This window comes from Equus asinus, unplaced genomic scaffold (assembly GCF_041296235.1).
Source record: "Equus asinus isolate D_3611 breed Donkey unplaced genomic scaffold, EquAss-T2T_v2 contig_646, whole genome shotgun sequence".
Taxonomy (NCBI): domain Eukaryota; kingdom Metazoa; phylum Chordata; class Mammalia; order Perissodactyla; family Equidae; genus Equus; species Equus asinus.
Window position 1 is genome coordinate 68,335 of NW_027225345.1, and position 72,089 is coordinate 140,423.

Sequence of the window (72,089 nt, forward strand, 5' to 3'; positions counted from 1 at the left end):
GGACTCAGGGTTTTTATGGGAAAAAGGGAGGAAGATGAGGTGAGTTGTATCAAAGACGAGTTTATTGGTGCTAGATGAGGTAAGGCTCGGTTTGTTCTTTATAGACTGCTTTGAGATTTGATCATGAGGCAAAAGGCTAGATCGGAACTTCATTCATTGGTTATCAATGCAGTCATCAGGAAAGCCCAATTTTATCAGTCCTTACAAACAGGATCTTCTTGCTCTTACTGCCTTCTTGGAATGTTGGCAGTTTGATTTAGTTTGGAAGATAAAACAAGACATGCACAACAATTTCTTTAAAATGGCCATGCTGTCTCTATTCTAATGTGGCTCCACTCATGTCATCTTTCATATAGGATATTATTTGGGTTTCTACCTGAATCTGTGCTTCCAAAATTGTAATTATTTGATTCCAAGTAAACACTCTACCTCTTAAACTAGTTTCTGTTTTTGCAGATTGACATTACTTTTTGATTACCTCAATATTTCAAAGTGTTTGAAACTCATTGTCAGTCTTTTTCTGTTTCTTTTCTCCTTTCTCTCTGATCCTATCCTGAGCTAATTACATTCAACTTTCTGTTTGGAGTTTTGCATTTTCTCCACCACACCCTTCCTCATAATGAACTCTATGCTGAAAATATTTTGCTATTGAGTAATTATTTATGTGTGTATGGCTATTCTGGGAGAAAGTGACATGTGACCTCTCGGGCACTTAGGGCTAGCTCAAGAAAGATCTTTTGTCAGATCTCTCTGAAATTTTAGACTTTCAAAGACTGCTTTTTTTTTTTTTGAGGAAGATTAGTCCTGAGCTAACATCTGCTGCCATTCCTCCTCTTTTTTGCTGAGGAAGACTGGCCCTGAGCTAACATCCGTGCCCATCTTCCTCTATTTTATGTGTGGGATGCTTATCATGGCTTGATGAGATCCGAACCTGTGAACCACAGGCAGCTGAAGCGGAAAGTGGGAAATTAACCACTGCGCCACCTGGCTGGCCTCAAAAGACTGCTGTTTTAATTATGTAGGTAAGAACGAGGTATGCCTCCCTTCTGGAGCACCTAATTTACATGGACGTAGACATGCAATCTCACTTTTCAACACAGATTCAGAAATTCAGATAAGAAGACTTTGACACAAAATGTCTCACGTAATCTCACTCTGTAGTTCCAGGGAAAAGCACCCTCGTATCTAATGTACAGCCCAGATATAACGTTGACCATTTACACGGAGTCTTGCTTTTCATTGAGCCTCTACAAACCCACCATTCTTTAAATTTTACCTAAACTCCACCCTTTCCTCAAATATAGAACACTCTTATTTTGTTTAATGAGACACTGTCATTTCTGGCGCTTGTCGCCCTTGTCATTGCAGTAATTTGGTAAAGCTGCCTTTACTGGAATGGATGTGTCCCTAGTGGTCTTGAGCTGAGCTAGGACAGAACTAAAGGAAGAGTTCAAACACATGCAGTTTTTTTTCTCTTGCACAGTGCGTACCGGGTGGCAGCAGCTGGGAGTTTTCTGCCAAAATCCCAATGGTAACTGCTGGAAGATGCTCATGGGCTTTCGCAATAAGCTCCAGGCTGCACAAGTATGGGTGGCAGTCACTTCCAAAATTATATTTGAGTGGGTGCCATAAGGGCCCAAAGGCATTGGGAGAGCCGCCTTCTTTTATAATTCAGACATGGCCTACTTTTGTTCAATTCCTCACACAAATATAGCTTTCTTTCTGGTAGTGTTACAGGTGGGAGCTAGCAATATTCCCAGATGTGGAATATGTGTTCTCCAAAATCTTAGCAGAAGGAAGAAAATGACACATATCATAGCATAAATAAATGAAATAGAGACCAAGAAATAAAGAAAAAAAGTCGATAGCACTAAAGGTGGTTTCTTGAGGAGATAAAATTGACAAACTTTTAGCTACACTAAGAAAAAGTCTCACATTAGTAAAATAAGAAATTTAAGAGTAGTCATCACAACTGAAGATACAAAAATACTTAGGATCATAAAACACTTCTATGAATAACTATTATGCCAAAAAATCAGACCACCTTAAAGAAGTGGATGAATTCCTAGACACACAAAGCCTGCTAAGAATGAATTAGGAAGAAATAGGAAATCTGAACATATCAATAAGTAGCAAGGTGACTGAATCAGTAAACAAAAACCTCCCAGAACAGAAAAGTCCGGGATAGCTGTCTTCATTGGTGAATTCTACCAAACATTTAAAGAGTTAACATCAACCCTTCTCAAGCTCTTCCAAAAACTTGAAGGAGAGTGGAGATTCCCAAACTCATTTAAAAAGTCCAGGTTTACCTTGATACCAAAGCCAGATAACGACACAATAGACCAGTTTCTTTGATGAATATAGATGTAAAAAGTCTCAAGAAAGCAAACTGAACTCAAGAACATATCGAAAGGATCAGTTACTGTGATCAACTTGGGTTTATCCCTGGGATGCCAAGTGTCCAGAAACCTATCTTGAAATCATAGAACTTTACAATCTAAATGACAAAGAAATCCAAAACAGTCAGAAAACAACTAAAAAGATGGTGATAGTGAGCCCTTACCTATCAACATTACTTTAATGATAAATAGATTAAATTCTCCACTAAAAAAAAACATATAATGTGCAGTCAGCCTGGTGGCATTAAGCTCCTGTGCTCCACTTGGGTGGCCAGCAGTTTGCCGGTTCGGATCCCAGGTGCGGACCTACACACCACTTATCAAGCCATGCTGTGGCAGGAGTGCCACATATGAAGTAGAGGAAGACGGGGACAGATATTAGCTCAGGGCTAACCTTCCTCACAAAAACCAAAAACATAAAATGGCTGAATATATAAATAAAACAAAATTTAACGATATGCTGTGTACAAGAGACACAGTTTAGCTTTAAGGATACACAGAGACTGAAAGGGTAGGGACGCAAAAAGATATTTCAAGTAAATGGTAAGCAAAATAGAAGAAGTGTAGATATACTCATATCAGACCAATTAGATATTAAGCTAAACATTGCCAAAGAGATCAATAAGGTTATTATATAATGATAAAGAAGTGAATTCATCAAGAAGATATGAGCATCTAAATATATAAAGCAAACACTAACAAAACTAAATGGAGAAATAATCAGCAATATAATAATAGTAGAGGATTTCAATATCTGACTCTCATCAATGGAGAGACATGCTGATATAAAATCAATAAGCAAAGACTTGAACAACAGTCTAGAAAAATGTTCTAAAAGACTTACACAGAACATTTCATCCAACTACAGAAGAATATACATTTTTCACATATGTACTCAGAACATTCTCCAGAGTAAATCAAATAGACCAAAAAACAGATCTCCTCAAAGTCAAGAAGTTAGAAATTATATTAAGTATCTTTTCCAACCACAATAGTACGAAGCTAGAAATCAAAAAAAGCAGGAAAATAAGAAAATTTTAAAAAGTATGGAAATTAAACAACACATTCTTGAATAACTAAAAAAATCAAAGAAGAAATGAAAATGAAAATCACAAAAAAATATCTTGGGGGCAAATGCAAACACAGCTCACCAAAATTTATGGATTGCAGCAAAAGCAATACCAAGAGGCAAGTTTAAAAATATAAACACAAACATAAGAAAATATATCAAATAAACAAGATAACACTACTACTCAAGGAACTAGAAAAAGAAGCAAAAACTAAGATCAAAGTTCACAGAAGGAAGGACAGACATATTAAAAAGTAGAGCAGAAGTTAGTGAAATAGAAAATAGGAAAACAATTTAAAATATGAACAAAAGTAAGAGCTTTTTTAAATGATTAGCAGAAGTGACAAAACTTTAGCAAAACTAACATCCAAAAAATGGAGGACCCAAATAAATATAATTAGAAGACAAGACATTACAAATGATACCATTAAAATACAAAGATCAGGGCCTGGCCCCGTGGCCGAGTGGTTAAGTTCGCGCGCTCCGCTGCAGGCGGCCCAGTGTTTGGTTGGTCCGAATCCTGGGCGCGGACATGGCGCTGCTCATCAAACCACGCTGAGGCAGCGTCCCATATGCCACAACTAGAAGGACCCACAATGAAGAATATACACCTATGTACTGTGGGGCTTTGGGGAGAAAAAGGAAAAAATAAAATCTTTAAAAAGTACAAAGATCAAAAGAAACTATTATAAACAATTACACGCCAAGAAATTGGACAACACAGAAGAAATGGATAAATTCCTAGAAATGCATACCTACCAAAACAAAATCATAAAGAAACAGAAGATGTGAGCAGACTGATAATGACTAAGGAGCTAGAAGCTGTGATCAAACAGCGCAACAATGAAAAGACCAAGATCAGATTGTGTCACTGGTGAATTCTTCCTCACAAGTAAAGATGAATTAACATCAGTCCCTCTCGAAATTTTCCAAAAATTTGTAAAAGAAAGAAAACTGTCGAATTTATTTTACTCAGCTAGCACCACTATGACACTAAAGCCAGATAAGTACACTAAAAAATAAGTTCAGGCCAATGACTTTGACAAATATAGTTGCAAAAATTCTCAGCAAAATACTACCAAGCTGAACTCGGTAGCACACTTAAAGGATCACACATCACTATGAGGTGGCACTTGTCTCTGGGATACAAAAATGGCTCAACATACGCAAATCAACAAGTGTGATACACCGCATTTGTAAAATAAAGGGTAAAAATCTTATTCTTCTTTCAATGATGCAGAAAAATTACTTGAAAAATTTATCCTTCTTTTATAATAAAAGCTCTCAACTAATTGTGTAAAGAAATAATGTACTTGAACATAATAAAGTTCATATATGTAAGGTCCGTGATTAACATCAGACCCAATAGTGAAAGTTTGAGAGCTTTTCATCTAAATCATGAACAAGTGAAAGATGCACATCTTCATCACTCGATTTCAAGATAGTATTGGAAGTCCTAGCCAGAGCAATTCATTGAGAAAAAGAAATAAAGACACCAAAATCTGAAAGTTAAAGTAAATTTTTTTCTGTTTGGAGGTAACATAATTTTATGGATGAAAATCTTAAAGACTCAACCAAGAAATCCTTAGCATAATTCAATTCAGTAAAGCTGTTGGGTACAAAATCAATCAAATTAAATTAGTCAATTTTATTTCTTTGCACTAACACCAAAATATATGATAAAGGTATTTAAAAAACCAATTTTATTTATAATACCATCAAGAAAATACTTAGGAATAAATTCAAGCAAAGCGGGGAGTCTATACACTATAAAGTATAAGAAAAAATTTGAAGAAGACACAAACAAATGGAAAAACATCCCATAATGATGGATCAGTGAGTTAATATTAAAATGTCAATACTTATCTAAAGCCATCTATATATTCAATGCAATCACTATCAAAATTCCAAGAGCATTTTTCAGAGAAATAGAAAAAATATCTCACAGTTTGTATGGGGATCACAAAAGATGCTGAATATTCAAAGCAATCTTGAGAAAAAATAGCATAGCTGGGAGCAACGGAAATCATTTCTTGATTTTACACAATATTACAAAGCTATGCTAATCAAAACTAGATGGTACTGATATAAAAATAAACATATACAACAATGGAACAGAATTGAGAGCCAAGATACAGACTCATGCATATATGGTCCAGTAATATTTGACAAAGGAGCTAAGCATGCTTAATGAGAAAAGGATTTTCTCTTCAATAAACAGTATTTGAACTACTGGATATTCACACACAATTAAATAAAATTGGACACCTATCTTACACCACTCACAAAAATTAACTGGAAATGGATGAAATAATTTAATGGAACACCTGAAACCATAAAACTCTCAGACGACAAGGTCTTAGAAGACCTCAATGTAGGTTTTGACATTGATATTTTTGGACATGACATGAAAAGTACAAGCAGAAAAAGCAAAAATCAACAAATAGGATGGCATTAAACTAAAAGCCTTCTTTACAATAAAATACTCAACAAAATGAAAAGCCAACATACTAAACATATAAAATATTTTCAAATTATGTGATGAGAGGTTAATATCCAAAATGCATATGGAACTCCTACAACTTAATAGCAAAAATACAAACAACCTGGTTGAAAAAATGGACAAAGGACCTGGATAGACATTATTCCAATAAAGACTTACAGATGACCAAAAAATACATGAGAAGATGCTTAATGTCACTAATCACCAGGGAAAAGCATATCAAAACCACAATGGGTTCACCTCACATCCGTAAGAATGACAATCATGAAAAAGACCAGAGATAACAATGTTGCTGAGGGTGTGAAGAAAAGGGAGTCTTGTGCACTGTTGTTGGTAATGTAAATTGGTATAGCTTCTATGGAAAACTGTATGGAGATTCTTCAAATAATTAAAAATAGAACTACCATATGATCCAACAACCCAACTTATGGGTATATAGCCAAATAAAATGAAATCAGAATCTCAAAGAGATATCTGTACATCCATGTTCATTGTAGCATTATTCACAATAGAAAACACCTGCAAACAACTTGTTTCATATGTATATATGTATTAAGTATATGTGTGTGTATACACACACACACACACACACACACACAATGGAATATTACTAAGCCACAATAAAGAAGGAAACCCAGGCATTTGTGACACACAGATTGACTTTGTAGGTACTATGCTAAATGGAAAATCAGAGTAAGAAAAATACTATATGATCTCACTTACATGTGGAATCTCAAAAAGCAATATGGATGAATCTCCAAAATATAGTATTGAGTGAAAGAAGCATGGCAAAATTAATTATATGTTCAAATAATGATTAGCTTCTTGGAGTTTTTGATTAGGAAAAAGCAAAAGGAAGACTCCAAGAGTACTAGAAATATGAAATATTCTAAATCTTGATCTTTGTTGTAGTTACATAAGCATATATATAGGTAAAATTTGTAACCTGTATGCTTGAGATTTGTATTAACTGCATTAACTAAAAACTGTATCAGCTGTAAGTAAATAATGCCTTGAAGATGATATGTTCAAGGTAACTCCCCACTTCAAGTTTTCTTACTGTTCCTGATTTTGCACATACAGCTTCTGCATGATGTTCCTCTGTTTTTAGACATCGATGGAAAACACATCAGTAGTGCCTTTTGAAAATTTTCTACAGAAACATTTATTTAGAAGCTAAGGGTAAAATCTCTGAAAAACAATCAAAAAAATAAAGAGACAGACATAGAATTTCCAAAACTATTTTGAAATTTTCTTTTTAATTTTGATTTCATATTTAATTTAACTGTCATCAGATAACAGGTCTATATTATTTCCCTGAAATGTATTGTTATTTTTGGTGCCCATATTTTGCATGATAAATAATTCTAGTTATCTGGACATTTGCAGATGTGAGGTGATCCACATAACAGACGGCTGACTTACTCAGGTTTGCTCACTCACTATCATCATGTGTTCTATTAAGACTAAGCATGTTTATGTGTCTGAATTCATATCCATGGACCCCATGAGCATCATGAATCAACATAACATTTAAGCATCATGGACACAATTAATTTCAAGAGAGAATTTAGTCATGGTGTACTTTAAAACAGATTGGCCATTGCAATTACAACTAGAGCCTGGGGAAAGATATACATTACTTAAACAAAAAGTTACATGAATTAAAATGGCTTGCCTTCAAGATCCAGATAAAACAGATTGTGAAAGACTGCTTACAAAAACAGTGAAAATATAACATGCACAGATCAAAGACATAGAACATAGTGTTTAAAATAAATTCCTGGACAGAAATCAATATACCAACTTAAAGGACAAGTTTGGGAGTCACATTTTAACACTTATTTGCTGCGTGATACTGAGAACAATATTAGTTTCCCATGCCTCCATTTTCTCACTTAGAAGATGGGTGTCAAAGTACTTATATCATATAGTTGTTAATAGGATGCAAAGTAATGTATAAAAATTGCTTGGTGTGGAGCATAGCAAATAGTAAGTGCTCAAAAAATAGCCTCTCTTAGTATGGTAGTCTCACGTAATTCTTAACAACTTCCTATTATACTGATCAAAGAATTTAACTTTCTCTTCAAGCCTTATTAAAGGAGAGAGAATTACCATATGTTTAAATGTTAACGACTTCAGGAAATTAGACTCGTTTAGCATTGAATAATTTGAAGAATGAGACTAAGTTTGCTGTCATTTTAAATTTACACATTTCCCCAGCCACCTTTCTCAGGGCCCCCTTGACCTCGCTGTTCCTCAGACTGTAGATGAGGGGGTTCAGCACAGGGGTGAAGACAGTGTAGCATGCTGACACGACCTTATCAAGGTCAGCTGACCTGTAGGATTTGGGTCTCATGTAGGTGGAAATGGCAGCTCCATTAAAGAGTCCCACCACAGCCAAATGTGAGGAGCAGGTGACAAAAGCCTTCTTGCAGGCTTCTCTAGAATGCATCTGGAGAACAGCTGCGACGATAAAACTGTAGGAGGTCAGGATGAGGGAAAAGGGGACCAGAAGCATTAACACACAGCAGATGTACATTACATTTTCGAAGACTGATGTGTCAGCAGAAGCCAAACGCACCAGCATGGGGGCCTCACAGAACAAATGGTCGATCTCACGTGCACCGCAAAATGGGAAGCTCAGGGTAGCAGCAGCCTGCATGAGCCCATCAGCTGCCCCCAGGAACCAAGACCCCAAAGTCATTCTCAGGCATAATTGCTGGCTCATGAGGACAGGATATCTCAGTGGATGGCAAACAGCCACGTAGCGGTCATAGGACATGGCTCTAAAAGGAAACTCTCGCCGCCACCCAGTGTGAGTGAAAAAAGAGCCGCAGCACACAACCAGCAGGGGAGATGGACTTCTTGCCAGTCAAGTAGTCAGCAGCCATTTTGGAAATGATCGTGGCAACCAGCATCACATCCATGAGGGAGAGTTGGCTCAGTAGGAAATGCATGGGTGTGTGGAGCCGGGGGTCCCAGTAAATCAGGAGAAGCATGACGACATTGCCCATAAGAGAAGCAATGGCCGTTGTCAGCACCACCATGAAGAGAAAGAGGTGGGGTCTTGTATGTTTAAAGAGTCCTAGAAGAATGAAGTCTGATGTTGTGTTTCTCTTCTCCACGATTTCTTCTGGTGTGATTCTGCAAATGGAAAAATAGAGAAGGAAGGGACTTTCATCATCTACAAACCTTAGTTTGGCTTCATAACTTCTGCACATGTGCTGGATATGGAATCCAAGGTCCTGACTCAAAGCCCTACATCCCAGTTAAGATGGTTCTGCTTGACCTGTTATTCCACTTCTCTGTAACTCAGCCTTTCACTGTTTTAAATAACGTTAGTCTATGTATTTCACACAATGATATATTGGTTGGTTGGTATAATAGATCAAAATGAATCAAAAGTAGAAAAAAGCTTTCAAAGATTATAGAATTGTAAGTAGTTAATTTGGCTGTTTTTTATATTATTTAATAATTATTATTATTGTGCTTTTCTTATGTGTACTGAAACCAAAATTTAACCAAGTTAGAAAATAAACACTTATTTAAACATTTGCTATTTATATTTCTTTGAGTCTTAGATGAATTCTTTTCAAATTTTGGAAATTTTAACATACTCAAATTAGTTATTTTTTTAAGAAACAAAAAATTACAGCTATTTCACTGTGGGTTACAAGGGCCACAGAAGGGAACAGATGAGTATAACAAAGTTTCCCCACTGAAGGAACATAATATCCCCAATAATTGATGAAAATGTTACTTCCTCTCATTAAATAACTATTTTTATTACCTGATTTTAAAGTGCGGCTATGCTAGTTCATCACTCTCTGCTCTGAAACCTTCAGTCTGTTTCCATCACACTTGGAATAAAATGCACATTTCTTTCCCCAGCTTACTAGGACTTGGAGCCATGCCCTACGCATCGTTTCACGACACAATGTACCGTCATGGAGGCTTGCAACGATCAGGTGAGTATGAAAGGCAAGCATGAGAGGACCTTTGATGAGAGTAAATGCTTGGAGAGCATAGCAATAACTATAACAACGAGTAAGGTGATTAAAAAGAAAAGGAAGCAGTTTTAAAACAACCATATTACATGAAGCATAATTATTAGTCACAGGTGAAGTATAAATATATCTGAGAGGAAAAATATTTTAAAAATGCTTAAATTACATATTTGGCCTATCTTCTGAGGATGGTTGTTTAATATTTAACAAAACAGATCTATTTTCTTTGGAGACACAAACAAAATGACTGAGCCCACAGAAATGAGCATGGCTTTATGAGGAAGGGTTCACAGATTGAGAGCTGCTATACACTGAACATAAGTAAGATTTTTTAGTGTTTGACATCGTTTAAACTCCATACTAAGAACAAAACTTGTAAATTCATGAAGAGCAGAAGAGCATATAGGTGCATGGAGCCAACTCTCCTCTTTTATTAGCAGAAAAATGCACAAATTTGCCAATTTTGTTTATGGACAGGTTTGCAGACCTCTTTATTTCTGACATGGACAGTCCAAAAATATTTCATCCGAAGCCTTAGAGACACAATACCCTCTGAGCCTGTTTTCTGGAATTGTCTGGTAATTGATTGGTAATTGTTTACTACAGAGACAGAGATAGTGATGATGCTTTATAACCCGAAGGGTTTGATTTTGTGAATACTCTAATACTATAAAAATTAGGCGGCAGACAGAGCCCATGTCTTGCAGAGCCATTTAACACATAGGCAGTCTCTTTAAGAGACCTATGGAAAGTCAGTGCTAATGGCTCATTAAAGTGCTACCTCCACCACGTCAGCATTCACGTTTGAACGGATACAACAACACACAGGAACACCAGCACCTTTGCGATGGCTTGTTTAACCACTGATACCAGACACATAAGCAGTCTACCTAATCGAGGCCTTGCCAAGCCTTAGTGATTTGCACTACCTCCTATCTAGTGCATTCAGCTCCTTGTTTTGTACACTATTTAAGATATCTTTCTCCTCTTATAGCCACAGACCGTGATTCCTTGCCTGCAGGCTCTCTCAGCCTCCATTATAACTTTAAACCACCCTCAGACTGATCTTATTGATGTGGGGATGTATGGATAAAGAACTCTGGGCTCAAGATACAGAACTCCTGGTTTGAGAATCATTTTCTATATATGTGATGAGGAGTCAGTTACTTAACCTTGCTGCATTTATATGTTTTAAATTACAAAGCTTCTTAACAGATTACTAAAATAATTAAGATATTTTGTGCATGAATGAATTTTGAAGTAATTTCCAAAGTCATTTTGCACATTGAAACAAAATTATTAATTTCAATTTTATTTGTTGGTCTATATCATTAGTTGCTATTTTTCCCACATAAACAATAGCTAGAAAGCCATGGCACAAAATGTCAATTTGATCATTTAACTGAATGCTCTGGAAATGTGAAGATGAAATAGATAGATGATAGAGAGATACACACATGGACACACACACACACGCACGTGTGTGTCTAAATAAATAATAAATTTGGAACCATGACTCTTTAAAACAAAAGTGTAGTAAATAAATAAGTAACTCTGTAATATCTTCCTCTATTGTGAAAAATTGTGATGTATGGTATTTTAGTAAATTAGGCTTTGCAACATACTATAATAGATAATTTAATAGGAAGGTCAATATAAAGGTATTACTTAATTTCTTGTACATAACTAATGCAGCTTGATCTTTTTCACTAAATATCATACAAAGAATTTTTAATAAAGAATTTATTGGCTTTATGGATATATAAATGCATTCACTTGCTAAGTGAAACATTTAGCCTTTAACTAAAAGTCCATATTAACTCAGCAAATTATGAGAATATTATAAGTATTTCTTCTTTACATGAATTGTGGACCAAATTAATGTTAGGCTATTAAATAAGGTGACTGAAATTGAGTGCAGTCTTTTTTTTAAATGTGCGTATATATTTTCGTGAAGTGAGAGAAATACTTCCCCTCCAGGAATAGGTTATGGATAGTTTTCCAGGTATACATGTACACATCCTTCAGAGAAAGAAAAGGAAACTGTTCTTCATTATTCTTAAAGTAACAAAATAGTTTGCCCCCAGAATTTCTCTTATTTATTCTAGGCCCTTTATTTAGAGAATGTTTGAGGAATTCTGTGTCTATTAATCCCAAAATCACGCCCTTTCTGAAGCTCGTAGGGAAATTGATTACAGTCTCCTTCTCCACATTGCACTGACTTGTAAGCTCTAGTAGAGATCATCGTCATAAACTGTTGGAGTTTCCTTCCACAATCTCCTTTTCTCTTCCTTCTGCCATTCTGCCCTCAACAAAGAAAGTGCCTCTATGTCCAGAAGATATTGATATAACATGGTTAATTTCTTGAAACAGCCACACAGTTCATTGAAACAATCCACTATCATGAGCTCAGTAATTTGAATGAATTGATTGCTTATTCAAGAAGATCTATTAGCCTACTGGTTTTGGGTGGACCAGCCCACAACTTACGTCTTCAGAATATATGTGGACAATGGGGAGACTTTTATTTTGTATCATTTGTGAATAAAGTCTTACAAAGTTTACTCTGCAACTCAAAATTCAGATGTGGCATACTAAACACTTCATAAATATGAATCACCTGAAATTACTTACTAATATAAAGGGAAAATAATTCTCAAATTAGACTCACCTCTATGGTAGACAGTCAGAATCCCTGAGACATGGACGTGGTAGTGGATCTTTCTAATAGGTTGACTACAAATCTTTGCTTACATCAGTGTTGAGGGTACCTCTTCCTCCTCCTGGCCTCAGGCCATACTTATTTGGAAGTCCTACGTGACCGCTTAAAGTTTCGTACACAACACAAGACCTTCCCCGGGGCAACGACACCTTCGAAGGCAAGTCACCTTTTTCAGGGGAACACAGATTTAACGGTTTCTCAAGAGTAAGTGGTGCAATGAACTAATTAAACACCCAGGTTTTACTAAAGGCAAAATAACCCTGAATGGGAAGGTGAAGAGAGGTGGAACTGTGAGGACGACAGCGAGTGCAAGGACTTTTCAAAGGCGAAAACAGGAGCTCCACTCCTTGAACTGAACAAATGTGCCTTAATTGCCTGAAATATAGATTGTTCCTTTTTCTGTTTGATGAGAATAATAATAGATTTCATTTATCAAGCATTTCTACATGCTGGCAAATATGCTCAGCATTTTACATATATTTCATCTTTAAAACAGCCATTTGATCTATGAACGTCTGCATTCGACCAGAATGCAGTGTTAACATTTTTAAACAACATACCTATATTTAACTGTCCTGAGGTAGCAGAGTAGAGGAATTTATGTTTAAATCACCTCATATTTGTGGTTCTAAAACTTTAGGGAACATTTGAATCACTCAAAGGGAGCCTTAGTTACACGTTGAGAACTGTGTCCTTAAATTAGTCATGTAAAGTTGAATTTTGACTCCTCTATCCTTAACTGGTCTCCATTGCTTTGATAGCCTCTAAACCCATTGATTTCCAATTTTGTGTGTTTTTTTAAATCCTTTTTCTATTTCTTATGCATTTCCTGGTCTTGGATTAGCATTATGAGTGAGCTTCATGCTCCTCTTCTGTAAAATATGCATAATAACATTGCTTAGTCTGTAGGATTATTAGAAAGATTAAACAAAATATTTGTAAATTACTTGGAAGAATATCTGGCCCTTTGTAAATCATGTATCAATATTCATTGTTATCCTCATCGATTGTTTCCAATGGGGAAAAAATGCATGTTGAAAGCAGGGCTTATGTTGATTCTGGCCCAAGTGTTATGAAATATTATCTAAAAAAGAAAATAAGCAAAGAGAGAGAAGTCTGCCCTTTTAATGTTATACATGGACGTTGTATAACAGGACGGCTCAAAGATTATTTAGTTCTCGGGGTGAAAACAACTGTGTTTGACTTACTATTTACTAATAATCAGGGCCCAGAATCTGTGACACTGCAGATTAATGTGTATGCAATGTATGCAATGTATCTGTAATGTGTCCAGTACAGACGCAAATAATTTATGTCCAGTAATGAAATAAGAAATCAACCAATTTTACATAGGTAAAAACAAAAACTCAAGCAATGAGAAGATTTTCATCTCCTGACGCCAAATGTGTGGTGCCTTTTCCAATACCACTTTTCCAACATTCTGACATCAACTGGATAGCCTACAATTTAGTAAATTCTGATACTACCTGGAGTCTGTACAGACTCCACAGACTTAAGGGCTCACTCGCACAAGACTGCCTCCGTTAGTTGCTAGTCATAAGTATCAGGTTTTCTGGTAACCCACCCTTCTGTCCAACTTGGCTACAAAGTGTTCCCATGACCCCTTCCTCGGGTTCTATAATTTTCTAGAGTGACTTACAAAAAGCAGAGCAACGCTATTATAATGATTACAGCTTATTATAAAGGATAAAAATGTACAGTCAAATAAAGTGGTCCATGGGTGAGTTTCAGGAGGGTCTTGAGTGCAGGAGCTTCTATCCCTGTGCAATTGAGTTGCACTGTCCTCCTGGTATGTGTTTGTGAGCTCAGAAGCTCTCTGAATCCTGTCTTTGAGGAGTTTTGTGGAGGTTTAGTTACATAGGCATGCTGATAGCTATTGGTGATTAAGTAAATTTCCAGTCTTTCTCTCTTCCCTAGAGATTGGGGAATGGAACTAAAGGTTCCAAACTTCCAATCACGGCTTGGTGTTCTGGCTACCGGCTCCCATCCTCAAGCTATCTAGGGGCCCACCAAGAGTCTCCTCATCAGAACCAAAAGCAGCCCTATCCCACTTCCACTCTGGAAATTCCAAGGTTTTTAGGAGTTCTGTGCCAGGAACCTAAGACAAAGACCAATTATTTCTATGTTGTAAAACAAAAAACAGAAGTAAAAATAAAAAATAGTGTTTATTTCAGTGTGGTCTTCTCACAGGTCTATAAAAAGCCCTGTTAAACTCAAATGCTCTTTGCACCACTTCTGACACCTTCTTTTTCCCCGCTTGGATAAGTTAAACAAACTTTGAATAGACATTCATTTATTTCCTATTTTTGTGAGCATTACGTATTTGACTTTGTGAAAATCAAACTTTTGCACAAGATTCATCTGATTATGTCTCAAATTTGATCACATCAAAGGGAATCTGGTAAGAGAGTAAGGAACTATTACATAGGCCTTGTAAGCATACAACTCACTTTCCCATATTCCTCATATGGAACCCTGGTACCATCTGACCCTCTTTCACCTCAGGTGTCAGAAAAAACATTTGGAACATGAGACACCACTGTGTAGAATACAACCAACATCTGAAAAGCACTGGAAATTGAGTTAGCAACGTCAAAGAATGCGGTTTGCTGGTTAAGGTTGCCGGACCCCAGAGCGGGCAATACATGAAGACATTTTGACCTGTTCATTGTCTGAACCCAACTGGGAAAGCATGGTGAGAACTTGGTCTTAAAAGCTGAAATTGGCCTGAACGAGACGAAAGGAAAGATGAGGCACAGGAAAAATACTCTTCTAAGATCTGTTGACAGCCTGTAGGCAACCTACATGAGCTCTCCAAAACAAGATGACCCACTGACCGAATAAGCAGATGTCAAAACACAGACAGGGAAAAAATTAAGTAATTAAGGGACCAGTGACCCATGAAATAACTTACATTTAGGTGTGAGCACACTCCTTTGAGGGTGCTCAAAGATGGTTGAGTGGCCCTTGGCTGTGTCAATGGATAAAAGTGAGAGGGAAACATTAATGGTCAGTGGTCTTTGCTGCCAAACACAACACACATATAAGATGCTCCAAACTGTCAACAGAAAGCACTGTGAGTACCGGTGCTCACAGATACATCTGGAGGATTGAGAATCTCTAATTTTAGCGTTTATCCATCTAAAAGTAAACAAGTTATGTGAGGTGTATGAAATTATGTATTGTTTTATATCCGTTCCAAAGCTTGAAATTGACAAACTTCCAGTTTTACGAATCTCTTGACCATGGAGGAAATCATATTTTACATATAACTTGCATTTGCTGGATTTCTAATGAGGTTAAATATCATTTCATTCACTCAATTGAAAATCATGGTTTCTTTTATTTTAAACTATTCTTGCCATTTACCCATTTTTTCTTCTGAGATTTGAGACTATTTATTCGTAAGTATTCCTTATATGCTGATCATTTATTAATTACAAATGCTACCTATTTTTTCCTAGGTTATGATGGTTATTTATTGTTTTAAGTTTGTTTTTAATTGTTTAATAAAAATTATATACTTTTCAGATGTAAAAGATGCTTTTATATACATATACATAGTGAAATGACTATGATTATCTAATTAAGATATCATCTCCTCACATAGTTAAAATTTTTTTATAGTTACCACTTTTTGTGAGCTGAGAGCATCTGAAATCTACTCTTTTAGCAAGTTTCCAGTATTGAATACAGTATTATTGACTATAATCATCATACCTTGCATTAGCTATCTAGAGTTATTTATCCTACATAACAGCAATTTTATACCCTTTGACCAACATTTCCCCGTTTCCCCCAACTTCCCACCACTAGTAACCACCATTCTATGTATTTAACTTTTTAAAATTCCACATCTGCATGAATTATTTAAGCTTTGTTTTTCTGCGTCTGGTTAATTTCACTTAGCATAATGTCCTCCAAGTTTATCCCTGTTGTTGCAAATGGAAGGATCTCCTTCTATTTAAATGATGGAGATATATATCTCAAAATTTCTTTATCCCTTCATTTGTCAACAGGCTTTAGTTTGTTGCCAACCTTGGCTATTGGGAATAACGCTGCAATAAACATGGGAATATGGATATCTCTTTGAGGTGTTGATTTTTTACTTTGGTTATGTACCCAGAAATAAAGAGTGCAGGACCATCTGGTAATCCTATTTTTCAATTTTTGAGAAAGTTTCATACTGTTTTCTGTAGTGGCTATACCAATTCTCAACTTCATATGGAAACACAAAAGATCCTGAATAGCTAAAATAAGCTTGAGAAATAAGAAGCGAGTTGGAGGCATCACATTTTCTGATTTAAATTGTATTACAATGTTATATTAATAAAAACAGGATGGTACTGGAATAAAAACAGATACATAGACTATTAAAACAAAGTAGAGACGCCAAGAATAAACCAAAGCATAAATGGTCAACTTAAATTTCCACAGGGCACCAAGAACACACAATGGGGAAAGGATAGTTTCTTCAATATATGGTGTTGGGAAAACTGGATATCCAGATGCAAAAGAATTAAATTTAAATCTTATCTTACACCATACAAAAAATCAACTAAAAGTGGAGTAAATATTTAAATATTAGACCTTAACTATAAATTTGTAGAAGAAAACATGAGGAGAATGACTCCTTGATATTGGTCTGAGCTTGACTTTTTGGATATCACACCAAAAGATTAGGCTACAAAAGCAAAAATAGACAAGTATGACTTCATCAAACTAAAGAATTTCTGCACAGCAAAGTAAGAAATCAAGAAAATGGATAAGCAACCTATAGGTTGGGTGAAACTGTTTGCATATATCTGATAGGAATTGATATACAAATATATAAGGAACTCAGACAATTCAATGGCAGAAAAACATACAAACCAATTAAAACATTGATCGAGGACTTGGATAGACAATTTTCCAAAGAAGACATAAAAGTAGCCAATGGGTATATGAAAAGGTGCTCAACGTTTACTAATCATCAGGGAAATAAACATCAAAATCACAGTGAGATATCACCTCACAGCGGTTAGAATGGCTAGCATCAAAAAATAAAAGATAACAAATGCTGGCAAAGATGTGGAGAAAAGGGAACCAAGTCTTGTGCATCGGTGGTGGGAATGTAACTACGGCTTTCATGTCATAATCTTTGCACTGCTTTTTGACAAGGTAAAATTATTAATAAAAATGCATTTCTCAATTGTTTCTTTTGTGGTTTGAGCTTCTATCTTCTAAAAATTCAATCTTTTCTCTGTGACTATGAGATTATCTCCTCTAATGTCTCCTAAAATTTACTATGAATTCAATTAGAGTATAGTGCTTTGTTCTTATTTTTTATCATTTTCAAGTAAATTTTCTGAAACTTTTGTTCAGTTAGGGAATTTGAAAATTTATCTAAAAGATTTATGTCTTCTTATTTTACATAAATTTATTTTTATTCCCTTTAGGATTTCAATTTATACTATTATGTTCTTCAATAATAATGCATACTGACTTCTAGTCTTTGTACAATTTTTCTCCTCTTTTTGCTTTTGGGTTAGATTTAAACTGAAATGCAAATGTGAATAGAAGTGAAGATAGCAGATATTATTTTCTTGTTTCTCTTATTAAGGAGAGTTTATGGAAACTTTCAATATTTAATGACTCATTTTATCTAAAAGTTTTTGAAGTTTATTCTCTTTTTTTAATGTAAATTATGTCTGTCTTTAGTCTCTGGTCATTTGAAGAGTGTTTCCTTTGTGCTCATGTAGCACAGCTTCAATCAAATATACCTTGGCTTCGATTATTTTTACCTTACATTCTTGGGATAAAATATATTGTAATTTCTTAATGTGAGGACTCATATCGTTTATTATTTGTAGCCATTGGCTTTTTGAACATTTTCTTTTATATGTTAAAGAAAGGGCAGAATTATTTTGCATTTTTGAAATATGTGAACATATGTATGCCATTTTAATACATATTTAAACCACTCTAGTTTCCATTATTTTATTATTTTCATTATCAACAATGTCAGCATGCATTATGCACTTCCCATCTATAAAGGTACATTCTGATTTGAATGATACTGATGTCATGCTGTGGTTCTGTGGGCATCTGTGTGAAACTGGGTAAAGAGTGGGGAATTGTTTCAGGTTGTTGTCATTGAAATTGCAGAAAAAACCTGTAAGATTAGTCTGCAAAACATTTGAATATGTAGAATCCAGGATGTTCATACTTATATTTGGAGTGAACAATTAGTTCTTCGTCAAGATAAGAAAATCTGAACTGAGATGTTGAAGGTTAAATGACTTAATCAAACTCACAAAATAACTGATGGCAAGCCTTTGTCCATGAGGACTGTAGGTTTCTGTAGACTTTTGATCACAAGCTTTATTATAGGAATATTTGTATAGCCTTCCTGAAGTGTCTTATTGTAACGTAGTAAAGAAAGGAAGCTTTAGTATGTAAGAAGATGCTTCCAAAACTAAATGGAAAGAATAAATAAATACACCTCTAAGCACCTCTCCAAGTTGAATTTACACAAAGGCCAAGGGAAATCAAGTAAAAAACTGAGTAAAATTCCACAAATAATGAGGATCCCTTGGAATTATGCTAACATTTCACATTTACTATATAACTTCTAAGGGCTTTAGAAGCTTTAAGACATTTAAAACATTATACCAACCATATGAGTAAGTACTGTTATGGGTATGGTTCTCATTCTGCAGCTGTAGGAACTGAGGCACAACGAGGTTTGTAAGTACTTATTCTGAAATCTTCCCCTTGCTAACAGATGGACCCTTGATTCATACCTGTGCTGTCTGAGGCCAAGTGTCTGCTCTGCTGGGGCTCACTGTCCTGCAGGTGTTTAGTGGAAGTTTCTATCCAAACATTGTTTTTAAGGAGTAAGAACATAAATAGTGCTTTTCAACAGATTTCCGCTAATTGATGGTTGAGAGAATTCACTTCTGGTATCTTTGGGTGGTATGCCTGTATTTTGCATTGGAAGTTGTAACTTCTAATTGAAGATGGTAAATTTTATGGCTTCTTTTTTTAAAACTATTAAAATAATTCATTTGGAAAAGATAAAGTGGAAATAGACTGTAATTTTACTAGGCATTTCATTTGAAATTAAAATTTAATCAGAAATATTTGTTAAAAATTGATTTATATGAAACAGAAAATAAAGATAAATTAGATTAGATACCTTATGGCATGTGTTTATCTAAGGTATAGAAATTGCACAGTGATGTCTTTCTTTGATGATGTTCAAAAAAAAAAAAAAACCGCTATAAAACAGGAGTCAGATTCCTGGCTGTGTAACATGATAGATACAGTAATTCTTACTACAAGCCCAGAAATGAGCACAGTGATATTGCCACCGTCTCATGGCAAACTTGAAGTTGTGAAACATTTATATGTATTTTATAAATTATATAACACTTTTAATATAAATTAAGACAAACATTGAAATTTTATGTCCGTACCTGAAAATTGGGAGTCAAAAATAGAGAAATAAAACACTATATGCATACTATTTTTGATTCAAGATTTCAGTACTCGTTAAAATACAAGGAAACGAGATGTCCCTGGCTGAGCAAAAGAAAACATATCGGCCTGAGTTAGTCAGAGTTTCCATCCATAGGCTGTGGGTATATGTGTGCATATATCTACTTAGTGGAGTATATATATACATATACACGATTTATTATTTATTTCAAGGAATTGGCTCACACAGTGATGGAGGCTGAAAAGGCCCAGGATCTGCAGGAGGCAAGCTGAGACCCAGGAGAGACGCTGCTGTGGTTCCAGTCAGAAAGCTGGCAGGTGGAAGACCCAGGCAGAGCTGATTTTTCAGTTTGAGTCTGGAAGGCAGGAAAAAATGATGTCCCAGCTTCAAAGCAGTCAGGCAGAAGAAATTCTCTCTTATGCAGCCTTTTGTTTTCATTCGGGCCTTCAGCTGATTGGATGAGACTTACCCAGATTAGGGAAGGCACTAGGTTTTACTCAGACTACAGACTGAAATATTAATTTCTTCCAGAAACACACTCAGAATAATATTGACCAAATATCTTGGCCCTGATGAATAAATGACAAGATAAATTAATATTGAGGTATATGAGGAAGCCATTTGGTTTAAAACTAAGTCAGCCTGACCGTGTTTTCCCAGAAAGGCCTCACGTGGGCTGCCAAACATGCATTGTACATACGCTTTAAACTTTTACAATATTGCAAAGCAAAGAATGGTGCCTTTAAAAATACGGGTGTATGCTCTCTCCCATATCAGCATTTCTTTAAATATAAGCATTTCTTCCTAGAAACTAAGGGTCAAACTGACCTACTGTGTTTATCTTGTGGCCACTGACCTGCTGTGCTAGTAAAGCATCTTGCAACTGTAGTAAAAGGAGATATCCCTGCCCTGTGTTCCTTGTTCGAATATGCTATATAACCATGCTGTCCTCCTTGCTTCTTTGGAGTGCTTCCTTCCTTGGTGAATGCCATTCTTTTGGGCTATACAGTCCTCAGATTGGCTCATATAATAAACTCACCCCAATTTTGATTTATAGATTGAATTTTTATCATTTATGTGGACAGCCCAATCAAGTTGACACATAACATTAACCATTACAGGTCCAAGAACAAATCTGATTTATACCTTTGTATAAGACTCGCTGTTAGGATTTTAGTAATCTCTTGGGAGAATTCTGACATCTGTTCCATGATTAAGGCATTTAATTAAAAATAAGGAAAGCTAACCTTTGACACAATGTTTTCTTCATTATTGTTCATTGAAGATTTTAGATTAAACATGACTAAATTGAGATCCAAAGCTTAAGAAACAATATGGCTTTAAAAAATCATGCAGAAGCACCTGTTAAAGTCTGTCAAGGAATCACTCATTTTCGTTTAATTAAGCATTAGCTCAGGGCCAGCCTCGTGGCCTAGTGGTGAAGTTCGGGCGTTCCGCTTTGGTGGCCCAGGGTTTCACCGGTTCATATCCTGGGGGCAGACATGGCACCGCTCATCAGGCCATGCTGAGGTGGCATCCCACATGCCACAACTAGAAGGGCCCACAACTAAAATATGCAACTATGTAAGGGGAGGATTTGGGGAGAAAAGGAAGAAAGAAAAAAAGATTAGCACCAGTTGTTAGCTCTGGTGCCAATCTTTAATAAAGAAAAACAGAGAAAGAATTAGCTCAGAGCATCAAGTCTTTAGAATGCACTTTAAGGCTATCAATCCACTTTCAATGTGGCCAGAAAAGGTCGCTAATAGAAGTCTCAGCTCAACTTATGACATATAACGTAAATGTGCTCCCGTTACTACCCTCTGATTGAATACGCCTCCTTCCGATTTAGTAGAGCTCAGATCATCTTCAAACTACTGCTTTTATGAAGGGGCTGCTACTGCATACACTCACACACACTAGCAAGAGAATTTAGAGAGGAGCAGACAGTGGTGATGAGGACAGAGTGGTGCATCTATTCATTCATTTAGTCATTCAGGTGGTGTCTTTTTTCAGACCCTACTACATTCCAGTCTCTAGGTATAAATTCAGAGTAGGAAAACATACTGACTATAAGGATGTGTTGACAAGGAACATTCCAGACAAGAGGATGCAGGTCGGATCCCTGAATCCTAAGTGTCTTGTCATTGTGAGAAAGTGAGATGAGACTCATAGGTCATAGTGGAATCAACCAAGCCACAACACAATGTAAAGCCAGGCAAACCTTTTAAAAAGTGAGATTGGAACCTTTTAAGGAGACAACTGTGAGCAGAGCAATGAAAATATATGATTCTAAAGGACAAAAAAGCATTTGCCAGGCCATGATTCCCTCTACATTCTTAAAGCATCCATCAGTGCAAACCACACCTGCTCTGCTTTGCATGCCATAGGTTCACTGTTTGTAAATATTTTCCTCTAAAATGGCCATATATCTAGGTACTTGGGCATAGGCAGTAGTAAGCAATCTGGTACACCCCTGATGTCAGGCAAAATTCCAATAGATTCAAGTCAAGAAACTTCAATTCAATATTCTTAATCTATTTTTTCAGAAATTTGAACCAATTTTCCCCTATTTAAAACTAAGAGAAATACAATAAATATTAGTTTACCCTGTAAACATGCCTGCATTATGGGAAAGGCCATATGTATAAAATTATACATTGCACAATTGTTTATAATAAAAAGGAATCCAAGTTTTTATCAGTAAGTTTCTGGCTATAATATTTATGAATTAGTATACTCCACATTCATATAATAGAACGCTATGTAGATTTCTTTAAAAATTAGAAATACTGTATGTAATTATATGTAAAAACCTTGATATATTACTTGTTGAATAAAAGCAAGTTGTACAACAGTAAAGCTATTGAGGTTTTCTTTTCTTTCCTGACTTTATTTTCACTTTCAAAAGATTTGTAGGATTCCTGAATTCTCTTTAGCATCAGCTCCTTTGACTATTTAAGTCCTCTTTTGTTAATTGCATAGCCACAGCTTACATGGAGGAATTAAACTGGAATCAATCAAATAATTTACATAAATTTTCCCAGAAGTATGTTATAAATTTTGAAGGAAGCTCAAATCATTGAAATGTTTTTTTTTAGGTACTGCATTTGGCAGCAAGTAACAAAAATGCAGGCAGTGGCTGAAACACTTAGAGAATCCGTTATACTTAAGTAGCAAGAAATCCTGAGACTACAATTTCTCCTTCTTCCAGCAGCTTAAGGATGTGTGGTTGCAAGTCTATGAAATATTCATGATCTTATTCTGTTGTCCTGATAAAGAAGCTGCTTCCATGGGCATCAGATCTGCATTTCCTCAAGGTAAGTATTAAAAGAATTAGGCCCTTTTAAAGAGAAATCATCTCAATGAGAACTTACATTTTTGAGGAGACTGGGAAAGTAGTGTTTTTCCTGGTTCCATTGTCATCCACAAAGCATAGTGTTACTGTTAATATCAAAAGGATAGCACAGAAACAGGGTAGGAAACTAACGGTCTCTGACATACTCTGCTTCATAAACACAAGAAAACCTTCAAAACAGTTTTTCATGATAAAATGAGTGTTTAAATAGAATCTTTGAAAAAAGTGGTGAGATCAAACTCTCTTAGGATGAAGCACACCTTTGCCTGTCCAACACCTATATCTATCCTTTTTCCCATTCATAGAAAACACCTACCCCCTCCCCAAAATAACAAGAAACACCAAGTCCAATCAGTTATTGTATTCTTCTCAATATCTAGATGTCTGGATGATGTGTAGTCCTCTTGAAGACCTCTACTTTTAGCTCCTTAGGTTGTAAAATTCCTAAATTAAGTAAGAAGTGCTTTAAAATCCTAATATTCAAATACAAAATAATGCATATATAACAAGAGAACTTCAGTATAAATTCACACTCAGAAGTGGGTAGAACGAGAGATAGAAAGTGGCCACTTGTTCATATTATCAATTCATACTAGGTGGGATAGTTTAAATCTTTATTTTTACCCTGGTGGTAGTGTGTTGGCTTTCTTCCTTAGCCCATGAAATATCCCCTGAATCTCTTCTCTTGTGGGTCTTCCTGTCCATTATCCATTGTGGACCTGAACTCCACCCTCTGTGATTTTTGCACAGTTTGTTATTCTCCAATGTTCAATTTGAGATGAATATTTCTGAGGGAGTCCTTCCTGGCATCATGTGGGCATAGGTTCAAGGTCCTAACAATTACTTTGAGATGGAATTGTGAGAGAATGTGGACTACAAAACTTGGAGTTTCTGAGGTTTCTTTAGTTATAAAGTCTATCTACTGAGGTGGAAAAAATTTAAAAAAATAAATGAAAAAGTCTAGTCAATTCTATATATCATATGTGTAATACAAATATGACTGAGCTTTCACCATGCACTTCCACTCTTGTGTCAGGACAGGTATTCCTAGGTCACGGTGCATGTGATAAAAACCAGGAGGTTCCATGGGAATGAGTCAGTTGACAACTTTCTTTTCCATAAAAACCTGCCTACTGGCCAGAAATCATATACTATAAGATTCCACGGGTAAGGTACTATATATGTCCATGAGTGATGGAATTGTATAGGTTCTTGGAGGGATCTATTATCCAGAAAGGCAAATACATTGGCTACCAAATACAGAGGCTAAAATATGTGCGTATATTATGAAGAAAAAATTGCTGCCCCTCATAGTATGGAAGAGTTCAATATAATCAGCTTGACTCCAGGTAGCTGGCACATCCCCTCAGTGAATGTTGCAATAACAGTAGCTTAGCTTTGGCTTACTTTGTTGGGAGATTGGGCCTTAACCAAATCAGCCTTGGTGAGGCCAAGTTCATTTCACTGAGACCATGTATTGACTCCACTCAAGCCACCACAATAGTCACTGTGTAAAGGTGCCCATGAAGTAAGCACCAAGTTGCCTGGAGAAAGGGGCTGGCATATCCTGGGTGGAGGAAACATTTCCACCACATTATTGGGCCCTTCTATAAAGTGATGCTCTCCTGAGTGGAGCACTTACAGCACATGGATATATGCACCATCTGTGCCTATCCCAAACAGTCACCATTTTTAATATTTTTTCCTCAAATCCCTGAGTAGGCATCCATAAATTATTTATAAGAACGATCTCATACTAATCTGTACCCTGCTTCATGTAGTCTCTTTACCCTGTTCTCCCAGACTTCCACAACCATCCACTATATTCCCCCAAATAAAGTCTGTTGTTACTAAGTTTCCCTGTACTCACAAAATCTTCTCAGAAAGTCTTCTTCACTCCAGGCAAGCAAAAAACTGGTTATTCCTTAAATAACTATGAGGAATCTCTCAGCTCATTTGAAATCCCTGGGCTCCATAGAGATATCATCTCAGAGTAATTCATCTCACTCTGGATTCTCTCATTGATCACAACTCTGCAACCCCTTATCCATAATACTGCCACCCCTCCACCTTAAAAAGGAGCAAGTTACATTTCCACAAACAGAAAGAGATGCTCAGTCTCAGGTCAGAGTGTCCAATTTTTATTTTAAATGTACATTTAGCTGAATTACAAATCTGTAGATTGAATAGGATGATAAAAGATGCTGAAATCTATGGAGCCCTTCCTCTGTGGTAGGCACTATGTAAGCATTTGACACATATCATCCCATTTGATTCTTAGAATATCCCTTAGAACAACTTCAAAGACTTGTCAACAAGCTAGACTCTTAAGTAATTTTCCCCAATTGACTTCTTAATCAGTGGGGAGCTAGACTCTTCTGTCTGAGACTAAATGCTCATTTTATTTCATTATCACTAAGAGTCAACTTGCTACTTCAGTAGAGCAGCTGACTGCATTAAATTTTACAAGGATCAATTGTTTCACCCCTATACAAATAGAAGGAAATATTTGACAGCGAAAAATTTAATTTAGTACAGTCACCATTAATTCCCTCTGAAAACGCACTGGACATAGGCAGAAAACTGTCCCTGATACTAGTTCTGCTATTATTTAGTACTTCTTTAATCTCTATTAAAGAGGATTAACATTAGTTCTCAAACTGAAAAAATTCCAGTAATGATGACCTGACATCTCTTATAGCTCTAAAATCATATTCTGGAATAATCAAGTTCATCCCTTTTGTTTTAATTCTCGGGATCAACAGAATTCAATGGTACTAATTGGATTGATTGCTTTGCTATATGTAAGTGCAGAACTGAGTGGATCTGCAAATAAGCAAAGTCCAATGAGTTGCCCAAGATTTTGACCCCCATAGACATTGAGGGTCAATTAAGGGTAAAGAGGAATATCTAAGACTTGATGATGCAATGTTCTGCATACGGAATATAGCAAGTCAGCTTACTGTCTTCCAACACTAGAACCTGAGGGAATTAGGTATGAAATGTCTTAGTTGGCCTTTATTGAAACAAAGTTATAGGAAAGGAAATATATTAAATAAGCAATGCACATGCAAATGGAGAAATATTTCACTAGGGTGTGAAGTTGTTTTCTGATTCCAAGAAGTCCTGGACAACAGGACCCTAAATGTGGCCATAGGTTTTATGTTAAAAGAGAATGATGAGCAGTAGGAACAGAAAGGAAAGGATATTACAAAGTGTCCTCAGGCATTTTCTTTTCGTGAATTTTAGCAAGTAAAGAAAATGTTCTCATGTCAGAAAGAGAGTTGTGGTTTGATGCAGAGCCTATCGATGAGTGACATGATCTTGTAGCATAGCCTAAGAGACTATGTCAGCAAAGTTTGGTGCTTAAACATTTTAAATAATTCAAGGGACTGTTAGCAGAAAATGATGTCATTAAAAATCTACTTCCTCACCCACAATACAAAATTAGGAAGAACTTCAGACAAGTTGAGTGATAGTAATATTGTTAACTTAAGTTGATTTGAGCTAGCTTTAACCTAGAGAGATATTTGGGAGATATGGTTTTCCTATCTTAGAGAAATATTTTCTGTTGCACAGAGAATAGACAGTTCCATAACAAATTGGAAAAGCCAAGGGTAAAGTTAAAATGTAAAAAGAGGTAACACGAGTGAGTTAGAATTTAGTGATGCGCAGCCATGGAGTGATATGTGTGATCTTAATTAATACACTTTATTTCTCTGGACAAGCGGCCACTCAATGGTTCAGTTACAGAATAGACAAAGAATATTGACACTTCTTGAGGACCTACTGCGTGCTTATCATACAGAACTCAATTCCATTTTCACAGCTGTTCTACAAAGTTGTTGGGATTGAGTTAGCTGAGGCTCAAACAACTTGCTTATTGATCTTACACTTATTGTCTATAAAACTTTTTGAAAGTATACTTAAACTGTAACTTTTGCAAAATAAATTTAAGACCCTGAGATTGGCATATTTACACATAGTAGATTCTGTCAGTGTAGTAATTTTCCTTTTAACTCTATAATTGTCAGCCATAAGCTTCTTAAGATGATCAAGGGAGACATTAATGATAGACTCAACTTGTAGCCACAGGAACAATATTCTCCAAGTCATAAAGTAACCAGAGGGTGGTGCTTCATGTAATTTTAATGCAGTAAATAAGTCTCATACACAAAAAAGAAATCTTTGGGCATCAATGAAATAGATCAATAGAAAATAGAGATCTAGCTCCTATGTTTCACGTACTAGAAGCTTTAAACCCCAGATTTACAGGATCTGAAAGTAACTATCGGTTTCCATTGCCTGAGAAGATGACAGTTTTCAATATAGGAAACAAAATAGTTATAACTATCATCAAAGAATTTTATGATACTCTTTGTTCCAATTTGTGCAGCTGAGCATCAAAATGCAAATTTGCATCTCTTATAAACATGGAATACATAAACTTAGATCCAGCTATATTTGTTCAGCACTTGCTATTGTAAACATACTTCCTGGGAGGACTGGTTGTAAGCTTTCTCCCCTGAATTTAAACCTAGATTAAATAAAAGGATGTGGAAAGTACCCCAAGTGTCACTTCTCTCCTATTTCCAGGACACACATGCTAAAGACTGATTTTTAAATTAAACTAGTCATCTTTTATCAGTATGAAATCATATTAATTTAGTTCTAATGCAAAACTTGGGTCCATTTCAGCAGGCAGATAAAATCCTGAGAACCACTATGCAATAGTCACCGTGCAATGCCATAGATAAAGATCAGTTCATCAGGTGCTACCCTAGCTCTGAATAGTGACCAACTATCCTGATTCACTCAGGTCTTAGAACTTTCCTTTTTAAAATCAGAACAATACTCATATAAAAGGGACAAGATCAAACGTCAGGAGAGGGAACCAGACATATACAAATGATAAGATAGGCAACCATTTCATGATGGTCTGTATCAACACTGTGGTAAGGACATAATAGGTTAGGATGAGGATCACTAGGCATCTTGCAGTCACAGCCATGGTCTATGCCAAGGGATGTGCATTTATTAAGGAACTTAATTCTCAGGAAGAAACAAGAACATTAAATAAGTACAGAGTCAACCCCTACCACCATGAATAACTCTGGTGCTATCATCTAGAAAATCTTCCATAGTTTATTTCCAGGGCTGTTTTGATTCCTCCCTGCCTAGACTCCTACAGACACTCCTCCTTGCAGCTCTCTACTCACCCAGAACATGTCATGTGAGTTCTAGAAATATACCTAAGATCATAGCACTCTCACAGGCTTCTCATCTCAACCAAAACAAATCCAAGTCCTTACCATGGTCTGGTATTTCCTACACCAATGCCCTAATGCCCTGTCCTTCAAAATCCCTGGGCTCACAGCTATTGTCCTGAGAAAACAGATTTTAATTTTGCTTGCTGTTTACTCAAGTTGAAAGTTCTTTGACCAGATCTGCTTGAATATTGCCTCCACGTAGTGGCTGTTTTGAGTTCTCTTATCTGTCTGTCTATCCCTTTACTCTACTTTATTTTTATCTACAGTACTAATCACTATATGACAACAGATTGGGAGTTAGAGTTTGCTGGCCTATTCTTGGTACACTTGAACTATGTACTTGTAGATTCTTGCGTGTTTTAATCACCAAAGCATTTCAATACCTGGCTGCACTGACATAAAATAGAAACTTAGTGAATATCATTTGAGGGAATGATTGTATTATAAGGATGGTGACTGTATGTTTTGTCTTTATCTGTTATGTCATCAGTTTTTTAATGGAAAGTTATAAAAAGTAGAGACTGTCTACAATCCCATCTAGCATCCATGCCTAACAAAATTGTGCATGTGTTATGTTCCTGACTTTGTACTTTTCATTGTTAGCATTTGTCAAATAAACAGCTATAAAAGTGAAATTTCTTTTTCATAATTTTACTTGTGTTTAAATGTTATATGAAGTAATATATGATTTTAACTTACTAAATATGAATAACTTAAGCAAACATTACTTGTTATTCTTTACAGTTGAAAGATCAGTAACACAAGATTGAAACCCAAACCAGTGTCTTCGACATAATGTGTCATTGAATGTCTCCTTGAGACAGATGAGCACACATAAAACAGGAAATCCCACATGGAGACACAGAGAAGGAAGACAGCAAACATATATTGAAATTATAAGAAGTGCAACAATCACAGTTTATGCATGTTTGGGAGACTGAGTGAAGGAAAGAACAAATTGCCAGAATTGAGTTAACATAAGTAGAAAAGGGCTATAAAAAGTTGAGTTACATGTAAAAATTCCCAAAGGAAAGGTATAGGCATAAAAAGGTAGGAAGATTCTCCAGAAAGGAAAAATTATTCATCTTTAACTCTTCTTTATTCTTTACTTCTAAATAGTGGCTCTGTTTAATCAATTAAATCTGAAGAGAGTAAGTACAAACATACATGATGTATAAATCAAGAGGCTCCTCCTGTTCATACCTGCTTTTCTAGTGGAATAACTTTGCAATTGCTTGATTCTGCTTCCACTAACAGCAAAGAAACTAAAATGCAGAGAAAATATACATATCCCATCTAATTGCAGTATGCTTTGACCTACTCTGAAATATGGAATTAAGCCTGATCTTTTGAAAAAGAGTAATAACTACACTACTTGATTTCAATAAGGCATGGTACACAGAACAAAGCGTTTACCAAAAATTAGGAAACTTGGAATATTGAAATAACTAGAAATTTGAAACAGTCACACAGGCTCAAAATCTGATTGCATCACTAACTATATTTGAGATTACTCGTCACATCTATGAATATTACTTTTCTTATTTGAAAAATAGAGTTATTAATACCGAAGTTAACAGAATTTTGGTTGGCAAAGAATTGCAATAAATGAGATAAGGTGAAAAGCATTTCATATAATTTATGGCAACTCAAAGATATATGAGAAAAAGATAAATATAGATATGAAGAGAGAGTATATATGGAGAGTGAGACCAATGGCCATACTGTTGTACATTTTCATTGTCATACTAGTTATTGCTTGAAGCAGTGGAAAATGGAGTGCAAAAATATATATCATGTAATCTGTGAATTTTGTCATGTGTAACTTGCCTGATGAAGAAAACTATGTATAAAAATATGCGCATTTGACTTTGAATTCTGTAGGGCTTCAGAAAATGGAAACATCATTACAGAAGAAAGAATATTCAAGTAATATTTTATAATTAAGGTAGATGTAGGGCAGACAATACATACTTTCATAGTTCAAAGACATTGATTTTGGGTGGTGGGCACATTTTCAGTAAAGACATAGAAGTTATAAAGTACATGAGAGGTAAAGAATCATGGTTTGCCTGGCTGGAGTAGTGGCAGTGGGGAGGAAAGAGCAGAAACTGACGACGTAGAAGAAACCTCAGTAATAAAGGACTTAGAATTCAAGCATGCAAAGTGTTTCTGAGTCACTTGTTCCAGTTACTGTTGTCAATATGATGTGTCAGATTGACAGACGTTCAGGGATGCAGGGATTTCTGTGATTTGCGGATAAATTGTGAGCCATGTGCTTTGCCAGGAGTTATCTACAGAGGAATGCTTTAGTTGTCTTGTTTATCTTTGCTGGTTATGACATGACTTTATACTTTAAGATCTTTTGCTGAAATGCTTACTAGGAAACTTGGAGAGGGAGCATTCATTTCTGAATTTGATTGAAGAAAAGCTGCAAGATTGAAGGAAAAACAATTCATTCTAACAAACATTAGTAAAGTCAGAGTTCTTTTTACGCTCCTGTTTTGTTTCATGTCCTGTGCTTTGTTTTTGTTTTTTCTTTCAAGGAAGTTAAAGAAGTGAGTTCTCATGTAGAAATGGAATCCAACTTCAAATCACTTCATTTTGCTGGGATTATTTCCCCCAAATCAAGCTGGAGCGCTCCTCTTGTTCTTTATCATCCTCATTTTCTTTCAAACCTTGTTGGATAACTCAGCAATGGTTCACCTCATGCGCCTGGATCCCCAGTTCCACACACTGATGTGCTTTCTCCTCCGCCAGCTCTCCCTTATGGACCTGATGGACATCTGTACCACCATCCTCAAGATGGTGTTCAACTTCCTCCCTGGCCAGAGAGGCATGTCCTACCTGGGGTTTGGGGTGCAAAACTCCTTCTTCCTGACCATGGCACGTTCTGAAGTCTTACTACTGGCCTTCATGGTCTGTGATTGTTATGTGGCTATTTGCACCCCCTCCATTAGCCCATATGAATGAGTAAAATAATGCATGTAAAGATGATCATAAGATCTTGGTTTGGGGATTTATAAACTCCTTGCCACACCCAGTCTACACCCTCCACATTCCTTACTGCCTTAGTCAATTCTTTTGCAATGTCTCAACTATGTTGCCTCTGGCCTGTAGGGACACCTGTGTCTATGAGTACATGTTTTTTGTGAGCACAAGCCTCTCTTTCCTTTTTTCTTTCCTTTGAATCACTGCTTTCTATGGCTATGTCCCTTTTGCTGTTTACTGTATGCACTCAAAAGAGAGAAGAAAAATGGTCTTCACCACCTGTGCAACACATCTAACCATAATGACATTTTACTATGCACCTTTTGTCTACATCTGTCTTTAGAACAGGAATCTCTGCTCACCAGAAGAATATAAGCTGTTAGCAGTGTTCCACACCAGTTTAACCCACACGCTGAATCCCATTATCGGCAGCCTGAAAATGAGGAAGACCTGGGGCCATAACAGAATGTTTGGGGTAATCTCTTCTATAAAAGAATAGTCATGGCTGCCCTTGCTCTTGTTTATTTCCCTTTACATGTTGACCAGAATACCCTGGAGCTGCACTGTCTGGTAGAAATATAAGGTGACTCACAATTAAATAGTGAAATTTAATAGCCACATTTAAAAAGTGAAGTTGATTTAAAGAGTTTATTGATTTAATGCCAAACACTATAATCAAAATTAATATTAACATTTATATTAATAACATATTACAATATATTGTATTACATATGTTTGTACATATATTGCTATTTATATAGTGATATACTCTTATCGACATATTATAATTTATATATGTAATCAATATAAAATTATTAATGTGATCATTTATGTTTTTTAATTTTTATTTTCTAAAGGTTGGCACTGGAGCTAACATCTGTTTCCATATTTTTCTTCTTCTTCTTCTTTTTTCCAAAGCCCCCCAAGTACATAGTTGTATATTCTAGTTGTAGGTCCCTCTGGTTCTGCTACGTGCGGCACCACCTCAGCATGGCCTGATGGGCAGTGCTAGGTCCACAGTGAGGATCAGAACCAGTGAAACCCTGGGCCACTGAAGCAGAGTGCACAAACTTAGCCACTAAGCCATGGGGCCTGCCCCTTTTATGTTGTTTTTAATGTAGGTCTTCATAATTTTATGTGTATTTTAAATTTAGAGGACATTGAACTTTTGACTATACATGTTTCAAGTGCCCAGTTGCCACATGGTGCCAATGGCTACTGCATTGGACAGCACAGCCTTAGAGCATCACATAAAATAATTTTTAAATTACATATATGCAGTATATAAAATTTATTTGTGATACATAAAATATAGCTAATGGAATATGAAGTAAGAAAAGAAGCATTCAAATGTGATGTTTCTAATTTTGCTTACCTGTTTTGCTTTATCTTAACTGTAATTGATATCTGGAGTCTGTCTTCTCCTAACATACTTTTATAAAACAATTTTGAATGGGATTATTTAATTTGGTGTATTTATCATTTCAATTAAAGTATTGAGATTAAATGACCTGCATGTGGGAATAATCACAATTTATTCTAAATTAAATTAAGAAAATTATATATTCAAATGATGTGAAAGAAGTTATTTGTATTTAAAGGAAATATTTACCTAAACGCACAGAGGCAAATGACTAGGTAGCTACAGCATGCAATATGTGAAGTAATAAGAGAAACTTAGGTTTCAGCTATAATATGTAAAATATAAATACAACTTTCCACAAGTTGAAATTTGAACGTAGAGCAGGCAGAAATATTCATCTACACTTCTAGGTTCCTCTGGCTGGTCGAAGAATTAAATTGACACGAGACAAAATAACAGGAGAAAGTCAAACAAGTTCTATAACATGTAAACATGGAAGAAAGCCAGGAAAACTGAGTAACTCACCAGAATAGCCAAAGCCCCCACTTAAATACAATCTTCAGCTAAAGACAGAAGGTGATGTTTGTGGTATTGGTTTGGGACTTCAAAGAAAAGGAAGGCAATACACATGTAGCTGGAAAGGCAAAAGTTAAATAGACAAATGTTTGCCATACCTTGCAAAGACGATGGAAAATGGGAAGACTGATGAAATGGGCCTTGTTAGTTTCCTCCCTGTCCACCACATCTAGTTCATATAATACTATTGTTATCTGTGTTGGTCGCTCCTCTTTGGAACAGGCAGTTAGGGGGAAGGTCAAAGTTTCTTCCTTAGTCTTTTATTCTCAAAAATACTCAAGCCAAAGAGGAACACATTTTGGGATAGCAAACAGGTAAAAGTAGACATAATGTACCTTTAGAAGCAGTGGAATATGAATCTAAGTTTGGAAAGTCTTGTGCATTCAATAGAAAATTATAGCTTGTGGAATGAAACTATCACATTTGTATTTTAGAAAAAAAAAACTTGGATGACACTGTATAGGATATAATATAAGTTTGAAACAGACTCTAGTCACAAAAACACTTTAAAAGGTATTAAAGAAGCCAGGGAAAGATACTGGCAGTGTGAACTTGGGCAGTGAATGGAGAGTTTGAAGGATGGACTCTTTCAAGCCTTCATTCTTTTCTATGACCATTAAAACTCCTACATAACCCCCTTCATAGTTTGAAGTACCTTTAAGTGTATCAGTAAAATAGCAGTAGTAAAACCTTTTTTATACACAACAGGACTGGGGTTAGAGATCTTCTAGGTTGATGAAGTGGAATGTTTCCAGACGCAGAGCCCCAAGCTCTTCTGTTCAGGACCCTTCAAGACTTCACCCTATCTATCTTTTCATCTGGCTGTTCATCCATATCCTTTAATATTCTTTGTAATCAACCTATAACCTAGTAAGTAAAGCAGTTTCCTGAGTTTTTTGAGCTACTCTAGCAGATTAATCACAAATGAGGAGGGGCTCATGGGCACCTCCATTTTATAGGTCACAGGTCAGAAGCACTGGCACTTGGACTTGTGATTGGCATCTAAGGTGGGGACAGCCTTTTTGGACTGAACCCTAAACCTGTGGAATCTGATGGTATCCTTAGGTTAATAGTGTCAGAATTTAGTTAAATTTGTAGGACACCTAATCAGTGTCTGGAGAAAATTGAGTTAATTGCTTGATGGTGTAGAAAAAGACACATTATGTAGTGCCTCCCAGAGAAGAATGGGGTGATATGGCATGCAAATGCTAGGGACATATCTGTATTGTGTTATTTGTGGACTCAACTGAGCATATTGAAATGTGATACAATTTAAGAAAATTGTGAACATGCTGCATGAAACATCTGAAGGAAGAAATAGCGAGATAATTTCTCTACACAAAAGTCGGGATTCATCCCCTTCTGTCTCCCTTTCCCTTTCAGATGAGCAATGAAATGTGAGTCAGACTCCTCAGTCTTTGATACAATTCATTTATTTGCTTTCCTGGAGCCTGTTTTTCTTCTTGGATTAAAAAAAAAATGTATGTACGTTTTCCTGCTCTTCATATGACCTCTGGGATTAATTTTTGGGTTTTGGCTTTGGTGTTCAGGTCTTTCTACCATTGATTTACCCTCTAAAAATCACCAATGATACAATTTCTCATTTAGTAAAAAATACACTATTTCCAACTATATCCTGGAGACATTCAACAATCAACTCACTTTTATACAACAGTAACAACAATAGGTGCTGATGAGATAATGACAAACTGAAAAAAATAGCCTCCAAGGTTCGCACCAGGCACAAGCAATTGGGAGGATTTCATGGAAATTCATTCGCCTCCATTTACTCTTTATTAATTCAAAGTACGTACTGAGCACTTTTGTGTGATGCTCATCATTCTTGTTACTGTGGGTAAAACAATGGACAAGGAGATACAGCCTCTGACCATGTGGAGCCCAAATGTCAGTGTGAGCGATAAACACCTAAAGCCCACATTATATAGTCACACTGGGCATTGATGAAGTCAGGGAGATTTATCACATAGAATCATCAGGGAGGCCACCCTGACATGAAGAAGAGACTGGTCATGTCAACCTCAGGGAAAGAACTCTCAAAGACCTCAAATGACTGAGGAAAGAGAGCAGCAGGAAGCTGTGAGTGGGAGAAAGTTAGGACATGCAGATCAAAGAAGCTTCACAGACGGGTCAAGGTAAGGGATATGGACTTTTTCCAAATATAGTTGAAGCTTTGCATAGAAATATCTTCTAAAGTACAAATGTCCAAATCCACTTGGACATTCAATTGTAGTGATGCTGGGTAAATATTTGAAAGTGCAGGAAAATGGAAACCACTAACACAGCCACTGCTTCCAGAGAATTGTACTCTGCACCCTTGAAAGCATCGTTTATTTTCTCTTAAATTTTAGATTCTGCTCTTACAGAAATATTAAACTATAAGTGCCTCCAAGGAACCACCATTATTTACATCCCCAATCATTATCCTGAAAAATAGGACCTAAAGATGCTATTTCTGTCACAAGGGCAGACACTACGCTCTTCCATCTCAAACTCCCTTCCAATTCCAAGAGCAGGTCATCAACATAATCACAGAGTGAAACAGGAATGGGGTCTTGGGAGCGTGTCATTTCTTTGGCGGTTAGCTGCTGCAAATATGCATTTAAAACCTTTGAGATAAGACAGAACACCAAGGAGACCACTATAATCATTACAAGCAGGATAATTCCTAATGTTTGGAGTGCACTTTGGAGCAAGTGATTACAGTGATAGGTGAGGAAAAAATATATTTAAAAATATTTAGGAGAGAAAATGAAGAGGATTTCATGATTGTTTGACTTCATGGAAATAAGACAAAAGGATGGAGGTTAAGACCGAAATGTGAAATTGGCTCCCAGTTTGTATGACACATACATCTTCGTGTCCCGTAAAATGCAGCAATTAGTCAGTAATTATTTAGTGAGTGATAAGACATTTGGTCCAAATAACAACTGTCTTTTTTATTCCAGATTTTGAATGCAACTAAATGAGTAGTTGGGGTTGAACTAAACATTACAAGAAGGCAATTATTACTTTAATCCATATTATCACACAATTCACCCACACTTCATTGTCTGAGAAAGATACTCATCACTAAAAATAGGAAGAGAAATAGAATTTCCCTTTCTGTAAATCAAACCTTGATAACTTAATATATAAGAAAACTCAATGCACACAATGTGCATTATAAAAGCATCCAAATAGAGACCATGTGCTTTAAAATTTGCATTTTCCTGTCATGAAACAATTGAAGAATGAATAAGAAATGAAAGATACGGGGCCAGCCCCATAGCTTAGTGGTTACATTCAGTGTGATCTATTTCAGCAGCCCAGGGTCAGTTCCCAGGCATGGACCTTCACCACTTGTCAGTGGCCATGCCGTGGTGCTGACCCACATACAAAATAGAGGAAGATTAGCACAGATGTTAGCTCAGGGTCTATCTTCCTCAGTAAAAGACAAGGAGAAGAAGTACAAGGTAATAATTATTGGTTAACAACTGGATGATAATAAAAATGGCTAAAAGGAGACATAATGAACAGTGAGCCAGGAACCCTGTGAGTTGAAGACAACTTGGGTATTTCTATCCTGAGAGACTTTATTGTCCAGTTTTTAAAATGATCTGGGGTAGATTCTCACAAACAATGGAGATACTGGTAGAATATTTGAATAATTTGTCTTCTTTCTATATTGCTCTTCCTAATGGTAAGAGTTTATGGGAGAAGGAATGGCCTTCTTCATTTGTGCAGACACAATATCTGTGGGAATTAGTTTACTACTTTCCTGAGCCATGGGACTACTGGAATAAAGAATTTCAAGGTCATTTCTAATAGCCTGGAGTGCTCAGTATTTGCTTTGACCTATTAATCCTCATTTCCAGATTTGTTGCCACGAAAATTTGAATTATCCTTGCTTTTGTAGTAAAGTTAGTAAGAGAGACTTTAATGATGCCATTAAAGGAAAGCAAAATTTGCCACCCCCAAATGTGCCTCTTTGGCATAAAGATCATTATAGGCTGGTTACTTTTAAGAATCAGCAGACATAGAACAACTTGTGAAAACTGGAGTAGAAGTCACCCTTTTGCAAGAGATATTTACATTTATGAGGGAAATTTCCATTTGCAAGGGTTTCTCCCTCTCTTAACCAGGTGGTGGAGGATGACCAGATCTCTAGAAACTCTTATCAATGGAGTAAAGTGGCAGCTCAAATCTGCAGAAAGAACATGCTCTTGTTTACTGTGCCTTTCCTGGTAACCTCCCCTAACTGCTCCTCCCCTTTCCCCCAACATCTTCGTCTTTAGCTAAAGATGATATTTAAGGTGAAGACTTGGCCATTTCAGGGAGCTGATTTTCCTGGGTCTTTCCTATCTATATAGCATGCATATGTTACGAAACTTGCGCTTGTTTCCTGTTAATCTTTCTTTTATTACAGGGGATTTTTTAGCCAGGAACATAGAAACATAGAGGAAACTTATTTTTCCTCTCCTACACCATTTACTGATACCAAAGGGCAAAATGATTCCATCTTGCTCTTGAACAAACTACATCCAGAGATATGGCATGGTTTCGCCTAGGCCATGGTGTTCCAGGGCAAAAAATTGATCCATATCTCCTGATTACCTCCCTTAGTCACTACTTGAAATAGGTAAGGAGTCTGAATTGGGAATCTCTGCTCAACATGACACTCCATCAGATTATTTCCACTGATGATAAATGACAAAAACAGCAGACATTCTCATCATTTTCCTGATTTGCATGATATTATTCCTCTCCTGCTCATTCATTCTACTCTTCTCAGGCCTGCCCTCCCGGGCATGTGCCCTGTTTGCTTGCATAGTGTCTCATGCTCAGAAAGGTTTCTTTCTTGGTTTAATGCTCTGTTGTTAAAACCTTGAAATTGTTAATAACTTTATCTCGGAGTATACACCTGAGCAGCGGAGCTAGGTTATATGGAAGCATTAGGATGCTAGTTTTTGTCCAGCAACAGCACCTGCACATGTGGGCTAAGGCAGCATGCACAAAGGGCAATTGGCCTGGCCTCCTCATGTGCACACACACATCTGTGTTCAAAGCACCACAGGACCCCAAGGGAGTAGCTGGGTTGAGACCTGGAACTTAATTGGTGGTAGCGATGAAAGCAGCAGCTACAGGTGTAACAACAATGATGGAAGTGGCCACTGCCCATTAGAAAGGAGAATCTCTGCCTGGCAGCAGCAATGACCTATGATGGGGGCAGGGGCTGACTTATCCTTCAGTCCCAGAGCCCATCCCTCTGTCACCTAAGAAATTATTAACTATCTCACCTGAGTGCCAGAACAGGAAATGCTAGGTAGCTTAGGAAGCAAACTTGCCAGTAAATTATTTTAAATAAAAGTGTACACATGAGGACCCACAACTAAAATATACAACTATGTACTGGGTGGGGATTTGGGGATAGAAAGCAATTTTTAAATAAACGTGTACGCATGGTCATTGCACTGAAGCATACAAGGGACTCACAGAATTCATCGAAGAGTCCAGAATCAATGGTTTGAAACTACTGCAACATTGCAAAAGAAACATCCACAGGATTAGAATTGTAAACAAAATTTAAAGGTAATTTGAGGATTTAAAATGTGATATGAAAGATTAATGAAGGAAAAGAAAACTCTTTCCCTTGAAGTTTCAAAAGCCAGTTATTAGCAACAACAAAAAATAGCATGCATTTCACTTGTAATTGAATATACAATGATAAAAGGAATAAACAGGCATTAGAAACATGAGGACACTTCGAATTTTTATACAAAGTCCACAAGTTACCAGAAATTTGAGAGGAATTATTAGAAAGCCATTGATTAAATTCAGATTTAAAATTAAATTTGATTTATATGAAATTGATTTATATGGATTGCTAAGTTGAATTTGATTCATAAGAGAAATCTTTTTAGAAAAAAATTCTCATGAGAATCATCAGCTCCACATGTAGTAAAATTTATATTTTGATACAACATCAGAAATTCAGTCCAAATTTTCACAACGTATAAGCATGCATAATAGCTTCGGTAACTTAAGCAGATGCTTCTCAAAATCAAAAATCATCAAAAGTTAATTGCATCTTAGCATTTGCCATCATTGACTGACAATATTTTCAATTATATTGATAACAAATGAAGTTCTTAAAAGTATAAATTTTGATGAAAATAAATTTGGAGAAAAGTGAGCCAGAAAAATATTATGACCAATACAGGCATTACATAATAAAGTATTACTATTTATTATATATAAAATCATGATACAAGAAATATTGTTTGTAATTTGTATTTCATTTATAGCTAATAAATTAATTTTGAAGGAAAAAACTTTGCATTTTAGGACCACTAAATCACTTTTTCGTGCTTCTAGAACAAGAGACCTCATATTTTCATTTTGTGCTGTGCCCTTCAAATTCTGTAGAGTATGACCTTTCCCCTCCCTGCCATACCTGAGATGATAAAGAACATTTGTGCAGTTATCACTGATGAGCAGTGGCAGCACTTCAACCGGGGGGAAGTTTACATGAGCTGAGGGATTTTTATTGGCCATAAAAGTGGGACTTGTTTAGGATAGTAACTGACCCATATTATCAGTGACTCAAATTTGTACATAGATATTGACTTTTCTCAACCTATTTCAGAGAAACCTATAAGAAGTAGTAAATGAAGAAGAAAATCTCATCTGAGATATTATCTAATACAAGAGTAGCAGTGGCTACTGTTACAAAAGAGACAACAGGTCCAGAATGGAGTCACTTGTGCTAAGTCCCCATCAACAAGCCAAGACATATACCTAACTTAATTACAGTTTCAACCTCTCCAAGGACTAGATTCTCAAACCACTCAGTCTGGAATTAACTGGTCAGCACTAGCGAGGTAAGCCACCTGATGGACCCCGCCATCCCCCAAGGGAAGTTGACCTTGCCTGAACCAATCAGCTCTTTTTAAGAATAACTTCCTTGTCCCACCTCCTTCTGACTATAAAGGTCTGTCTTTTTGTATAGGTCTTCAGAGCTTCTTCCTGTCTAGGTGGGATGCTAGAAGGGATGTTTTCAGATTCATGAATCATTGAATAAAGCCAATAAAATCTGTAAAATTTACTCAATTGAATTTTTTTTTTGAGGAAGATTAGCCCTGCACTAAGATCTACTGTCAATCCTCTTCTTTTTGCTAAGGAAGACTGGCCCTGAGGTAGCATCCGTTCACAGCTTTCTCTACTTTATAGGTAGGATGCCTGCCACAGCATAACTTGACAAGCAGTGTGTAGGTCCATACCCAGGGCCCAAACCGGTGCACCCTGGACCGCCAAAGCAGAATGTGCTAACTTAACCACTGAGACACCAAGCCGGCCCCCAACTGAGTTTGTTTTTTAACATTACTTAGGATGTAAACTTTGTGTGTGCAGAATGTCATGGGCGATTGTGGGAATGTCCTTGATATTCCTAATTCCCATTAATTGACAAAACCTTTGAAACACTCCTCTTAAAATTAACTTCACAATTTCCTTGACTTTTGTTAGCACCTCCAAGTTTTCATTGTTGATCCTGATGTACTCCTGATGTTAAATCACTTCCCTAGGATTCATCACCCTAAAAGAGACAAGAAAGAGAAGTCCGAATCCCTGCTGAAGTTTCAGCTAAGTCCCTGTAATAAGTCTCTCTAAATTGAAAGAAAGATTAACTGGTAAGTTATGGGTCTACCGTGAGAAGACTAAGAAGTCTTCTGAATTTCAGTTAGATCTTGACATTCAGGAAACACTTATTTTTCTGTTTTAGACTTATTTGAAAGTGGTAAAACTTCTATGCTGAATGACAATTTCAGTTAGACAGTTTCCATTTTCCTTTCCATGACCAAGAACCATTTTCACTGACAGCATATCAGCAAAAAATAAATGCATTTGGAAATGAATTTGAAGTTAATGTGAAAATGCACCATGAAGAACAAAGGATAAGGGTTGAAATGATTAGTTTATTGCAAAATAATTTTGTCCAGACATGAGTGATTTTCTTCTGCTCTAATTTTAGTTCTTGCACTCTAGGCATAAAATAATAATTCTAATTACTGTACACTGATACATGAACTTGTATCCAAGTCCTGGCTACACATGCAAAAAGCTCTGCCTACGTTTTTACAGCACAGATTCTCTGAATTACCCTTCTTAGGGCCCCCATCACCTCTCTGTTTCTCAGGCTGTAGATGATGGGGTTTAGCATTGGGGTCAGGATGGTGTAGAAGACAGCCAGAACCTTGTCCTCTGTTGGAGATCTGAGGGATCTTGGGTGCAGATAAGTGTAAACAAATGGAGCATAATAGAAAGTCACCACAGTGAGGTGAGTGCTGCAGGTCGAATTGGCCTTCTTCCTCCCTTCTGGTGAGTGCATGTGGTGGACAACAAGGAGAACCTGGCCATAGGAGCATGCAATACCAATAAAAGGCAACACGAGGAAGAGGGTGGTGCTCACAAACACTGTATACTCATAAACCCAGGTATCCATGCAGGCCAGAGTCAACATGGCTGGGATGTCACAGAGGAAATGGTTGATGGCCCTGGATTGACAGTACGGGATTTGGAGGGCTTATGTGGTGTGGGCACAAGAGTTGATAGAGCCCATGGTCCAAGATCCTATTATCATCAGCACACATACTCTTTTGCTCATATGAATGGGATAGTGGAGAGGAAAACAAATAGCTACATAATGATCATAGGCCATAGATGTCAAGAGCAGTGCTTCTGCAACTGCTAAAGTCAAGAAAAGGAAGCTCTGAACCCCACATCCAATGAAGGAGATAGACTTTTTTCCTAAGAAATAATTAGAAACCATTTTTGGAACAATGGTGGAGATGTAATTCAAGTCAATGATGGAGAGCTGACTAAGTAAAAAGTACATGGGTGTGTGGAGCTGGGTGTCCAGGAAGATGAGATGAATCATGGACAGGTTGCCAAACAGAGCCATTAGGAAAATGAGAACAATAAGAATGAAGAGGAACAGGCCAATTCTTGGTGGTGGAAACAACCCCAATAAGATGAAATCAGTGGATGTTTGATTATAATTTTCCATAGGGGAGCTGATATTATTTTTCCTAGAGTCAAACAAGAGAGTAAGTTAAGTACAAAACTATAAGCTATTTTTAACTTATTATTGTAGTCAGACTGTGTATTACATAAAATTTTATGGCTCTTAAATGAACTGAACTTATCCATTTGAAAGAAAAAAAATCTTATTTTCTAATCCAGACATTGAAATTTGAATATGCAAATATTTGTGGCCAAAGTGTTTTCTTAGAAATCCTTAAAATTATTTCAAAACAACATTTGAATTGTGACTTTATTAGGATAAGTGTGTTTTACTACCCTACACAGACTCACATATCATCAAAATCAGGTGTTGTATTCAAAATGTAAGCATAGAAAATATATGTAACTGTATACATTGTATAGTTCTAGTATCAATAAATGTTTATGACCCATAAGGGATGATTTTTCTTTCGTATTTAAGCCCTAAAACTTTCCTCTAATCCTACAGTAGCCTATCAGCTCATGTTGAGGAGTTATATTTATTTCTTAAATTTACTTGGCCAAGTAATGACAAATCTTTCTTGAAGTTAGATGTTTTCTTGAAGTTAGATATTATAATTTGGCTCATCTGTTCTTAAATATTGCACGAATCCTTATTGTTAAGTGCCACTTACACAAAGTCATTCTCTTCTGCCTCCTCACTCAAGTTCCGAATGCTGCAGTTAAAGAAGACCCTTTACTTGAAAATCTCTACACCATGCTCAGTGTAGCTTTCAGGACTTTGCTCAAGCTCTTCCAAATGACATGTTTTCTATCTCTCTGCTTCTCTAACATTTATATAACATCATACATTACTTTATAACACTTTGTCTTACTCATTCCTTTCTTCCCTTTGTTTTTCTTGTATTTAGAATCATTTCCAATCCTAGATAAGTATGTGAATTTAAGCACACGTATTTATCATCCCTCCCTCTTAAAACTCAATTATTATGATGATTAAGAAATAGACATGTTACAAATTAAAAGTCAGCAGGTGAGCAAAAGGCACAATGAGAGATGAAATAGTTGAAGACTCTGAAAGAAGGAATTTGGATAGAGAAACATTCAGTCACTTAAATGGAAAAAAGGAAATAGTACTCTGAGAGTCCTTCCTGGAGGTAGGAGGAGGAATTCTCCTCCAGAGACATTGTAAGTGAAGAAGCTCCACACAGTATGTAAAGTTCTAGTCTGGCATGTTATTCTAGAGTTGAATGCTACCAGACTTTTAAGGAAGTTTCCAAAATGAAAGAAGAAGATGAACAAATGTACATACATACACACACTTATTCACACACACTCTGCACGAATATACAGTGAGTCACACATCATTGTAAAAATGCAGAAAGAGAATGTACTTTTCAAAAATGGGAATCATATCATCAAAGAACTGTGACATATTATCCCACAAGATAAATATTATGAGACATGTAAAATAGTTTCAGGTAACAAGAAAGCCTCTTACAAATTAAAAACTATGAAACTGATAAAAAAAGATTGAGTGAAAATTTCAAAGACAAAGTGAAAATATCTATCAGAATGAAAAGAAAGTAACAGCAAAAGCAACAGAAAAAGATTGTCATTTTGCAAGGTAGGAGAATTAGAGAATTAATACAGGGAAACCAACATATGCTTATTGTCTTTCTTAGAAAGCACATAGTAAGATAATAATGGAGTTATTATTATCAAAAAAACATTTTTTCAGAATTGATATGTATGATACACCATATTCAAACAGCATGAACAAAACACAGAAAAGTAAATGAGAAATATTTTATTGAAAAATATATTCTTGAAAATTCTAAATATCTTGAGAACATTTTCTGAAAATTTTCAGTATTGCCTGTAAATTTACAATTCTAAAAGTGCCTTGACAGAGAAAATAGTAATAATAATGAGAATACCTCATATAGACATAGTAACTAAAAGATCATCAGGTTTTACAATAATTTATATTTTTGTATTTTAGCGATATATACTAGACAATTGAACAATGTTGTCAATTTCACAGCCCCACACACAAAGTGGATGTAATGATGTTGAAAAGATGGGAAAATGGAAAACAAGATGGAGGTGGTGGCAGGTGGAGGGAGAAGGGCTCTATTCTAAAGAGTGCACAAAACATCTCTTAGAACCAACAATCTAATTCAGCAATGTTGCAAGATACAAAATCATTTGTATTTCTGTACGCTAGTAAATGTGCGACCCTAAAAAGAATTTAAGAAAGAATTGCATTTATAATATCGTCAAAAAGAATATAATACTTAGGAATACACTCAACAAGGAAGGCAACATCCTTGTGCACTGAGAATCACAAAACATTGCTGAAAGAAAGTGAAGAAGAGACAAATAAACACAAAGGCATGTTGTGTTCATGGATTGGAAAACTTAATGTTATTTAGATGTCAATACTACCATAAGGAAAATTCCGATTCAATGAAATGTCTATCGTGATTCCAGTGAGGTTTTTTTCAGAAATAGACAAATACATCCTAAAATTCATATAGAGCCTCAAGTACCCCAAATAGCCAAAACAATCGTATAAAATAATTTTCTGATTCAAGACTTACTACAAAGCCACAATAATAAAGTGTAGTATTGGCATAAAGACAGACACAAATCAATAAACTAGAATACAGATACCAGAACAAACCCTTCACATATGTGGTCAAATGATTTTTGACCAGGGTCTCAAAAACATTCAGTGGGAACTTCTTTTCAACAACGTGCAGAGAAAACTGGTTATCCACATGCAAATAATGAAATTGTACCATTACTTTTCACCACACACAAAAATTAACTTAAATGGATCAAAGAGCTAAACAGAGAACTAAAACTACAAAATTTTAGAAGAAAACATAGGGGAGAATTTTCATGACATTGGATTTAGCCGTGATTTTTGGATATGACAACAAATGTATGTACAACAACAAAAATGTAGATAAGTTGGATTTCATCAAAATTAAACGAAATTCTGTGCGTTGAAAATCTTTATCAACAGAGTAAATCAGCCACCCACAGAATGGAAAAATATTAGCAAAATATGTATCAGATAAGGGATTGATACAAGAATTATATAAAGACTTCCTACAACTCAACAACAACAACAGAAAATCTAATTTAATAATGAGGAAAGCAACTGAATAAACATTTTTCTAAAGAAGGCATAGAAGTGGCCAATAAACTCAGGAAAAGATGTTCAACATCACTAATTATTAGGGAAATTCAAATCAAAACTACAATAAGATACCGCCTCTCACTCATTAGGATAGCTACTATTTAAAAAAAGAAAGAAAATAACAAGTGTTAGTGAGGATGTGAAGAATTTTTAACACATGCAGTGTTTGTGGGAATGCAAAATGGTGCAACCCTTGTAGAAGATGTTATGACAGTTTCCCACAAAAGTAAACATAAAATCACCATATGATACAGCAATTACATTTCTGAGTATATGTCCAAAAGGAATGAAATCAAAGTTTAGAACAGATATTTGCACATCCATGTTCACAGAAGCTTTATTCACAATAGCTAAAAGGTAGCAGCAACACAAGTATCCATTAACAGATTAATGGATAAATAAATATGGTGTATATATATATATATATATAATGGAATATTAGTCTTAAAAAGGAAGGAAATTTTGCTACATGCTGCAATGTGGATAAAACTTGTAGATATTATGTTAAGTGAAATAAGGCAGTCACGACAAGCCATACACATAATTTCACATATTTGAGTTACCCAAAGTAGTCTAAAGATGAAAGTGGAGAGCTGGTTGTCAGGAGCTGGGAGTTGAAAGGAATGGGTGTTAGTGTTTAATGGATACAGAGTTTCAGTTGGTTAAAATGAAAATGTTCTGGGGTTATGATGGTAATGGTTAGACAATAATGTGAATGTATCTTATTTCATTGAACTATATACTTAAAAATGGATAAAATGGGGGGCCTGCCTCATGGCATAGCAGTTAAGTTTGTGCACTCTGCTTTGACAGCCCAGGGTTCCCAGGTTGATGCTGAGCGTGGACCTATGCACTGTTCATCAAGCCATGCTGTGGCAGCATCCCACATACAAAATAGAGAAAGATTGGCACAGATGGTAGCTCAGCAACAACGTTCCTCAAGCAAAACGAGGAAGATTGGCAACAGATGATAGCTCAGGGGCAAAAAAAGAAAATGGACAAAATGGTAAATTTTATAGTGTGTATATTTACTACAGTTAAAATAAAAAATTAGAATTTAAATATAACTTAAAATATTCCATATTTGGAACTTCAAATATATTATACAAAACCTATAGCAGAGTCCAAATCATGTGCAGATCAATTCATCTTTGAATAAGGTGTAGCTTCTGACATGTTGTAAAGGAAAAATTAGGAAAGCAAATTTTTTCATAAATGTCATTTGGATTCGATATGATATAGCATATTAGACCGATTCCATAGTATATAATTTATATTAGTAACTTAATTATTGACAGGTAAAAAATGTGGTATTTGAAATTACCAATGAAATTATGATCATTTCTATCATATGTATTTTACATGGGGCTGTCCATGACAAAGTTTCCATGAGGGAATTAGTATTATCCGACTCTAAAGGTAAAAAAATATATATCATGGAACATAAAGAACATAAATAATGAATGACACTTCAGATCTTGTATTTGATGCCAGGTATCACGACAGCCAATGGAGTATTTTTTTTTTTTATTTTTCTTGTGGTAATGTTCTAATTTGCTGTCATGTGATATCATCCAAAGGACCTCTGTACATGATGGGAAAGCAATCTCAAATATTTACTGTCAGCCTTGAATATTTCAAGGTCTAAAGTGAAGGGGACTTTTTCTTGTAGGTAAAAATAAATCCAAATAGCTTATTTTTGTGATTTTATTTTGTTTTTATCCACTAGAAGAACAATAACCTATTTGCAGCCCATTCACAAAATATTCCATCTTTTTGATTTTTTAAATTTCCCTAAAAACTTTGCAATTTAGACTTCAACATTAATGATGTTATTCATAGGAGGAAAGAACTAGCAGAAAAAATTCTGATGCTGGTTTCATAGTGAACAGAAGAAACAAGCCTTGAATCTGGACCATGCCCTACTTGGAAAATAAGATAATTGTGTAAACCTGTATTGACCATTCCCATAGGTCTGTACATGTAATTTGTCAGGATATGTTCTAGGATTAAATTGTATTTAATATTGGCCACTAATTGTTGGGCTTGATATCACTACCCACATTTTATAGATAATAAAATTGAGGTTCAGAGATTTTAAGTGACTTTACCTTAAGATACATAGTTGGATAGCTGGATTCTAAGATCTATCTATCTATCTAAATGAGTCTTTTATATTATCCCTCAAATATTAAGTATTTTGTAGTAATGGGTCTGAAATAAGGATATGTCACTTTTTATCCACCAACACAAAAAAACTGAAAAGGATGGAAAACAAAATAAAGTTATTAAAATAGAAATTCTATATAGGTGGTGAAAATGTCCTTAAAACACAAATATAATTATTTTAGTGCTTACAGTTTAACCATTTCAACATATTCTTCTATTTTCTCATATACACTGGCTTCACTGCATTTTCTCTTGACCACACTGCAACCACACACATTATCTTACAAAAATGGTCTCTCAAAGCCTCTAAGTGAAATCCGGCTCATATCTTGCTCCAATACAAAATTGTCAGTACCTAGGAGATTTTGCTTGCAAATAAACACCCATAACATCTCCTGTGTAATTGGATTTTAGATGTACATATTCTATATGTTGAGTAAAACCATCCAAATCCTGCTCATTTCAAAATGAATTACATATTACTATCTCTTGAAGTCAATATGCATCAATATCATTGAAGACCTCTTTTTTCCTATGGTTGTATTTAGAGTTGAAAATTAAATACTGAAAAAATCCTTATTTTAATGATTTATATATTTATGGAACATACAGTTTTTTAAAAATATAGTCTAATTATTACAATATAAAACAACACTGAATCACAGAAATACAAAATGAGCCATTTAAGCCTGTACAGTTACCTAGTGATGGAGTTGGGAAACGGAGGCGTGTCCTCCAGTCTAGATAATGCAGGATTTTCCACTGAAGCACAGATTTTTTTTACCGTACATGCTTCTCATTTTTGATCAAAACTATTCCCGAAGTAAGATCATTATTGATCACAAAATAAGGTGTGGTCATTTACATAGAGTGAGGACTTCCCTAAGAAGTCTCCTTATGTTGGCTGTGGTGGAAGTGTTATAAAAAATTAGACTTTTAAAAGCCTCAAAATTATGACACTCTCTCCCAAGTTTCACAGAAATTTGGATCACTCCCTATCTTCTCAAGATTCCTTAAATATCCTAAAATGCTGGAAATTCCCTAAAGTGACCTTCCTTACTCATCTGTAGGGCTAGGAAAGAAGTAAACCCGGTTACTAGGTCAATTTTACTGGGAGGGCTTTGAATGCATTACCTACATAAAGTTAATCTTAGTTTCTGAAAATTGGCTGATCATACCTCAATCTGCATGTCTACAATAAGTATTGTTTTACGTTGCCATCAGTTAGGACGCACAGCATTATAAAATGGCTTTCATAGAATCAGCATCAGATACCCAGAGAGTGTCCTCTAAAATGAAGACAAGCATAGTTCTCCACAGTATCCTTAGACGGAGCGCTACATGAGAGTCCACCTTCCTTCAAGTTTTTCACAACAGGTTCTACTAAAGAGAGAAAGAGTATATAATGGTTTATATTAGCTGACTGGATTAGCAATGATGATTCCAGGACTTCTTTACCTGGAGGATTAATCTGGTGTCTTTTTTTTTTTTTGCATTCTCTTGAGAATGTCCCCTGAGACTTGGACATTGTGGGTTAAATCACTAATAGCCCAGGATGGCCATAAGCCAAGGTTTGGGGAGGAATTCTGATATTTTCTTTAGATATTTTAACCGTTGTCTTAAGGATTAATTCACTGGAGAAGGAAACAAATGTATTTGTTCAAATTTCTCCAATATTATAATGTCTTTAAAGTTTTATGGATCATGTATTTTATATGTTGTTGTTCAGTAAGAGCATAGTAATGATATCTTCTCATATTAATTTATTTTCCAATTTCCAGAAACTTCTTATATTAACTTATTTCCAGTTTTGATTATATTGGCCTACAAATATAATAAATTAAATGTATTGTGGTTAAATAAATACATATAAGCAGAAATTCTTAAAACATCCCATATAGGATTTATCTGTAATTTATTTTAGTTATTACATATTTTCTAACTTGTTCCATTTTGTTGGAAAAATCCATTAAAGTATAAAACAATCTCCGCTTAATAAACTAAAGACAATAATGATATCACTCACTTCATTGCAATTATATTTACAAAATATTTAACAACACAATTTTGTTGTGGATAATACCTTAGTTGTTCTTATATTTCTCATGCTTTCCAGTAACTGAAGTAATTACACCTTTTGCTTGGGAAGGATTATTATTGGTCTAGTTAATTTTTTTTAAGATTTTTAAAACATTTGAATTTTTAATTCTAATGCGTCTCAGTGAAGACATCTTTATGTTCAATCTATTTTGACGCCTTTAGACTTCATGGATCTGGATGTTCCTTTCCCTCCCCAGATTTGGAGCATTTTCTGTTATTATTTCTTTAAATAAGAAAGAAATAAGGTCCAGTTCTCTGTCTTCCCATTTCTCTGCCCCTTCTGGACTCCCACAATGCAAATATTGGTTTGCTTATGGATTCTTGTAAGTCCTGTAGCCTTTTTTCACTTTTTTACATTCTACTTTCTTTTTCTTTTTCTTTTTTTATGAAGATTAGCCCCTGAGCTAACATCCACCATCAATCTTCCTCTTTTCGCTGATGAAGATTGGCCCAGAACTAACATCTGTGCCCATCTTCCTCTACTTTATATGCGGGATGCCTGCCACAGCATGGCTTGGTGAATGGTGTGTACGTTCATACCTAGGATATAAACAAGTGAACCCTGGGTTGACAAAGCATAGCACATGGATTTTACCCCTGTCACTGGCCCGGCCCTCTCCATTTTCTTTTTGTTCTGCTGACTGAGTAATTTAAAATGATCTGTCTTTGAGCTCACTGAGTCTTTATTTTGCTTGATCAAGTCTATTGTTGAGATTCTCTATTGATTTTTTTTTTAGTTCAATCATTGTATTCTTCAGTTCTAGAATTTGCGTTTGCTGTTTTTTGTATTTGTTTTGTTTTTTTAAGGTTTTGATCTCTTTGTTAAACTTCTTATTTTGTCTAAATATTGTTTTCCTGATTTTGTTTAGTTGTCTATATGTGTTCTCTATTAGCTCACTAAGTTCTTTAAGTTACATATTCTGAATTCTTTATCAGGCAAATTTTAGATTTCCATTGCTTTATTTTGTTCCTTCGGTAGTGTCAAGTTTCTCTTACCTTTTGTGAACTTTGTAGCCTTGCATTGTTGTTTGCATATTTGAAGAAGTATTCAATTTCTCCAGTATTTACAGATTGAATTTGAGAGAAAAAGCCTTTCACCAGTCATCCCAGCCAGAGGTTTTGGGCAGAACAGCAGCTGCCTGTCCCTACATGGACCTCCTCATAGGGTTCAAGGGTGAGTGGGCTTGAAGCCTGGGTCCACACTGATATTGCATGCTCACTTGAATCCTTTCCCCTGGAGAGCCCTTAAGCAAAGGAAATGTCTCTCTACTGCACTGTCTATGGGGAGGGTGACTCAAGTAAATTGAAACTGTCCTTTCTACAGTCTTGGAAATGTCTTCCCCCATTTCTGTGCTCCACTTAAGTGCTATGTTCTCGTATCTGGAATCCAGAGCTCTCCCGAAGGTAAATTCATGCATGGATGGTTATTTATATCCATGTTTCTGTGAAAGAATTCAGGCTAGAACCTCCTATAGCACCATTTTCCTGACACAATAGCCATGTGTAGATAGGCCAAGAAAATTCTGTGCTCAGTCAGAGAATTACTGAGTTCCTCACAGCTTTAACATGCCCCCAGAAACCCATGGAATAAAGTCATCCCGAAATACCCTAATAATCTCCAAGAGTACAGTGAAAGGAGGTGAGAATGTGTGCTGCATACTTCCCCAGAAGACACCTCAAAACCAAGAATAGCATGGGGCTATGAGATTTGGTTTATCCTAAGAGAAGAAAGAAGAGTATGAAACAAACAAAATCCTGAGCTATTTTTTAAAATTTTGGTGTTCAGTTCAGTTGAATTATTCATAAAACACAATTAAAATGAATAATGACATTTACTTCCTTTGAAGAAGAAGCCACATTCTATGACCCCAAAATGAAAGATTTAGGCAATAAACATTTTAATTAGAGGTTTTTGAAAATATGCATGAGCTCATAAAAGAAAAACATGTCTATACTAATTTAATAGAATATGGAGGTGTTTGTAGCCTTTATAAATTGGCATATATGTGGTGAGATATGTTTTGTTAATAGGAAAATAGTCAATATTGAAAAGATTTTCTCTTCTCACAATTATCATACAAACTGTATGGAATCACAGTCAAAATCCCACTTTGTAATCTAATTCTGAATAATTATGTCAAAATACAATGGGCTAAGAATAACCAAGACAGTATTTGAGATGCAAATATTCTGAAGTTAGGAAGAGCACTCAATATTCCAGATGTGGGTATATGAAGAAGAAAAAAGAATGTCATTGATGGTTACCAGTTAATGGTTCATTCATATATCAAAGCTTCATGTTGTACAACTTAAATATATACAATTTTTATTTGTCAATTGTACCTCAATAAAGCTGATGGAAAAAAGATAAACATAAGCATGTTCAATGCTCTAGAACTTCCACTCATAGGTCATTTCCAACAGAATTTTTAAAAATATACTCTCTAATAGACATGCATAAAAACATTCATAGCAGGAGCATTTGTAACACTTAGTCTGTACAATATTCACATATGCTCTTTAAGAAAAATGAGTAAGTAAATAGAGGATAGTTACCAAATGGAGAATTCAGGAGCAATGTGAATTAATGATCTACAAATGCACAAATGACTGAAATAAATTTGACAGATATAATATGAAGGAAAATAATCCAGATATAGAGCCAACCCTGACAGCTTAGTGCTTAAAGTTTGGTGCTGTGTCTGTGGCCTAGAATCAGTTCCCAGGCACAGAAGCACACCAATCATCTGTCAGTAGCCATTCTGTGGTGGTGCATCACATAGAAGAACTTACAACTAACATATACACAACTACATACTGGGACTCTGGGGAGGAAATGAAAAGGAAAGAGAGATTGCCAACAGATATTAGCTCAAGGTAAATCTTGCCCCAGAAAAAAATTTAAATAAAAAGATAATAAAACCCAAAACACATTAAAAGAAAAAATAAGCTAGATACAAACAGGCACATGATATAAAGATTTAAAGAAACTAAATGATGAAATGAATCTATGCTATCCATAGTTGTGAAAAGGGCTACTTTTGGGGTGATAGACAATGTAAAAGAGCACAGCATTAGCTTTTCATGTGCTTTTATGTCTACTCCCCAATAAATGTGCCCCTTGTAGTGGTTTCCTTTAATGAAAATCTATGAAGTGTTTGTATACTATGTCTCAATAATATTTTTTACTAAAAACAGACAAAAACTTTTAATGCTCCATGGACTGATAGTAAAAAAAGATAATTACAGAGAGAGTGATGTCAGCATCACGGCATTGTGAGCTGTTCCCTTAGTCTCTTCCCCCTAACTTAAACCCAAATGGGTATTCCTTATTGGACAAAGCATTCCACACAGGGCATGATAAGATGTCTGAGAGACTAACACAACCATACATCTAATGGTGGGGTTGCTGGATCTCCTAGAAACAGTGGAAGAATTTGATCAGATCACCTGCCTTTCCCCAGTTGCAATCATCTAGGTTGTGGGTCTTTGTGTGGCAGCCAGTGAAAAACTTTGGGAAGAGGTGGGGAAGCAGGCAGGCATTCTTGTGAACACTTTCATTTTGAGAGTTCTGCTCAGCATGTAGGACTGGCATACAGTTTGGTGCTCCATACCATCTGGTGCAGGCAGCTACCATGTAGGTGACCCCACCAAGCACAACAGCCCAGGTAAACCACCCATAAGTTCAGAGCAGTGTGCATTTGTGCAAGAAATACCCACCACCACCTGGCACACTAGCTCAGATGGTCCCAAGCCAAGGCAGCATTTCCACGCTAGAGCACTTGCACAGTGTATGTGACCAGCCAGGTGCCTGTGGCCAGCAGGCAGACACAGATGGTCCTTGTCAGCACAACTTCCAGTTGAGGGTGAGGATTCAGAAAGTATGGCACCTTCCCTCCAAGAAGTTGCAAGTGGAATCTGTGGCCTGGTACTACCACTATTTACCAGCAAGGGAGCACTTCATCAAACACCACGAGAACTACATTAACACTCCAAAGCAGAAGGAAAATGACAAGTCTCCAGAAATCATGCTTGAACTCATAGTAATTTACAACCTAAATGTCAGAGAATTCAAAATAGCTGACACAGAGAAACTCAGTGAATTACAAGAAAACTCAAAAATACAGTTAAATGAACTCAGGAGTAAAATTAATGAGCAAAAGAAATTCTTCACCAAAGACATTAAAGCTCTAAAAAAAAAATGAAACAAATTCTGGAAATGAAGAACACAACGGATGAGACTAAAAAAATCTAGAAACATTAAAAACAGAGCTGATGTTATAGAGAACAAAATTAGCACTTTAGAGGACATAAATATAGAAATGCTTCAGGCAGAGGAGAAGAGAGAACTAAGACTAAAAAGAAAAATGAAGAGGGGCCTGCTCCGTGGCTGAGTGGTTAAGTTCACTGCAGCGGCCCAAGGTTCGGATCCTGGGCACGGACATGGCACCACTTGTCAGGCCACGTTGAGGCAGTATCCCACATCTCACAACTAGAAGGACCTGCAACTAAGATATACAACTATGTACCTGGGGGTGGGGTTGGGGAATAAGCAGAAAAAAAAAAAAAAAGATTGGTAACAATTGTTAGCTCAGGTGCCAATCCTTAAAAAAAAATAAAAGAAAGATTGGCAACAGTTGTTAGCCTAGGTGCCAATCTTTAAAAAAAAAAAATGAAGAAATTCTTTATTATCTGACAACTAGGAAATGCAAAACAAGGTTTATAGGCATTTGAGAGGGAGAAGAGGAGCAGACAGCTTGTTCAAAGAAATTATTGCTGAGAACTTTCCAAACCTGGTGAAGGAGTGGACTTACAATTACATGAAGTCAGTAGAACTCCTAATTCCATGAATGCAAAAGACCAACTTCAAGGCATATAATAGCAAATCTGGCAAAAGTCAACGACAAAGAAAAGATATTAGGGGCAGCAAGCCAGAAGAGAATAATCTACAAATGAATCCCTATCAGGCTTTCAGTGAATTCCTCAGCAGAAATCTGACAGGCTTAGAGAGGATGGGCTGATTGATTCAAAATACTGAAGACAAAAACTTTCAGGAAAGAACTCTATCCAGAGAAATTATCCTTCAGATATGTTGGAGAAATAAAATCTTTCCCAGATATACAAAAGCTGAGAGAGTTCATTGTGACTAGATCTCCATTACAAGAAATGATCAAGGATGCTTTCATACCTAAAACAAAAGGCAAAGCTTTACAAAGCCTGGAGCAAAGAGATAAATAGACAAAATGATAAATTCGCAGCTCTCTGTCAGAACAGGTTAGAAACCACTTAATAACATAAAAGATAAAGAGAAGGAAAGCGTCAATACTAACTATAAACACTTCATTTTAATCACAGAGTCACAACACAAAACAGAATAATTTGTTATGACAATAACTTAGATGGGGAAGAGGAGGGGATGGAACCTGCTTAAGGTAGCGGAGATAAGAGGCTAACAAAAAATGGGCTGTCTCATCTATGAGATCATTTATACACACCTCATGGTAACCACTAAACAAAAAAATCAGTGTAGAGACACAAATCCTAAATAATGCTAAAACCATTAAAGAAAACCAACAAACTGAAATGGCAGTCAGAAATACAGGAGAAGAGAAACAAGCGAAATAGAGAACAATTGAGAAACAAGAGATAAAATGGCAGTGTTCATCCCTCATATATAAATAATCACTCTAAAGGTAAATGGATTGAATTCTCCAATCAAAAGACACAGAATAGCCAAATGGATTAAAAAATAAAACCCAACAATATGCTGCCTCCAGGAAACACATCTCAGCTCTAAAGACAAACACAGGCTCAGAGGGAAGGGATGGCAGATGATGTGGCAAGCAAATGGCAAGCAAAAGAAAGCAGGAGTAGCCACACTTATATCAGAGGAAGTGGACTCCAAGATAAAAAAAGACAATGAGAGACAAATAGGGGTGTTATATAATAATAAAAGGGAAATTCCACCAAGAGGAAATAACCCTTATGAATATGTATACACCTAACACAGGAGCACCAGGTATATAAAGCAACTATTAACAGACTTAAATGGAGAAATTAAAAGCAACTCAGTAATAGTAGGGGACCTGAACACCCCACTTACATCAAAGGGTAGATCATCCAGACGATAAGTCAACGAGGAAATGTTGAATTTAAATGAAACACTTGAGAAGATGGACTTAAAAGATATACATAGAACATTTCATCCCAAAACGGCAGAATACACATTCTTCTCAAGTGCACATGGAACATTCTCAAACATAGACCCTATGTTGTGAAACAAGGTGAGACAATAAATTTAAGAAGATTGAAACCATATCAAGCATCTTTTCTGATGACAATGCTATGAAACTAGAAATGAACTACAAGAAAAAGCTGCGAAAGTGACAAGTATGGAGACTCTAACATAATTCAGAATGACCATTGGATCAATGAAGAAATCAAAGGAGAAATAAAAAAAAATACCTGGAGAGAAATGAAAATGAAAATGCATCATACTACCTGTTATGGGATACAACAAAATGGTTCTAAGAGGCAAATGCATAGCAACAGAGGCCCACATCAACAAACAAGAAACATCTCAAATAAGTAATCTTAAACTACACCTATAAGAACTCAAAAAAGAAGGACAAATGAAGCCCAAAGTCGGCAAAAGGAGGGAAATGATAAAAATTAGAACAAAAATAAATGACAGACCAAAAATCAAACAAACAGACATAGAAAGGATCAATGAAACTAACACCTGGTTCTTTGAGAACATAAGGAGAATTGACAAACCCTTAGCCAGACTCATTAAGAGAGAAAGAGAGAAGGCTCAAATAAATAAAATTAGAAATGAAAGAGGAGAAATTAAAATGGATACCACAGAAATACAAAGAATTAGAAGAGAATAGTATGAAAATCAATATGCCAACAAATTGGATAACCTAGAAGAAATGAATAATTTTTAGACTCACACAACCTCCCAAAAGCAAATCAAGAAGAAATAGAAAAGCTGAATAGACCAATCAAGTGTATAGAGGTTGAAAGAGTCAGCAAAGTCTTCCCAAGAAAACAAAAGTCCAGGGCCCGATGGCTTCTCTGGAGAATTCTACCAAACATTCAAAGAAAATGTAATACCTATCTTTCTCAAGCTATTCCAAAAGATTGAAGAAGAAAGAATGCTTCTTAACTCATTCTATGGGGCCAACATCACCCTGATACCATAACCAGACCAGGACAACAAAAAGAAGGAAAATTACAGGTCAATAACATGGATGAACATAGACACAAAAATCCTCAACAAAATATTGGCAAACCAAATACAATAAACTAAAATGATCATACAACATGATCAAGTGGGATTCATGTCAGGGATGCAGGGACAGTTCAACATCTGCAAATCAATCAGTGTGATACACCACATTAACAAAATAAGGAATATAAATCACATGATCATCTCAATATATGCAGAGAAAACATTTGAAAAGGTCCAACTTCTGTTTATGAGAACTCTGCATAAAATATGTAGAGAGGGAAAGTATCTCAACATAATGAAGGCCATATATGACAAACCCAGGTCAACATCATACTAATTGTGAAAAACTGAAAGCCATCTCTCTGAGAACAGGAACAAGACAAGGGTGCCCACTCTTGCCACCTCCTGTTCAACATACTAATGGAGGATTTGGCCAGAGTAATCAGGTGAGAAAAAGAAATAAAAAGTATCCAAATTGGAAAAGAAGAAGTGAAACTCTCACTGTTTACAAATGACACGATCCTATATATAGAAAACCCTACGAATCCACTAGAAAACGTAGAAATAACAACTAGAGCAAAGTTTCACAGTGCAAAATCAACTTACAAATTCAGTTGAATTTCTATAAATAATAACGAACTAGCATAAAGAGAAGTCCAGAATACAATCTCTTTTACAATTGCAACAAAATAATAAATATCTAGGAAAAAATTTAACCAAGGAGGTGAAAGACCTACACACTGAAAACTATAAGGCAATTGAAGATATCATAAAAAAATGGAAACATATTACATGCTCATGAATTGGAAAAATAAATGTAGTTAAAATGTCCATATTTCCTAAAGAAATCTGCAGATTCAATGCAATCTCAGACAGAATTTCACATCAAACACCATTGTGTTTCCCCTTTTCTCCACTCGCTGTGAGCCCTGGGTGTCTGCTACCCAGCTGTTCCTGTGCCAGGCACCTCGTCTGCCAGGACACAGCTGAGCTCACCTGCACATTTCCTCTTTTCAGGAAAAAGCTGGAAATGACTCTGAGGAGTTTAAACTTACCTCCCTTCATTCAGGATGGAGACAGAGCAGCAAGTATGGCTTCCACGTGGAGCCACTCAGCCTCTCCCCACGCCCTCCTGGGATCTGCCCTCCAGATTGATAGGAGCCCCTCTGAAAGGCAGGAAGATGCCTCAAGGATGCAAACACTCGAGTCAGGCACGATGTGTCCACGTGTAGATATGCTTTCCATGGGAAGCAAACAAACCAGACTGCACATGCTCATTTTAAGGTGGTACGTTTCCCTCATCAGAAATGTGCTCCAATTTTTTTTTACAATTTTTTATTGTGGTCTAAATAGTTTATAACATTGTGAAATTTCAGTTGCATCTTAATATATGTCAAATAGCATATAAATGTACCCCTGTGCCCTTTGTGTTCACCCTCCCCCTCCTTGCCCCTGCTAACGACTAAGTTGTTCTCTTTGTCCATAAATTTGTTTATATTTAACATATGAGTGAAGTCATACAGTGTTTGTATTTCTCTGTCTGGCTCATTTTGCTTAGCTTAATGCCCTCAAGTTTCGTCCATGTGGTTGTGAATGGGACAATTATATCTTTTTATGGCTGAGTGGTATTCCATTGTATATATATATATGTATATACCACATCTTCTTTATCCAATCATCAGTTTTTGGGCACTTGGGTCGCTACCATATCTTGGCTATTGTAAATAATGCTGCAATGAACACAGGGGTGCATAAGTCTCTTTGTATTGTTGATTTCAAGTTCTTTGGATAAATACCCAGTTGTGGGATAGCTGGGTCATATGCTATTTCTATTTTTAATTTTTTGAGAAATGTCCATACTGTTTTGCAAAGTGGCTGGATCAGTTTGAATTCCCACCAGCAGTGGATGAAGGTTCCCTTTTCTCTACAACCTCTCCAACATTTGTTATTTTTTGTCTTGGTGATTATAGCCATTCTAATGGGTATGAGATGATATCTAAGTGTACTTTTGATTTGCATTTCCCTGATGATTACAGACGTTTAGCATCTTTTCATGTACCTATTGGTCATCTGTATATCTTCTTTGGAAAGATGTCTGTTCATATCCTCTGCCCACTTTTTGGTTGGGTTGTTTATTTTTTCCAGTTCAGATGTGTGAGCTCTTTATATATTATGGAGATTAACCCCTTATCAGATACATGATTTGCAAAAATTGTCTTCCAGTTGCTGGGTTGTTTTTCATTTTGATCTTGATTTCATTTGCCTTCCAGAAGCTATATAGTCTGATGAAGTCCCACTTATTTAGTTTCTCTTTTGTTTCCCGTGTCTGAGTGGACATTGCATTTGTGAAGATCCTTTTAAAGCTGATGGCAAAGAGTGTACTGCCTATATTTTCTTCCAGAAGTTTTATGGTTTCCTGTCTTACCTTCAAATCTTTGATCCATTTTGAGTCTATTTTTTTGTATGGAGAAGGACAATGATCTACTTTCATTCTTTTGCGTGTGGCTGTCCAGTTTTCCCAGTACCATTTATTGAAGAGGATTTCCTTTCTCCATTGTATGTTCTTGGCTCCTTTGTCAAAGATTAGCTGTCCATAGATGTTTGGTTGTGTTTCTGGGCTTTAAATTCTGTTCCATTGATCTGTGTGTCTGTTCTTGTACCAGCACCATGCTGTTTTGATTACTATAGCTTTGTAATAGGTTTTGAAGTCAGGGATTGCAATGCCACCAGCTTTGTTCGTGTTTCTCAGGATTGCTTTGGCTATTCAGGGTCTTTTCTTGCTCCAGATGAATTTTAAGATTCTTTGTTATATTTCTGTGAAGAATGTCATTGGGATTTTGATTGGAATTCATTGACTCTTTAAATTCCTTTAGGTATTATGGCCATTTTAACCATGTTTATTCTTCCAATCCACGTCCAGGGAATATCTTTCCATTTATTTATGTCATTAGTGATTTCTTTCAGTAATGTCTTATAGTTTTCCTTATATATATAGATTTTCCTTATAGAATAGGTCTTTCACCTTCTTGGTTAAATTTATTCCTAGATATTTTATTATTTTTGTTGCAGTCGTAAAAGGGCTTGTATTCTTGAGTTCTTGTTCTGTTAGTTCATTATTAGTGTATAGAAATGAGACGAATTTTTCCTGCCTAATTGCTCTGGCCACAACCTCTAACACTATGTTGAATAAGAGTGGTGAGAGTTGGCACCCTGTCATGTTCCTGTTCTCCATGGGATGACTTTCAGTTTTCCCCATTGAATATGACGTTGGCAGTGGTTTTGTCATGTGTGGCCTTTATTATGTTGAGGTATTTTCCTCCTAGACCCATTTTATTGAGCGTTTTTATCATGAATGGATGTTGGATATTGTCAAATGCTTTCTCTGCATCTATGGAGATGATCACGTGGTTTTTGTTCCTCCTTTGGTTAATATGGCATATCACATTGACTAATTTGCAGATGTTGAACCATCCTCGTGTTGCTGGTATGAATCCCCCTTGATCATGGTGTATTATCTTTTTAATGTATTGCTGTATTTGTTTTGCCAATATTTTGTTGAGGATTTTTGCATCTATGTTCATTAGCAATATTGGCCTGTAATTTTCCTTCTTTGTGTTGTCCATGTCTGGTTTTGGGATCAGGGTGATGCTGGCCTCATAGAATGTGTTAGAAATAGTTCCATCTTCCTCAATTTTTTGGAATAGTTTGAGAAAAATAGGTGATAAATTGTCTTTGAATATTTGGTAGAATTCTCCCAAGAAGCTCTCTGGTCCTGGACTTATATTTTTGGGGAGGTTTTTGATTACTGTTTCAATCTCTTTACTTGTGATTGGTCTATTCAGATTCTCTATTTCTTCTTGATTCAGTTTTGGGAGATTGTAAGAGTCTAAGAATTTATCCAAGAAATGTACTCCAATCTTGAAGAAAAAGTGTTCTATTTAAGTCAAACAACCTAAATCACTAGCAATTTGACATATTATATGATTTTGCTCATTATTACTGACTCAGGCACCTGAAGCAAAACTTACTAATACCTACACACACATGTAGCCCCAGCAATGCCAAGAATGGCCAGAAAGGATGCCTGAGGGGCGGCCAGCTGGACAGTCTCAGGAAGGAAAGTGCCATCCAGCGGGTGTCTCTGGGGGCCTTGGGTGTCTCAGCCAGGCTACCCTGTCCAACGGAGGGCTCTGGCTGCAAACGGGGTCATCGCATCATAGCCACTCTGACATCTCCTGCAAAACCCAACTGCAAACTTGGGCTTCATTATAAACCGTGATAGTTATAATTCATCCAGGAGAGGAGGAACAGACTCACCCAGACTAGAGCACAGGCCACCGGGGCAAGGGGTGGTCTTCCTGATCTTTCCCTTACTAATCCTTCAGCAGGTGGTCCTGAGGTGCTCTGGGAGCTGGGGCATAAGGGTGGGAATAACAGGCCCTGCCTTGTGGAGGGTCGAGGCCTCTCTCCTCCTCTGTCCCAGACCCAGCACTGCTGTTTTGTCTTTGTATAATCAATCAAAAGCTGGATATCAGTAATAAATTATTCTCTACCCAGATTTAGTAAGAATAATGCCAATTGGAGCGCCAGAAATGCATAGTAAACATTAAGTGCTCTCCATGATTCTTATTCCCCTCCAAGTAAATCTAACCCTCTTCCCACTGCTCCACTCCTGTGCATCTCACTGTACATCTGAAGTGCTGGATATTTATGGCATCACCAGGTATGGGATTCACTCTAATTCCCCCAAGCCATGAATTGTCAAATTAGCTTAAATTAGCATCAAGTCCTCATCTGAAAACCCCATGCACGCCCCTCTGTGGGGTGGAATCCTGTATCTCACCCCATCCCCCATGAGTTCACTCAGATGACTTAGCCCCCCTGCCACCGCAGCTGGTCCTAGGACGCAGTCTACTTGCTTTTTGGTCCCTAAGCCCTTCCTCCCCTTGGTTGCTCTTTTGTGAATACCTTCCTTAGGACACTCCTGATGCCAATCCCAGCCCCGGGCCTTTGCACGCTGCTTCCTCAGGGTGCTGCTTCATGTAAACCTGGGACCCAGGGCGGGATACACAGATCTCAGGTGGGGATGGCCTGCACACATGTTCCCCCCAGGAAAAGCTTACAAAGAAGGGAGGAAGGGGTATTTGGCTACAGTCACTTTAGTGGCATCTCCGGACGTCTTTCGCTGTCAGGATCTGACCGCAACCTCAGAATCTGTACCGCACACCACATTAGGGGCACCTCCGGAGGAAAAGCTGATTTCTGGTGACTGCAGGCAGGCTGGACAGAAGGAAGGGAATGTCCATGGGAAGGCCAGACCCAAGCTTGCCTGAGAGGCAGGAAGCCCTACACAGGCTGCAACCAGGTCGGAAAGACAGGCTTGGCTTGTCAGGAGGGAGGGAGGCTGGGGAGGAGAGCAGCGCCCACCCATGGGCCCTCCCCACACACACGCTTCACAGAAAATGTGCGGACTGCATATACGATGGTGGTTCCATAGATAGTACCATGTAGCCTGGGTGTGTAGAAGCCTACGCCATCTAGGTTTGTGTGATGTTCTCACAATGACAGAATCACCTAATGACGCATTTCTCAGAATGTGTCCCTGTTGCTAATTGACGTGTGACTGAACATAAATGGAGGATGATGGTGGGTTCACTTACTAGTGTCCCTTCTCCCGGAGGTCAGAACTCACACCAGGCCTGTGACCGATGTTCCAAATTCACATAATGGGAAACCAGGGTGGGGCTCTTGGTCATACATAACTTTCGACAGAAGGAAAATATCTAATGAATCATAGCCGTTTGAAATTGCAGTCAGGCAGGTGCCTTAGTGTCGACGGTGATGATCCATTAACACGCTCTAGTCTGGCTGCTGTTGTTTGCTTGTTCAGTGCAGTACAAAAAAACCCCAGCTTATCAACAAGGTTTCTAATTTGTTTTAAAGCATAATAACCACTTTGCCTCACACTCAGTGCAGAATGAGTACGGTTCTCAAAATATCACCAACTCCAGCTCAGAATCAATCCTGCACTCTTTATTTGACTAACTCAATGCTTAATTTAATTTAAAATTACACTGGACCACAGCTACTAACATTGCCTCTAACTTCCTAGAGATAAAATTTCACCTCTGATGCCTCAGATTAGGTTTCTAATTTTAAAAAACAATAATAATTAAATGCAAAATTAATGGGAGGTATACTTTTTCTAAGATTTTTTTTCAGTTCTCTTTGAAAAATTGTGCTTTATCAAGCTGTTAGAACAAACACAGATTTAACACTGCAGGAGACTAACAGCTCTTTTGTTTCTCTTCTTGATGCTTCTTCCTTCCAGCAGTGCTCCCCTTCCCTCTCGGGGGACAGCAGAGGTAGAGACACAGATCTGGTTGTGGTTTTTAAAGCTGGGAGGAGGCCCATCCTGACTCTGCCTCATACAGACGGGGGAGTGGCATCTACTGGCTCCTCTGTCCCCATCCCATTGAAACAGCATGACTACCCCAAAGCAAGGGCAGATGAAGAAGACAGTCTTGGCCATGGCCTGGTGCTGCTCTCATGGGCAAGACATTGCCCTCCTCCAGCTGTGCCCCCTTGGAACACTGCATGACACAATGCCAATGCCAAGGCTGACAGGGGCAGAAGGCCAGGGGACACTAGCTTCACTCCAACCTGCTGCTGCTGAGCTTCCATCAGGTCCATGTGCACAGTGATGCAATCAAGAGGACTGTCCACTGGCTAGTCTTCAGAGCAAGAGCAAACACAGGCCTCAGTGCAGGTCAGTAGACGACACCCAGGGAAAACAGGCCAAGAGTCAGGAAACAGGCATGTGCCTCCCTACACACTCATGGCTCCTCCATGAACTCGGTCCTCTGGAAATCATGAAGCCAAAAAGGAGACTATTTTGAAGACACTCTGCTTCAAGCCCCTTTCCACACTCACTGCATATGGCCCAAAGAAAGGTCATCTCCACTTGTGCAGCTTCTCTCCCCTCTGACAGTAAGTGTGCACACATTTGTTTAGGAATCCCGTGGGAAACTCAACTGGAAAATAGGAATGTAAGGGAGCTGGTCACCCCACAATGCCTCACTTTCAACTGAGTGAGGAGATTTCCATGGACTTGAATGTTTCACTGAGTCATCAAAATGACCTGCTCTTAGCTAACACTGGACAAAACCTCTTCCCACACACACCCACATTTGAAGTGAAATGTCCATTGCCCTGCAGTAAATATAAATGGTAACTTAAGATATCTGTATATGTTGCACGATGTTTTCATTGTGGTTGTTTTGTGATTGGAAAAAAGAGGAAGAAACGTTAGGATAAGAAAAACATGGGTAAATTGGGGGCCACAGTAAACAAGGTGCATTTTCATCCAGTTCTAGGGCCTCAGGGCTTCCTGGATCGGCGCCCCCTTGATGGTCAGCCCATGCAGACAGGGTGGGCCCAGTGGCATCCGTGTGGTGGAATCCCATCCAGGTGATTTCTGAAGGCGAGTTCAGGGTCTAAACATCACATTGTGAAGATGTTTGTCCAGGTGTTCAAAGTCATCATTACCAGCTCGGCTATCAGAAATTATATACACGGCAAATGGAAAGAACTATGTTTTTAATGGATTCTTGTTCAAACTCAACTATTGTGATCAATGTGAGCAGGTAATCATACAGACGCACAGTCTGAAGTTGCCACGTAAAAAAAAACATGATCAAGCTCCAGAGCATTTGTCATAATAAGCCTGATGAGCTTAAAAGGATAGCTTGTTTTTGAGGGTGGAAAATGCAAAGTCGTGTTTAAGGATTGTTTCTTTTTTAATCCAATAGTTTGAATAGAAAATGACAATTCTTACAAAGAACCAGCATTAAAGAATAATCAAAAATATCTTTCATTTAAGAAGTTTATCAAAAACATGCCATATTCATCGTTTCTCAGTAAAAATACAACAAGCCTTCATTGAGTAGTTACTGAGTCCTGGCACTTACATAGGTTTTATATTTAATTTTCACAACCTAATCTAGGTACATTCTCATTGTACATATACGGAAACTGCGACCTAAATTTTTAAGCAGCTGGTCACATCGGCAGTGTCAGAACTGGTCACTCACGCCTGCCCAACACCCTCTGTCCAATCGTGGAATGCGTGCCCTCAGCCCCCATAGTGTGCTCCACGATTTACCTTCCCCTCCAGTCTCACACCACCCTTCATTTCAAAGCACGAAACCAAAGCTTGAGTTGGTTTCTTCAGCAAATTTGGAAAACTAGACCCTAGGTTTGCTCTAGAAGCAAACTCACGATAATCAGGATTTGTGTCTCACACCATGAGCCCCACATGGGATAAGTCCTTCATGGGCCACACTGGGAAGGGGCCATGCTCAGCCTCATGCTCTGCAGTCTTGGTATTCCAGACAACTTTTTAAACAGGAACCCTTACTTACTGCATTGTCACTGCCTCTGGGGGTGGGCTGGCCACAGGTCAGACTCTCGTCCTCCCTCCAGGAACAGGCTGGTGGACAGCTCTGGACTCACAGGGTCTGCGTTCAGTGGGGCAGGCCTGAGTTATGAGATGAGCGGTGGCACATCCTGCCCCAGGTTCTCTCCTTGGCTGTGCGGAGAGGTCTGAAGACTTTCCAGCACCAAAGGCTTCCAAATGTCTCATTTCCTTCCTCACAGGCCACAACCCCCATCAAGTAAAGTAGCTGCCTTAGATATCTGCTTATGTTAAAAAGCAAATGCATGCATTAGACAAATGAAGACACAGATCTGATGACTCAGTGTGATCGGAATACTGAGTAATTTTTTCACATTTTAATAAATTATTCTCCCAACATAGGCACTAATTAAATCATCATTATACTGAGTCTAGGACTGAGGATGTCAAAGACTCATCAATTTTAGGGAAAGGCAAAATAGATAGAATAAAATTCTATAGGACTAGGTGTGCATTTCATTTTCTCAGGTATGAAAGTTGCCCAGGTGTAAGAGAAGGATGAATGGCTTCAGGTAATTATAATAGAGAATCCTAAATGACTGTTAGAACCCTAGTCTAAGAATGTCTGCCCCAAAATGTATGTGTTATGCGGATGGCAGCAAGGACACAGCAAACTGTCACTGGCAACAGAAAAGGTTAAAGGAGACTTCTGTCTGTTGCGTTCTCCCTAAAGCTGGCCCTGAGACAGGCCTTGGGTACAGGAGGTGACCCCAGGAAACACCCCAGTGTGGGAAGTGACACTGGGACGGGAGTGGTGTGGGAATACGGGACGGGTAGCAAACTAGTTACCTTGTGGGCGATAAAGGATGGACACCCAAAGGGACCCTCTGAGAGACATGTGAATACGTCCCAGTCACTCTGCAGGGACCGGAAGTCTGGCTTTTATCCTCCAGTTCCTGCTCCTGGTTGTTGTGAACCCCTGGCCAGCACAGCAAGGTGCCCTCGGTCAGGGAAATGGATGCTGCTGGTCATGTGGACTAGTCCCAAGTACCTCTCAGTGGGCAGAAGATGGGGCATGTGAGTGCGAATTTTAGGTTCCAAGTCTGTCCTCTCGGCATCGAGGAGGCTGGGGCTCTGCGGCCAGGAGCTCTGGGGAGACAGAAGCGGGTGGCTCATCCCCACAGGCCTGGAACAGCATTCTCTGGGGTTATACTCCCTTCCTTGTTTCTCTCTTTACTCAGTTTCCAAGAATTAGATTGAATTCAACTCTCCCCCTTATTCTTTCATGGAGGAGAGTAGGAAGGAGAGAAGCCTCCTGGTCAGACACTTCCAGCATAGGATGTGGTGCTGCTGCTTCAGAGCATCTGGCTTTGGTCCACCTGATCCTTGCAGCAGCTGTCTGGGTGGGAAGTGTGGGGAAGCAGACGTTCCCCGTTCCACAGTGCAGAGAACGTCAGGCTCCTCTTTGCCGAAATCTCCAGACTGGCCATGGACTCTCCTGCTGAGGCCTCGTGGGGTGCCTCCATCCACACCTCCCAGATCCTCCTCCATATGGTGGCCGGCCCACTTCACACCCCCCAGGGTGTGCCCCTTGCTTGTGTCCTCATTGACACTGGAAATCCATGACTCTGTCGCCCACTTTGTTCTGCTGCAAATGGACCCTGAGCTGGGCTAAAGTGAGGCCTCCCCACCAACAGGAACAAATAAGCCACCAGGACCTAAATTTCCACAGAGGACAATCTGTCGTTCCTCCCATAGTTTCCTGTGGAGACATCCTGTGAACTCACCCAGGTGTGCAACCACTCTTCCAGGATGAGACCTGTGTCCTTGGCCACCACCATCTGGTGAAATCTGCCGACGATGCCCCAGTCTCCCGCTCACAGACATGGGTGAGCTGGCGGCACAATTAACCCACACCCAGGTGGGAGTTGGGGCCCCTGGGGAGCTCAGAGCCCTGCTGTGACACAGATGCCAGTCCCATCTGCAGCCCAGCTCCCAGGACCTGGAAGCTCCTCCACACAGCCAGCCAGTGTCTGCTCTGCTGCATGAGAGTCAGTTACTCCAGGACACTCCCGGGCCCTCGGTGCACTGGGCAGGACCAGACAATGTCAGTAAGGTCACGGGGATGTAGACCGTACCCCGCAGCCACCTGACCCCCATCCCCAGCAGAACTGTTCTGGGCACACAGCGACCACCTCTTTCTCCACACCCCTCCCTCCTCACTGCCCCTGCCCACCCAGCTCTCTGCTTGGGGGGAGATTGAAGAGATGGACTCAGGGCTGCTTAAACTCAATGCACAGTCTAACATGACAGCCAGTGTTTTCTATGTCACTGATGGGTTCAGGAACTAGAAACTTATCTGAGGATTCTGTCCACCTCGGGATATTTTTTCTTGTTGCCTACAGAATACAAGAGCTTCATTCAAGTTTGCAACCAGGAGCTGTGGCATCAATAACCAAGCCCACAGGCCTCCCTCTGCAGTCTCCTTCACCAGTCTTTGCAGAAAATACTTATTTATTCTTTTGGACCCTGCACTCCCACCACACACACACTGCCTTTACCTTTGGGAAATGTAGGAGGAGCTCATAACAACCAAGGTCCATTAGGAAGAACAAGGGGATTCTGCAAGTTTTCCACTTATTAATGAGAAACATTCTTGGATTGAATAGGCTTTTGCTTGATTCCAGGGAATAGAATGAGTCTGATGAATTGATTCTTTCTTTTAGTGACATCTTTTTTCTTTGCTAAACTACAACAGTTTGAAAAGCACAACAGGGCTTAACACACGGCCAGTCCAAGGCCTCATCCCAGGTTTCCAAGAAGGAAAGAGGGCAGCAATGGGGGTAAAGGCATGATCCTGCCTGGAAGCATCTACAGGCACCTGTGGGAGCTGGGTGTAGAGGAGAAGTAATGGGCTCTGGGGGAGGGTTCCCAGAGCAGACTGTGGTGACAGGTGAACTGAGGAAGGGGCAGAGAGGTCAGGAGCACAGAGGCCACAGAGGCAGGTGTCTCGGAGAGTGGGAGGCTGAGGTAGAGGCCTTCAAAGATCGGCTGGGAGAGGGTCTTGAGGGGCTTTGAGGCCTTGCTTAGAATTTGGGTGGTGCATGGGGAATGTTAGCGGCTGCATGACCGTCCCTAAGGTCTGGGCAGACAACCGTGCTGGAGGAGCGCAGAGTGGCTGAGAGATCCCAGTGGGAACTTCTCTCCTCTAGGATCAGTCCTCAAGCCCCAAGGTGAAATGGGAAAGTGAGAATCAAAAGTAAAGCTTCTGGGGCTGGCCTGGTTTGCAGCAGTTAAGTGCACATGTTCTGCTTCGGCGACCTGGGGTTCACTGGTTGGGATCCTGGGTGCGGACATGGCACCGCTTGGCACGTCATGCTGTGGTAGGCGTCCCACATATAAAGTAGAGGAAGATGGGCACAGATGTTAGCTCAGGGCCAGTCTTCCTCAACAAAAAGAGGAGGATTGGTAGCAGTTAGCTCAGGGATAATCTTCCTCAAAAAAAAAAAAAAATGAAAGTCCAGCTTCTGGGGGCTGGCCCTGTTGCCTAGTGGTTAAGTTTAGCACCATCTGCTTTGCTGACCATAGTTCACAGTTTCAGATCCCAGGCACAGACCTACACCACTCGTCAGCCATGCTGTGGTGGCATCCCACATACAAAAAAGAGTAAGACTGGCACAGATGTTGCCTCAGGGTGAATCTTCCTCAGGAAAGATAAAAAGTCCAGGTTCTGCACATTTTCACAGGTTCTGTGTGAATCTGGCAGTGGCTAAGACAGGATTCATGAGTGTTTCACACTGTCGTGGCTGAGTTGTGTCCCCCTAAAATCCTATATTGAAACCCTAACCCCAGGAATTCAGAATGTGACTGTATTCGGAGCCTTTAAAGAGGTGACCAAGGGAAAATGAGGTCACTAGGGTGGACCATAATCCAATGGGACTGGTGTCCTTATAAGAAGAGATCAGGACACAGACACACACAGAGGGATGACCATGTGAGGACACAGGGAGAAGACGGCATCTATAGATATGGGAGAGAGGCCTCAGGAGGAACTAGTTCTGCCTACGCCTTGATATCAGATTCCAGCCTCCAGACTGGAGACAACTGATGTCTGTGATTTAAACCGCCCCGTCTGTGTCTAAAGGGTGGATCAGCATGGGGCAGGGTCTAAAAACCTATGAAATTGTATGCAAAATTGTGAGTGTCTCCAGGAACAAAGCTCATTTTTTTCATAGAATAAGGAATGTCATTTTAATCTGATTTTTATATAGCCTTTCACTCCAACAGGTTAAGAACGACTACTCTAAGGTGACCTGACTGTGAGACGTCTGTTTTCTTAGCCTACTGTTAGTTCCTTTCTTAAACGTCCACTGAACAGCAGCAGCAGGACAGAGGCCAGATGCTGTCAGGAACCCGAGATCAATCAGAAGCAAGATTACTCTCAGAACATTTGTTATTCTAAAGCCAGACACTAGAATCTGGGAAATTGGCATCAAGGCAAAAAGTCTCTCGTTTCTGTTTCTTAGTCAAAGATCTTGTCTAGGCAGTGTCTTTGCAGTGACAGGAGGGTCTAATTCATGGGATGGTCCCAAGGGAGCCTCTTGTGGAGTGAGATGGGCTGGCTGGGGAGGATGGAGGAGGAAAGCTGGGAAGGTGGGAAGCAGGAAGGTTCCAAGGTGGCTCTCCCCTAGGAAAGTCAAGCACAAAGATACCCAACAAGCCAAGGTCCCCAATCCCATCACTGCCAGCTCACTGGGACCTATTACCTCATCTTGATCACTTGTTTCACAAAGGTATAAAATTACTCTGGAATTATTCATCAATGCATTTCCTGTTTAGAATAGTTGTGGAAAGTAACTGGACTCCCTTATCATAATTATTCCCCAGGAAACCTAGTCTACATGGAGCTTTCTCCATGATAGTGCTGAGTCTTTAAGCATTTTCCATGTTTTCAAGGGTCTGATGGTAAGAAGATAGCAAAGACATTCCATCCTGAGAATGAGCAGGATCTGAAGGTGGTGACTCTGGTCTCCAGACAAATACCACATCCTGGAACCCACGGCCTCTGGGCCCTGGAGACATACAGGTTCAAATCTCGAGATTCATAGAGGATTCAGAAGTAGGACTTCTGGGACAATGAGTCCTCGTTTAGAGGACAGTTGTGGAATTCAGCCACTTGATTGGACAGTTAGGAGTTTGCTCCTATTTCAGGCTTTGCAGCTGTCTAGCCTCTCTCTCACCGTCCCCATTTGTTTTTTTTTTTTTTCTTCTCAATTGAGTTTCAGGCCATTCTCCTCTCTTCTGCTATGTATCATTGTCATCTGTGTTCCCTTGCCTTTTATTTCAAGACTTATTTCCTGAATCAGCTTTGCTTCTGCCTTGGTTGTGAGCATCAGAGTCTCTTGTTTTGTAGGCAGCCCCAGAAGGAGAGAAATTAGGGGCCACAGAGGCCATCGGATTCTGAGACACTTTCTGCACCTTATGGTTTACAGTCTCCAATGATTGTGTTAGTTTTTTGGATATTTCCAAAAAAGGAGAAGTGACCCATTGTAGCAGTGTGTGTGTTCACTCCCTAGTATATTTTCCAACCCTGTGAGAACATGGTCAATTTTTATAGAGTCACTGGTTTGCCCAAAGAGTACTCCCGTCTCGTACAGGAAAACTGATCTTGACATCCACACTGAAACTCCGACTTCATCACTCTGTCATTAATTCCCCCTGGACAACTCCTTCAAAGCATCTACGGGAGGTATATCCCCACTCTCTCATCTGTAGCTTTGATCCATTTAACGACTTAAAATCTTCCTACTATCTTGTCACAATCCCACCCATAATATTTAAGCATTTTTGGTTGGTTCTGTCTTTTTAAATATATAAAAACATGCATAAACATCTAAGTAATTATCTTTGTAAGCTGTGTTAGTGAGGGTTCCCTAGAAAACACAACTTAGGGCAAGTTTATGTGATCACAGTTTATGGGGGTGCAGTCCCAGGGAATCAGGAAGGAGGGAGAGGGAGAAATCAGACACAGGAGAACGGAGCGCAAGAACGACAGACAGCAGCACCCACCCGCCCAGCTGGTCGTGAGTGCGGCTGACTGCTCTGTGTTTGCAGAGAGACCTGATAGTCAGCCACCTTGCAGGAGAGTCTCTCCAGGTGGAGAAACTTAA

The 72,089-nt window shown here is 37.8% G+C and overlaps 2 pseudogenes; both read right to left on the minus strand.

The window, feature by feature from the left end:
- Positions 1-8,155: 8,155 nt before the first annotated feature.
- On the minus strand, positions 8,156-9,195 carry LOC139044168 (olfactory receptor 2T12-like; annotated as a pseudogene).
- A 32,692-nt stretch (positions 9,196-41,887) lies between these two features.
- On the minus strand, positions 41,888-42,826 carry LOC139044169 (olfactory receptor 2L5-like; annotated as a pseudogene).
- Positions 42,827-72,089: the final 29,263 nt, after the last annotated feature.